Raw genomic sequence first — 70344 nt, forward strand, 5'->3', positions numbered from 1 at the left:
GACCAAGCCACACACCTGAGGCGAAACTTGTTCATCAAGACAAAAATGGCATACGAGACCTATAAAAAATAAGGGAAAACCAAATGACTCAGCAAAGGTGCTGCCTGCTTTTTCCCCTTCGCACATGTGAGGACAGATGTCTGACTGGCGTGTGACCACTTGCTATTGAAACAATAGGGTCTTGGTTCACTGAACTGAGGGATGACGTCATGTCGATAGTCATCGTTGAGCTGTCATTACAAGTGATTAGAGTCACAAGATCTGATGAGGAACCGCATGGAAATGCGAGCCGGGCAAAACAACGACGGCCGGAAGTGAGGAGGTGGAACCAAAAAAAGGACCAGAAACATCTGGACCTCATTTGCACCCTGGGGAAAATAAAATACCACCATAAATCGGACGTTTTAAATCTTAACTTGCTCAACGAGTGGCGAAAACGTGAGGCTGTTTGCCATCATACATGTAAGCATTTTTGAAGAAACGCAAATAAGGGGGTTAAAATCATTACAGCGTTGGGAATGAAAGTGGATGTGCGCGTGCTTGTGTGTGTGTGTGTTACGTGAACGTGTAGCCTCTCGCAGCACGAGCCCTCTGTTGTTCACTGAGGTAGTCAGAGAGACTCCGAGAGAGCGACAACCGGGATTTAACCTGAATCACGTTTTCTTTTAACGCACAATTCAACGCAAACCGACGCATCCTGGAGTCGACGAAACAGGCGCAGACTCTTTTCTTTGGCTTTTTGACGATGATCACAGACATGGCTTTCCTAACAGTCCCATTGAACACAGTGAGGTCCACAGCTCCGCTGAAGTCTTGACTTTTCCAAAGTCGCTCGTTCACTTCTGACTTCTTCAGGCGTACGGGAATTACTTCAGCTCATGTCAACTTCGCAAATGAATATTAACTCCAGCGGCACGCTTTTCCTCTCCCTGCCGGGCATCGTACATGGGGTGAGTGACTTATGCCAGTATTGAACTAAACACCCCTCACAGCGCACATTAAAACACGTTTCCTAGTGTTTTCGCACGCTCGTGTTTTCATTTATTTTGCACCGAGGCGACAGAACAGTGCATTATGGATCTCGTTTTAAGGACCTAACGCAAATGTTAAAGACAGATGTGCGAAGCTCGTGGCAACGGAGACTTGTGATGCGTTTATTTGTCAATAGAGGCACGTTTCTATCACGATGACTTTCGCATGCACTGATCTTGGATATCGCACCCTTAAGGCTATCACAAGCAAAGTTTGTTATCTCTCGACACATGCATATTCCACCAGCAACACTTCAAATGCGTTATTCGCATATGATCGCCATTCAACGTTTCTTTGCATCGCTTACAAAAAGGCAGCAAAGTGTTGTTTGTGCATCGATTTAATGTGTAACATGCGTGCAGTTAAAGATTGACCGGAATCATCCAGACTGTATGTGTATTGCAGCGGTTCATTTGTCAACAGGGACGGGTTCACGCTGAGCTCCTAGCGGTAAGGAGGCTTTGCACCATTTGTAGTGCCCTCCGTGGGGTTCGTGGGGATTTGTCCATCCGTCACCCTAAAGATGGCATTGTTCTTTAAGAATGTATTAATAAGACAAAAGACTCTATTATACTATTATGCGGGACCGAGTGCTCTCGAGGCTGTCTGTCCGTGTGCCTCTTAAAGGGACAGTTCACTCTAAAATGAAAAGTCTGCCATCGCTTACTCAACCTCACGTTACGTTTTGCAAAACGAGATGTCTAAGGTGCCTTTTTATATTAAACATGGATTGTATTTACGTAAGGAAATAAACGAGTTAAGCAAATGTCCGCACTATACACATATATGATCTCATTGATCTCAACTGCATACTTTGCAAAACTTGAGTGACTTTTGATGTTTTACAAACATTGTTTTTTAAATGATGAAAAGGGACGACTGTATATATTTAGGTTTCTTTTTCTAGTTTTTAATATTGAAATACTGCATTGCATCTGAATTCAGGTCAAGCTATGAAATGCATCCCTCCGACAATTCCCCAAACGCACCTCTCTCTGAGGTACAATACACGTGACGCGGTTGTTTTTTCTCTCTAGTGAAAGGGGAAGAGGGTGAGATGTTTTTAAAATCTGCTTTGTGGTGCAAGACGCCTCCCTCTAAGAGATAAGCTGATATGCGGGAGGAAACGGTGATAATCCTTGAGAAGTGTTCATCCATCATTCTCAACGGTGGACGTGAAATGTGTGTGTGTGGTCACGTTCTAAAAGCCTTAAATTGAAGGATTGCATTATCATGTCTGCATCAGGCCTTTTTAACAGATGCTCGTGGGACTTTCACGATGCTCTGCTGGAGAGCTAACTCTTTCTATTGGATGGAGGATCATTCCCAGAAAGAGGATGTTGAGATGAGCAGAAATATCAGGTGTTGAATCTATTGATGGCTCTTTAGGAAAAAATTGAGTATCTTGTTTGGGGAGTGTGGTCTTGCGTTCATATGATGGTGGGGTGTTGTGAACAGCAGATTTGATTTGATCACGCTGTGAACCGATCTGTGGGCAGTAGCTTATATGGGCTGTATGGTATCTGGGCTGGCATCATGTGCTGCCACGCTTCATTAAACTACAACAAAACCAACCAGGCTGTCTCTCCCCTAACCACCACCAGCGTTCATCACTTCGGTGTGAGAGAGTCTTCAGCTGGGATCTTTTTTAGTAAAAGACCACATAACACGCTGTGCCTCGAGCAGACGATGTGTCTCTTTAGATCACAAGCAGCGCCGTCTGTGCTTCAGATATGACTGGCACTGCTCATTATGACACAGTGTCTGACAGAACGATGTTGCAGGTCGACCGTCTGGTTGTTACCTTTTGATTGTCTTGAATTCTCCTGACCTCACTTTCAACTTGTTCCCAATAGCACGTGATTCAGAATGAGACTTGTTCTCTGTGATTCAGGCGTGTTAGCCCAGAGGCAGGACTGTGCATGAGAATGAAATTGGAAAAAAGGTGAATAAATAAACAGATATCGAAGTAAACGGAAAGATAAATAAATGTGTCAGGCAAGGATGGGAACTGGAAGTGTGGGATTTTTGGGCTCGGTCAGAGTGTGGGTGGGGCCAGGGCACAGTGTGGGCGGGACAAGTCCTTGAGGATTCTTGAGTTTAGCATTTTATCTCTTGCGGTGCATCTGAAGGGAACTTACGACAGAAAGTTGTATTAGAAATGTGGCAAAAGAGAGCTGAATTGGTTTGTTATGAAGGGTGAGGTAGGAGCTCATGGATCAATGTGTGTCTCTGCTAAACCCCATATAGCATTTTTTCCAATTGCGCCGGTCAATAATAGACCATCATTTGCTGATATTAATAGAGGCTGTGGATTCCAAAACTTCAAGGCTCGCAGTGAGTGTTATAAGGAAGCATGCCATCTTTCCTCAGCTGAAAAACACTTTTGCTGGGTGTGGCAGCTGGGACGAAATAAACGCCTTCTGTTTTGGAGGCTGGTGCTGCTAAGCAAGTTACAACTCACAGCCGGCAATATGGAACTCTCAGTTTGTGTGCCAAGAACTGGGAGTGTCGCAGTAATGCAATTCTTTTGCTCTGTCTTCTTACCTTCTTTGCAACATGCACCATCGTTTCTACTTGCACGCTGGCTGTTCGATGGAACCGTACAAACATTAGTGTACACACTTTAGTTTAACTCATCCAATAAATTTATGTTGTATACAACACAGTCACTAACGCTAATCCACCTGTCTCACACAGACGCATGGAGAGAAAGCTCAAGGGAAACTTTCTAAATATTTACTGAGAAGCGTTTCAGTTTGGGAAAGGACTTTTTTCCATTTTAGGACAGACAAAGTTTTGGATTCATGAATAGAAAGAGGGACCTTTATAGGTTCTTCCATTTCCCTCGTGTCTTGAGTCTTTGCAGAGTCACTATTTATGGGTTTAATTTTTTACATGACTGATATAAATCTACCATATACAAGAAAACGGCCAGTTTATCATTGATGCATGTGTGCACAATGGGCATATTTTCATAATCAGAATTGACCAATCAGAATGGCTGTCTAATTAGTGTCACTTGGTTCACCTCATCCTATATGGATGGTTTTTGGGTTGTTTGCATAGGATGCAATCCCTAACTCTTGCCTCTATAGACCACTTAACAGCTCTGATCTAATACTGGTCCAGAAGAACTTCCTGTTTCAGTTTTTAGTACTCCACAAGTGTTTGAACAAATACAACCAACAGAACATAAGTAACCGAATCCAAATTTGAACGAAAATATCTTAAGATTTAATTATATGTGTAAGATAAAACCTAAAGTACCGCTGGACCAGTATCTTGCAAAGGGGTCTATACATTTTCCACGAAATCCATCCAGATTGAATTATAAATCTTTATTGTCAACATAAAGTTTGTAATTAGGGATAGTTTTGATTTTCATGTATTTGGTTAGTAAATGATTTTTTTAAACCAAAAAAGTTAAGTAGCGCAGCTTTGTACATTTACAGATTGGCCTCTTTGAAACAACGCTCGTAGTGAAAGTCTCCAGACAACAACATAACCTGAACATAATGCCCTGACATATCTATCTGCATTCAAAAATATTTGTGCCAGCAGTTGTTTTAATGTCATTAATTTGAAGAAACAGCTCACTTTGATGTGGAAACTATAGCTTGCAAAAACATCAAACCATTATTTTTGCTGGACATCTGGTCAATTACTGTAGCATGATTCATGCCAACTTAATTACATCTGGTATGTGATGTTTTAGGATCTACTGCTCCTTAAGTTAAGTGTACACTAACCCAGTTGGCACATAAATTGCACTGCATCTTTTAGCAATAGAGGAACCCTTTTAACAGCAACATTAACCCACTAAATTTGACTCTTATGATAACGTTCACCATTTTACCGGCCACAAAGTAAGTTTTCGTTGTGTTACTGAGACATTTCTAAATGATTTGTGGCTTCAAGTACACCATTAAGCAACGGATACGCAGTGATGTGGTCAGGTTGTGGTTTTCTAATGTCTACCAGGCATCACCACGTCCAACTGCATTAAGTTTTTTCAGCAGGTACGGAGGGAGATAAGGGTATGCCAGACCCAAACAACCCCCCCCTGATAGACAACGTATTGTTACCCTGCCACTCTTTGTTTGTACACCTGGAAGAAGCCCACCGAGGAACCCTATTGGAATGAAGAACTGGATTGCTCGCTAGGCCTCAGCAGATTAAATTGTGGTCTTGGGGGGGCTTTGTCCATGAAACCTGTTCTTTCAGCTGTGGCATCTGTGATAGGATCATCCTCATGGTAATGCAAAGTCATGAATGTCCATGAGCAGTTGAAAAAGGAGGATCCTGCCCACACGGGGTCTTTTAGCATCTCAATGGTCTTGTTCTCTGGTGGGACGTTTTTGCAGTCAGAAGTTTGTTGAAACTGGAGATGTTGCAAGTCGATCTCGTCCATAAACTGAAATGAAATTAAACCGTTGACTTTCTTGCGTAACTTGTGGTAGACATTAAGGAGAAAAAATTTTTTTTTTGGGGGGAACGGTTATTCACTTCTCTTTATGAGTAACATAAAGCTATATGATTGTGAAATACGAAAGTCTGGTTTCTACTCCCTTGGCAGGATCCTCCAATGAGTAGAGGCTTGTTTTGTAATGACCATCGTCGAACACACAGTTCACTGATAAGACAAAGCTTAAATGCGCTGACGTTTGAAAGTCTGGATGGTGAAACAAAAATTTAAGGAAAACATAGTTTTGACTGACCAAGTGTTGTAAATTAGATTTATGATAGCTGTGCCTGTTATAGAGATAAAGGACCACTTGATATAATTCTCCAGTTCTTTCTGACAATAACATATCTATTATTTATTTGCCTATTTAATTTGATCTGCTTTAGGTCAATGACTAAACCACATCCAATATGGGAAATAAAACGACATGAGCAAAGTATACTGCGAATGTTTGGCTCTCTGAATACTTTCAAAGAGGGAGAAGTGGGAGTTACATTTTTAACATAACAGACTTTCTGTCTGTGTGTGTGTTTGTGAGGCAATCTGGCCTGCATCGTCCCGAAGGGACTCGGTGCTCTAATATGTCATGAGGGTCTGGGAAAGATGGGAGATCACTGTATATTTTTGAGACGAAGCCAATACGTATGTTTATGGTAATGTAATACACATGCACATCTTTTTTTTCCAGAAACACCAGTATTGAGTCGAATCTAGCTCTTTGTCGCTTTTTAGTGGCGAGCTGAGCGTGCCCATTTTCTTCACCCCCAGCCCTCAATTCTTATCCCGTCTATCATTGTTCGATGAAAGGTACCAGACCATAATACAGCACCGTATCACAAAAGGCAATCAGGACTGCTTTGTTCATCAGTGTGGGTGCCTGTTTCCTTTGTGGAGGCTTTTCTATTCACACCCCCTACCCCCCCCAAAAAAAACACACACTCCATCAGCAACACCTACCCCTAACTGATCCATACAAGAAACACATGCGAGTCACATTTGCACAGCACAATGTTGTCATGAAAATCTGGCCGCGTTTCGTCTGTCTAGAACATGAGCGCACACATGGGACGCGCCGCATGCATCCCACGATAAAGCAGAAGAATATGAGCATGGGTGGGGTCTGCGTTGCGGGGGAACAGGAGCAGGGCTGCAGAACAAAGCAAATGCGATTTGTGTTCTAGGACCTTTCATTAACGGATACTTCCTATGTGCAGACAACAGCCGACGAGTGTGAGAAAAACTGAACGTGTGTAACTTGATACATGTTAGCTGAGATCTAACTCAGATTCTCACTTCACCACCAACAGTCCCGTACAGTGTTACACCATACGTACCTGTTTTTTTTTTGCCATTCGTTTTTCCTTTACATGGTCTCTGTCCTGCTCTCATGCTTGAAGATTGTCTGGCATTGATCTAGGTCTAGACATGCCTAAACCAGTCACAGGTTCTACGGAAGATGGAAATAATGAAGTAACATCGCATTAGCTCATTATTTAATGAGTGCTAGAGACGGCGGGACCGCGCTTGACGGTTCTATATTAATTCCTTCTGATGTTTTTAATCACCTCTTTGTGGGCCCATGCTTTGATCTATGTAGTAGACATTAAACCATAGGGGGTTGGGAGACAGCACCATTGGGGTATTTTATATGGACGAAGGGTTTCTCCAAAACTCTCTTGGTTTCCTGTTGCTTTTTCGCCCACATGCTAACACGCAACAAATATCAATCAGCAACAATGACAGATTTGTTTACGTGTGGCTCGCAGGGGAGTAAAATGACACAGCAGTGAAGAATAGATTCGAGCCACGCAACATTGACTAATGCTCTGAGAGGAAATAGCGCGAGTGAAATGGCAGTGCTAACTCTCTCCCGTAGAGCTTAATGCATGTACCCAACCTTTCAAGCTCTTGCTGGATTACTATAGCAGACCAAAGTCTACATGGCAAACTGCCTCTTGGCCATGAAAGGGCTCCTGTGTTTTACATGAAGTCAAAACAAAGACTTAATTCGTGCAATTAATTAGAGAGATCTAAAGACGTGTAGATTGTCTGTGGCTTGTTAGGAAACGGTAAGGTCTGTTGCTCGTGGTTGTAATTGAGCAAATATCCTGCACCATTTGTGCCGCGGACATGAATGAAACATCAAAGAAAGGTGTTCTGTAGATTAGGATTGGATGCCAAATATTATTTGCTTAAAGTAGGTAGTGCGACTATCGTGATTTTTCATGGCTGATCTTTTTTCTTCAAGCAACAAACAAGAAAAATGCATACAGGAAGAATACATTTTTTCTCAAATTCGTTCTGTATTGAATGCTTTATAGTATGCTTTACTATACAGTAGTAAATACATTTGTCCATAAAAATACTGAAGTGTAGTATAGTATTTACTACATTAAACTCCAGGAAAATTCTTGTGTACTATAATATTTTCTATATTAGGGTTCAAATATACTAAAGTGTACTATAGTGTTTACTACGGTTTATTCATTTGCTACAAGAAAAATATTTTTTCATCTGGTTGAAGTAAACCAGACTTTTATTTCGATGGGTTGTCGCGAGGACGCTTGAGTATCAGTGTCAAGAGTTTTTATCTCATATTGAACGTAATATATATCACAATGGCATAGATAAATAAGAAAGGCACATAAGAATGAAAGAATGAAAGAATGAAAGAAAGAAAGAAAGAAAGAAAGAAAGAAAGAAAAAAGTGAAACGGATACCAAGAACCATTACTGAATGGACCTTTAAATAGTAGAATTCCATCATAGTGATTCCTCTGATGTTTTCCAACATCGCGCAGATCATAGGGCTCTAGAGCAATGGACTCGATGCAGCCAGAAATCAAGTTATAATTGCAAAAACTAACCAAAAACGAAAATAAATAGTGGTATGCCAATTGCACTTCACACAAACAAGCGGATCTGTCTTATGCATCTGCCAAACTGTATCGCACGCGTGCTACGCTATTAAATGTATTCTTAGTTAGCACAGACCGTTTTTGTTCGTAGCATGTGCGACATTACAGAACTGCACAGCCCTGGGATCTATTTTGTGTCTTAAGAGATGCTATTTGTGAAGGAAACAAACCAGCATGTGTGTGAAATTTTTCATCACATTGTCTTTGCATGCATAAAGAAGATCTTGCTTATAAGTGTTTTACCTACTGTTCGCTGTGGCCACCTAAATGTTTTAATACTCTCCTTAGTTGCTATAGCACAAAGGTAAGCAGTAATTATTATTAGTGTCAGGGCTGTACGTGAACCTTTTTTGGAACGTAGCGCTGGTGGTACAGAGGCCAAACAGTTCTAGCGCAAATATAAAACGTCTGTTGCCATCATTAAAAAATATGCAAGTGCAGTTCATCACATGAATAGGCAGGAAACCGACAAATTACATTAATCTTACATACAGATGGATAAATTAGGGCCACATAAGTCTTCGTTCACCTGACTTTGTTTTATTTTTTTCTACGTTCTGTGTATTACATTTTTACCTATTGATTTGTCCACATAATTGACATTGTATTGTGTTACTGTTACTTTATTAAACTGCTGTAAAATTCATAGATACAATAGTGTTTTTGAACCTTACCACAGTGTTTACCACAGATTATCAATGTTCTACAAGGATACTACAATTGTCTTTAGCAAATACTACAGTATTTTTTCGTCCTGAGGGTTCAAGTTAACGGGACATTTCATTTGTCGGGTTGTCGGGGAGACACTTGAGTCTTAGTGTGTCTCACGATAGCTGTACACAAATAGTAAATTGCTTGTATAATAAAATCTCAAAGCAACTGTGGAGATGAAGTTCATGTTTTTATATCCTCATACAGTGCAGATGCAGACAAATCCTAGAAAATCGTTGCACCTCATTCACTCAGACACGCAGAACAGCCGGATGACACATGTAAATAACAGGATCTGCATCTAGTCTAATGGACTCCGTGCAGTGCGGTATTATTATTATTATCCGGTCGAGCAAATAAAAGTCTCCCTCACTTGCCCATACAAAACATTCACTTCTCCCGGACAAGTGGACAAGCATTAATGTCGAGCCCTGTTGTTTACTGTACAGTGACCTTAACAGAGAAGACTTTAAGTCTTGAGCGCTTAAACTACACATGAGGGTCTTGCTGTGTAGATGCAGCAAGTCTGGAAACAAAACGAAATAATTGTGACAGCTCTACCAGGATGTGAGATATAAACGGTACACCATCTTAAATCGCTCGGTTCTGTTTCAGTGCACTAAAGAGCCCTGGTGAACTGTTTAGAGTTGTGGCTTTCTCCCTTTTTGAAGTTATAGATAGATTAAGGAAGCATGTCTAGTTTTATATCGAAGCTGATCTCAGCCTTTTATCTGTGGTTTTGTTTTTGCACGTCACCATAGCTTACTATTAACCAAAGTAACATGAAAAGTGAAATTAAGCACAACCAGGATTGCTGTTTCATTCCCTAATAAACTCTACAACCGTGTGTATGTCTGCATTGAGTGTTGTGTCTATGTCTCTGTGTATATGTTTGCATTTTCAGATGAGAAACTCCGATAGTGGAATGGCTGTGATGTGTTTTCTTGTGAATGTCTTAGATTCAGGCCTCTGCTCTATATATTATCTATATGCCTGGGCCTCATCCACATCCTGAAGATAAGAGCGGAGATCATTGCGCGGGAGGGTGGTTATCATGTGCAGATGACAGAGACTTCTTTGTGCTTCAGTGCATTTGGATGAGTCAGTGAGCGCAATCTGTCCAGATCGAGTCCTCCTTGAAACCTTCCCTAAACATGCCAATAAACAGCACGTCTTTAAACCAGATTGGTTGTACAGTGTTTCTGCCCACAGCTCTGAAATAAACATGCGTTGGTGAAGGCGGCAAATACCCGCGGACACAACAATGGGCTATTACGTGTGATAATGCACTTAATATTTCTTGTCTCTTTTTTTAAAGGGGAGTCATTTTTGTCCTCTAGTTTATTTATTAATATTACAGACCCTTGAATCTCTTTTCGCTTTTTTATTTAGCAGCTGTTCGATGTCATTTTAGACACACGGTTTAACATCTGCGGCTATTTCTAATCTTTCTTTCAAATGTTTGTATTATGAGCGAGCGGCACGTCAAAAGTATATCACACCACCGGCACACAAAAGTCATAAATATGGTAGAAAACATGCTTTTTTATATTAGACACATCTTACTACAGATTGGGTAACACTGACTCCTCACTGGTACCCGCAGGGGGCTGCTTTCGAGTTCAAGTGCGCCCTTATCTCACAAATGCGGGTGCATGCAAAAGCGATCAAGTGTTAATGTAAGCACAGTAGAGACAAATGATGGGATTTATGTTTCTCAACATCACTATAGTCTCAGAAGAAAATCAGTGCATGTAGCCTTACTTAACAGATCTGCTGTTATTTCATGTCTATAAAAATACATTTGTAACGGGAGGCTGAAAATGTTTCAGTTCGTGTTCGTGTTCAGATAGAAAGAATTATTATTTTTTTATTTTCACCAATACTGGTATAGAATGCTGTAATATTTATTTGGTTAAAAGACTCCCATTACATATGGCTTGAACAGTGATTCTGTAAAGCTTTTATGTGTGAGAAAGTGGAAGAAGGCCTGAGGCTTTCCCGCAGAGCCGAGGTACCAGCGCAGTCGTGCACAAGGCTAGTCCACGTGCATTTGTGTCAAGGCTTGCTTCGGCCTGCCACATGCGTTTTGACTTGTGAGAATGAAGCTACATTTATCGTCATCTGCAGCTTGCAGTGGTATAGCATTATGGGTCAACTTGCACCCTGAGCAAAGCAACCAAACTCTGTGGTATGTTCTGTGCTTGTGAATACACCTTAGCCGCAACCTTTGTTGGTCCGGTAAATTTTATTAGATGTCTACAAATATGGTTTTGAACCACATGAGAAGGAATAAATGATGACAGAATCTTTCTTTAGTTTTAAAGCTTTTCATGTTTCTTTACATTTGAGAAGACTAAGAATTCAGCTTTACAATAGGGCTACACTTAAATTATATAAATGCTTCATTTTGTTAACTATATTTCTACACATCGATGACCTGAGTAACCGGATGGATTGAGAGTGTGTTGGATGGATTGAGAGCATAGTCGTCTTGTAACCATTGGGATGCTCTGTGTTTTATCACATTCACTATATTGACTAGCTTTGACTCGTGACTCTCTCTGGCCTTGCCAACGAATGGAATTTTCCTTCCCCCCACCCGTGTGCCCGTGAGCGCTCTTTTACCCACTAGATCTGGTATTATAACCCAGGTCCAGCTAGCCAATACAATTATGTATGACGTAATTGTACGACTCTCCCGGGGCAACTTACAATCGGTTTAATGATTGTGTGCTCTGGACAGATCATGTTTTTGAATGTAACTTTCGCTACAGCGCCTTTGCAGTGCACACCGACCTAAGAATGTTTTGTCAGCGATTTGCTTTACTGTTTTCCTGTTACAGCTTCTTCATCACGGTTGCACGATTCACAGAACATTACACTTTGTGCGAATTTGGTGCGTTTCGAAGATCCTAAATAACATGCTTTAGGTAATAGTGCATTGGTGGTGGAGGTGAGGAGAATGCGGTCATGTGGATGATGATGTTTATCATGTAAGGGACAGGATGTAGCATCGGCTCGCGTGTCAATGCGCAAAAGCATATTACGCATTATTGCAGAGACCGTTGAGCAGTTACTCCCCGACACTAACGTCGCACCAAAAATGCCTGATGATGTTATGCCATCCTATTTGGTTGTTAGGAGATCAAGAGACATGTTTCCAAAGCCTTGTTGTAGACAAAAAGTTGCCCCAAAGTTGCTGTAGACAAATGAACCTCTGTGGTTATTATAAGGCAGATATAGCGAGAGTGTGAGAATCGACAGTTATAAACTGAAGTGAAACATCTGTCTGGTCTGTTTCCCAATTGTGCGGTTGTCTGACGGTTATTCATGCTGCAAAGACAGAAGACTTTCTAGAGAACACGGTTACCTCGATGCTTAGTAACAGGTGCGTTATGAGAAACTCTGTTGCTGGGATGCCAATGACTAATTGGGGCTTATCAGGTATTGCAGGGAAGCGCAAACACCTGGGGCCTTTGTGGAGCTGTCACAGGGACGTAGGTGGGGTCGTGCCGGAGACCGGGGTCCTTGGTTCATGTTTCATTGTTTTTGATTGTGGGAGTTAGTCAGACTCAACAGATGCTGACTAGAAATCATATGTTTCTGTTTCATAACATTGACCTCATCATAAGACGAGTCATTTTAAGAACGGATTCAATCTCAAGCAAATTCTGCGGTTAAGCAATCTACTATGAATTCTGGTTAATTTTACATGCTCTTTGTAGCAGATGGATGGCTTGATACAAAGAAGAACGGTTTGTTGCTTTGGTTCAAGTCATTTCCTGCCGCACGTAACGCACCTGTAAGAATCCGTATAAACTTCCTCTGCTCTGCTGTTGTGTCTGACGCCTTCCACCAAACCTTTCCCACACTAACTGTCTTGCCACTGAAGCTCTGAAGACTGAACAGGATGTTAGATTTTTCTGACACCAATAACACTTCCTTTGGCCTATAATAGTACAGTTCTTATATTGTTTCGGCAGAAATCACACTGGAAGGCTGCTTTTTCTTTAATATTAAAAAGGGGATGGGAGAAAATTGTAGTTATATAATTATTGTAATACTTTATCACAAATTCAATGACTTTACCAAACGTGATGCGACACGTGATAAAACGAATCTTTTCAACATCAAAGTTTTTGTCCTAACCCGCCGTGACGTATATATATATATATATTTTAAGGTATTTCTAGTTTTCTAAAAGTAATCTAAAAATATGATGTATATATATATATATATATATATATATATACTTTTAGAAAACTAGAAATACCTTAAAATTTCTGATTTTCATTTCTCTTTAATTTCTGATTTTCTATATATAGGTAATGTATAGGTTATTTTATACATATATTCTTTTTTTATTTTTATTTTTTTGTCCTATTGTTTTTTTATTATACATATTATTACTATAATTGACAAATGAATAAATGAAGGGACAGTGGATTCTGTTTTAGAAATAGTTTGGTTGACAGCTCCAACCACACAGAGATCTCATTCAATAGGTCGTGAATATTAATTCAATATAATCAAATTTGGACGAGATAAACCGTTTTTCTCAGATCTTGAATACAGTTTGGAAAACAGGAACTGTAAACTATATGAACAAACAACTGTATTTTATCACAAAGACTATGTATTTGTTTATAGTCACTGAGTATATATTTTCAATAATGACAGCAGCGTACTTGCAGAGAGAGTCCCGTCTACACTCTCCTCTGATTGGCTGTGATTTGTATTGATTTGATCATGTCTCATAGTCAAAAGTCCTCTTTTATCTTTTTGTGTAGAGAATGTTTTTCTGATAAAGAGGAGTGATGGGCTGAAGCCTATCGCTGCCTTCACTGATTCACACACACCAGCCCTTTCTTCAGATTGTAGGATTGTTGCAACCGGACTGGAGTGAATGACAGGGAGGTGGAGGAGGTGTAAAGCAATAGTGAAGTAAGGCAGACTGAAAGACAGCACTGCAGACAAACCAGACCATCAGGTTTCACACACTGTCAAATCCCTAGATGATAGACAGGAGAGGTCTCCACGGTAACGCCGCGGCCCAGAGTGCATGTGAGAGGAATCTTTTTTCGGATGTCAGAGTGAAATCGCAAAACTACTTATGCAAACCTGTTCTGAGATGAGAAATTTCAGTGGGTGGACGTGGGGTTTTTCTTTGCACCGGTTGTCTCCTTCCGTTTCTGAGAAGGCAAGTCAAAGCGATATGGTATTACTAGAAGCTGTTGTTTGTTTACAGCATTAACTAATATACAACAATAGCAGAAAAAGATTATCCCGACAAAAAGACAGCATCACATATATCCTTCATCCAGATGGAAATCCCCGAATGCACTGCAACAAGTGAAATGAAAAAATCCTAGATGGTGAGAGAAATGAAACCGCGACGAGGAGATGCGATATGGCATCGTCACCGTAGTTATGTTTGATTGTAGTAGCGCACATAGCCGCTATCATCACACTGCACATCAAGGTTCCCGTGTCTTAGTTATTAAAAAATAATGACAATACACATCGCATTCTTTTTACTTTACCATTTTTTGAGTTTGTTTGAACAGTCAGGCTGATGTATTTGCGGCTGGTTTCTCGTGTTGTTGGCACCACTGATGCCTGCTTCGGGGTTCTGTGCGTCTTCCTAAAGGGGTCGGGTGCTCTCCGAGACGCAGATGATTTAAAGGGCCAGAAGGAACCATATTCCACTAAGTGGGGCTGCTTTTCTCCTTTTTGTTAAAATAGCTGGAGGAAAGCCGTGTCTGGGAATATTGCTTAGGAGAGATTATTACTGATATTAAAGCGTGCTATTTTCTTCCTGATTTACATTAATAAAAAGTGTATTTGATTGTAGAATGTTATGTTTTAGTGCTTTGTGAACCTGGTCTATTTAAGTCAGTCTCTCTTAGACACTCGGGAGAGAGGAGGGAGCCAGTGTTATACCTAGTGTCGGTTTTGCTACTACACCAGATGTTTTGTTCATAGTCAGATTGAACAAGTGGGTACCTTTGTACAGTTATGTTATTCCTTTTTTATGTTTATTTTTTATTCACGTTATAATTTATGGATTTGTCACCCCAAACCTCTTCATATGCTTCAATAAAAATCCTTTTGGGGATTATCCTGTGTTTCGCCTGAGCCTTCTTACCTACCACCTCCCTTGGCCCAGTGGCATACATTACCACAGAAACTTATCATTTATTCATCACTAAAATAAAGTTGAAATGATCATATTTTCTTACTATTTATGTGAAGTTCTTACTATAGTTTTGCATTGTTCCTCTCACCCATTGAATTCTATTGTAATGGAGTAGCTGACATCGCTTTTATTTTGAGACTTTGAGACCCCGTGACAGGTACGGGAACTGGAGGGCTTTGGAGTCGAGGGGCTTTGGGTATTACTATTTATTTAAATTCTCTGAATAGAACAACTACAATTGTTCTCCTTTGGTAGTTGACGTACTGGGTCATTTTGGTTCGGCCTACCTTTGGGACAGTTTCGGTGAAATATAACCTGGACAAGGAAGCCATTGTTCTAATGCGCAAGGAAGTAGCCTTGCTGGATATTATTGGCATTTGGCATCAGATTTGTGGTACTCGCTGCGCAGATGCACCTTATTGTGCTCTCGTTGGTGACTATGATGTGCTTCCTGCGATGTTTACATAAGTCTGCATCTGAGAGTATGTGTGCCATTGGGTTCAAACCGTGTGCAGCAAATTGTGATGTGAAGTGTGCGAGGTGTGTGCGTCACACAGATGTCTCAGATTCCTGCCTTTGTCTCCAGATGCCATTCCACATGGTTGCATAGTCTCTACATTGACTCTGGCCTGGACGAGCATTTGTTCCTTTCAGTGCCGAGGCTTCAGGTATTTTGCTCTGACCATGATCGATCTTGGGCCGGTTGAAAACATCAACTGTATGTTGGGCAACTGATCATATCTGTGAAGTAGGCGTAGCCTTCAGTCTTGACATCCATTAGCTGAATTTGTAGGATTATCTAGATTAGAAAATGAAGATTAAAATGCACATAGGAACAAGACATTTTATTGAAACTATGTTTTAGCTGCTTTTGACATTTATTTTGTATTAAATCATGGTTTTTGAACAGGAAAATATTATCATTTTGAGTGTCACAGAATATATAATAATAATAATAACAACAGTATTTATGCTTATTGTTGTTATTATAATTATTAATAATAATATTTTTTTATATTATATATTATTTTATATTAATAATTTAATATATATTCTTAAATATCAACTAATACATATTAAATCTACATATTAAGCAAAGTTGTTATTAAAGATTTACAGATTATCAGTGAATAAATCAGATGTGCTATTGCATGTAGCTAGTTACATTTTCCCCTTGTCTTGCATTTAAGCAGAAAACAAGAGAATGGTTTGTGTTTGTAGTCTCGATAAGACGAGGTTTACCACATTTTTACTTTACAAAACAACTGTCTAATAGGAATGAACACTCTTGACAGACATACCAATCTCAGCATTTTCTCTGTATGTACACTCTTTAGTTACCAATAGAAAGGGGATTTTAGATGAAGGGGAAAATCTGTGGGCTGGTGGAAATGACTTACGCTGGTAGGCATTGGAACTACTACTTGATGTTTCACACCTTGGGATGACATTACTCACTTCGTCAGAGAATAGTACAGGTGAATTTCCATTTCTTGTCCTGCAGCTACCTGTGGGTGTAGAAGCACTTGTCTGTTGCGTGCACTAATGTTTGTTCACTGTGCATAACCATATTTTAGATGTGTAGATTGCGCGTGCCATAATATTGTCAGTATAGCAGAAAAACAGGAAACTGTACATCTTTAAATGTGTGTAGGTCTGCAGGATGAGCTTCTGTGTTGTTGTGTGGAATACAATTTTTTTTATGTGAATTACATCATTAAAGCCGAGGCTTGTGCAGGTATTTAAGAGACATTTCTGAGCCACTGGCAACAGACTTTGCCACAGAATTGCTCACCTTCTCACAGCAATGTCGGGCTCCATAAAAGATGTTTTTATTTGATAACCTGGATTTTTATCAGTTTTCATGTGTCTTGTCATGCTGTCAGTCTTTCACATTGCGGTTGGATGACTTTGTCACTCCTGGGGTTTGATTTTGATGAAATTAAACAGACACTGGACTGGAATTAACACAATACATATAGAAATGCAGAGAATGGAACATAGGAATAAGAATATATCTTATAATTGTAATGTTATATTAAATATAAAAACATTACACTTGTGTAATTGGACATTTGTTATTTCACATTCCATCATCGACTGCCAGTAATTGTTGTTTCGTTTTGTTTTCAGGTGATACAGAGTAGCTTCCTGGGCCGCTGAGACGTGACATTGGGCGTCTCATTTTTTCTGCCCCCGCTGGCCCAGACAAGCTCGGACAGGCTGCCCTCTGAATGTCTTCCAGTCACAAAGCTGCAGGACTTTGCCAAACCGTCACCATGAGCAAATACTCCCAGTACTTCAACAAAACCCTCATACGGGTCCACTATCTCAGAGCCAAGGAAATGAACGATGAAGAACTCGAGCGCATAAAAAATAAAGAAGGCCTCAGTTCCCTGAACATTTTATTTGTCATCATCTGCAGCATCATCATCTTGGAAAACCTTCTGGTGCTCATCGCTGTGTTTCGCAATAAGAAGTTCCACTCGGCCATGTTCTTCTTCATCGGGAACTTGGCTTTCTCTGACCTGCTGGCCGGCTCTGCTTATATTGCCAACATTTTCCTGTCAGGACCTCGGACATTTGATCTGGTTCCTGTTCAGTGGTTTATAAGAGAAGGCACGGCTTTCATCGCACTGGCCGCCTCGGTGTTCAGCCTGCTGGCTATCGCTATAGAGCGCTACATCGCTATCACCAAAGTCAAGGTTTACGGCTCGAACAGAACCTGCAGGATGTTTCTTCTGATCGGAACATGCTGGGTCATGTCCATTCTCCTCGGAGGTCTGCCAATCCTCGGTTGGAACTGTATTAACAACCTGGAGGATTGCTCCGCTGTCCTCCCTCTCAACTCCAGATACTACATCCGGTTTGTCGTCACCATCTTCACCATCATCTTGTTGTCCATCGTGATCCTATACGTTCGCATCTATCTTATCGTACGCACAAGCCACCAAGAGGCCACCAACTCTCCAGCCTACGCTCTCCTGAAAACCGTCACTATCGTGCTGGGCGTGTTCATCGTATGTTGGCTGCCTGCCTTCACCATACTCCTGCTGGACACTTCCTGCAGGGTTGAAAATTGCCCTATTCTCAACAACGCCGCTATATTCTTCAGCTTCACCACCCTTAACTCTGCGCTGAACCCGCTGATCTACACGTTGCGGAGTAAGGACATGAGGAAGGAGTTCCTCAGGGTTCTCTGCTGCTGGGGGCTGCTGAATTGCGGCAGACCGCCGCACCGCTGCATGGTGCCGCTCAAGAGCTCAAGTTCGATGGAGCACTGCACGAACAAACACGAACATCAGTCGACTCCCATCATGCAGGACTGCACTACCTGTGTCTGAACTGTGTTTTTTTAAGACGAGGAAATGAGAAGGTGAGGAGAGAAGATGGTATGTGAAGAAGGAATCCAACACACAGAAGGGTGGAAGCTTTCAAGAAACAAGAATCAGACTTTTTGCAGACTGTTCAATTCAAAGCAAATATCAGACGTGGTACCTTGTGTTTTGTTGCTTCTATTCTTGCAAACGTTCGTGTCGTGACCATCACAGAACGAGACTTTTGACATTTTAAGACCTTGTGACCTTGAAATCTGTGCAAACCAAACTCAAATGGGAATGAATGCATTTCTGCTCTTCAGACAATTTGTGTAGCGTGTGTGGATGACAAAAATATAAATGCATTTTCCTTACATCAAAGTTGAAGATATTGCACTTTGTAGACTTCTAGGCAGTTTGCCGACGATTATAGCTCAAATACTGACCAGTCTATCAGAAGTCACATACAAGATCCTATTTGATGTAGGCCGTCAAAGTCAGACCCATATTAAACTGTAAGGTTTGACAGTGCACTCCATGTGAGCCAAACCACCATGCATGCTTGCAGAAATGTATTGATTGAATTACTTGATATACATAACACCCTTTGATAACAGACGGAAAGTATTCCGCTTCATTGTATTGCATGAAAGTCTAACCTGTGTAAAAACGAGTATGTATGGCAAACTTATGTACAATGTTACTCTTCCTCTTTTGGCTTCCTGAGCTTACTGTAACTTGCTATTTTATTTTTCCCTTAACATTCCTAATGTTCCCTAAGAGGAACACACAACCAGTATATATTTACTGTACTGTTCCTCACAGCAGCCAGGCCTGTGGACATGACAACGTTGTAGCAACGCTGCGGCAGCGTATGCTTTCTAATTCTTGACGAACGGAACTGAATATGAGAATGAAGTGTTACGAGCGAACATTTCGCTGATCGACAGTATTAAGCAACATCATTCTTCTCCTGTGGAGTATTGAGCTTTTAGCAACATAAATAAGAGGGCTCTCTCACTGTGAAGTCTTAATGACGTGTAAAGTTCATTAAAAATGATCAGATTAGGACAAACTGAGCAAGTCTGCCATCTTTTTATAGGTTACATGTCTTCTGAAGAGTTGAACTTCCTGCAAACAAAGGAAGTCCAGTGTTTCTTATTCTTCCTGTTTTTAAGGACTGACCTTTAGTATTCTCATTTGTATCCGTCATAAAAGGCAAACACTTTCGCCCACGCAGTCGTACGTGTCTTTGTGTGATACCGACATGTTTTAGTTTCCTCTGTCGAATCGATCGCTATATGTCGACAGAGAAAGCACTTTGGCAGCTCTTCCAAAACCCGCCTTATGTATTTTCTTTCTTTTTTGATTTGCATGAAGACTTGTTAAAGTTAGTGTGAGCATCCCTGTCACTCCGTTCAATGTAAAACAGTGCCTACCATGTGGAACAATGTTTTTTTAATGATCAATATATGAAAGTATGTATGTATGTTTGTATGTATCTATGTACAGTATGTATGAAATCTGTATACGTATAGAATGTCTTGTGTGCAATAGCCTTGTGTCTAGTAGCCTGTGCTAAATCGGTACAATCCCAAACACTAATGTAGGTACATAAACATTAGTTCATTATGTTTTTTTAATAAAAAATATAAAAAAGTTGATCGTCTGTTTCTTATTTGTACTGTTATTACTGCTCTTGGATGTATACATAGGCTTGTAGTTGTAGTTCCAACAAACGTGCGTGACAGAGGAAAGATTAATGCCAGTAAGGAATTTTGGTTTGAATTTCAGTCCTACGCAGGAATGGATTAACAAGCCTAACACAGCAACTTTCCCATTTATTACAGAAATCTAGACTCAATGAAAGGTAAACTAAAAGGGAAACTGAATACAAACATGCACAAACATGGTTAGGGCAAAACTCGCCATGACACGAAATGCTGTTAGGCAATGATATTGCCTGCAACTACTGGCCTTGATTTCTGGCACGCCAATGCCAGTTCCACGTTTTTGTGGGAGTGCAGAAGTTTTGCTGAAAGGAGAAGTATGACAAGAGATCAATAGGAAAGGCATTGTGGGAAAGGTGATGGTGTAACTGTGAGAACCTCGATTAAAGATGGTCTGGCCTGGTTGTTGTCAAACATCTGGAATCCCAGGGTGGGAATAGCAACCCACGCTGGGATAAAACAGCTGGGAAAATGGCCAAAAGTTAGCAGGAAGTGACATCATTCATGCTGAAACAGCTGCAAACATCCAGTTGTACAATCTTGCTCCCACTCCTCCAGCAATGTTAAATTCAAATGTATTTATTTAGCGCTTTTTACAATTGGCCATTGTTTCAAAGCAGCCTTATGTGTAGGCCTAATAAAAGGAAAACACAGAAATCTGAAAATATTAAATATGTAGAATACAACACAATACAATACACAATGTGGGTGTTGTGTGTATATATAGAATACATATATAGAATATATATATATATATATATACATAATATTTATAAATATATAGACATGTACAGAATACATACAGTAAAGAATACAAACATTCAAAACCCACACCTAAAACTGTAAATACCATTGCTGTACAATAGTGCCACCTTTTGGTCAGACTATTTCGAGGCACCCTGATACTAAAATACAACATCTAATAATATACATCATTCTACATAATCTAGTCAGTCTGTGTAGATATGTTTTCATAATAGCCTATTTTAGCATTTTTGTTGTTTAAGCAAGCCTTTTATATTACGTTATTGACTACACTGTAAAAATTTCCAGTTGGTTGTTTGCATACCTTTAAATGCCTGTCAGAATCAAGTATTCCCTCATTCCATGAATGCTTAAAAACTATTTTGCTCATTGTTTGCTCTTGATGTTTACACAGATGACTGCGACCGAATAAAAAGCAAAAAGCAAATGTTAAATGTTTATGGACCACCACTTTAAACAGGTAAAATCTGTTAAAATTTTCAGAAAATCGTTTATAAAACCATAAAGAAGTATTTTCGTGTATTTACCTGACGTTACAGATGGAAGATTATGGTTAGGTAAATCCAGTCAAATTGCACTCAAGTGTCGCGAGGCTCTTTCAATTTCTCTTTTCTTTTCAACTTCTACTTCTGTCTAAACAATAATCGTTTGTTTTTTATATTGTATTCATGTAATTAATATTTTGTGTTTAAATTACACTCAAGATTCATTCTTCTGATTTATAATAGCTGTTTATTCAGGTTGATTTTGAGTCTATGTCATTTATACATTCAGTGTCAGTTGTGGAGATCAGATCCTTCGGGTCAGATTCAGATCCATCATGGACGAAACACAAACATCCACAGATGGAGATTTCTCCATCAGGTACTTTCTGTAATTATGCTTTACTAAAGTCGTCATGTGTAGTAATTAAAATAGTAGTTTTTCAATTAGTCTCATTATGATATTTCATAATCTTGTTCCCCATCATAAAAGATGAATAGTGTGAATAAAATATTTTATTGGTATTTTTAAGCATAGCAGTGATCAAGAGAAACACATCTGTGCAATTGAATATGATCGCACACTAACACGACTGAATGTCATTTGTTAACTCACTCGGATGAACTGTAATATGTTTTATAGTTTAGTTCAGCAGAAGAGATCAGATCCAACTTCCAGCTCTGTGTCTGTGAAGAGTGACTTGTCTATGAAACAGAATTGAACCTAAAGAGTGAAGGTCACAGGTATTACATTTCCTTTAGTTGGGTATTTTATACAATCATTTGTAAAAAAAATTTAACTGTAATTTCTAAAATTAACTGTAACAAAGAAATCCTGTTAAAAAAGACATTTTTCGGCAATTCGGGCACCAGAAATATACTGCATAATAACAGTTATCCCTTTTAAAATTACATGGTTTCCCTGTTTTTCTAGTAAAGTTGTGTCATTTATGCTTGTTGCCTTTATTTAAAAAATACATAAAAAGATCTGTAAACTTTTTTACAGTGTAGATTCAAGTTACAAGTGATTGTAACTGAATGTTGTTTGATAAAAGCAGTAATTTCTCTGTTTTGTTTTATAGTTTAGTTCAGCAGAAGAGATCTATGTCTATGAAGAGTGACATGTCTATGAAACAGCCATTGAATCTAAAGAGTGAAGGTCACAGTTATATAATTTCAATAAAGCTTTAGTTGGGCATTTTATACAATTATTTGTAAATAGATGATACATTAAAATTATGATTGTAGAAGACATCTTTTAAGAGGCACATCTATGCAAATATAATTTATTAACTCACGTACTATAACCAGTTCACACACAGACACATTAAAGGGATACTTCACCCAAAAATGAAAAATCTGTCATCATTTACTCACCTTCGACTTGTTCCAAATCTGTATTCATTTATTTTTTGGGGTGAAGTATACCCCTTTAACAGTTCAGCAGACAGTTTTGAGTTTTCAGTATGAATAGATTATAAGTGTTGTTTATAGTTTAGGTCAGCAGAAGAGATCTATGTCTATGAAGAGTGACATGTCTATGAAACCCGTTTCTATAAAACTGTAGTTGGAAATTGTTTTCAATGATAGAGATCATGAGTAATTCATATGATTGTAGAATTATTTGTTTACACCAGTGACATTTAAACTGTTCACACAAAGACACATCTGTGCCATGTTTTAATATAGTGTCAACGAGAAGATCACACATTTTATTAGTAAGGTTCACATCAGAGTCAAATTCACTATAAGAAATGAAAAACACTTATATTCATGTGTCTGATTTTTCAATTCTGCTGCCCAGAAAAATCATAACAGAACCTGGCTGTAAGATGGAGCTTAAACAGTCTCAGGATCAACTACAAGATCCCAATGAAAATACTTGCTCTGCTTTCAGGTAAATCGTGTGATTTGCTTCTTTTAGATGATCTTTTAGGAACTTTTTACAACAAACACATTATAAATAAAACTTTTCATAGGCCGATTAATATGCCCAGAGTTGTGTGCTACAAATAAATAAACAAAAGCCATTTTGATCCATACATTTGTCTTCATCTCACAATCTCTTATTTTAATTTGACAGCCTTGAGTCTAAACTTGCTGAAGTCCTCAACACATTCAGATCAACCCTGAAGACAAAGTGTCAGTGTTTGCGTGAGGGAACATCAAAGCAAGGAAGCCCGACGCTACTAAATGAGATCTACACAAAACTCTACATCACAGAGAGTGAAAGTGGAGAGATCAGTAATGAACATGAGACACAATCCAGGAGAACAGCAACAGAGGACTCACCCATCGAATGCAATGACATCTTTAAACCTTTACCTGCACAAGACAAACCCATCAGAACCGTTCTGACAAAAGGAGTCGCTGGCATTGGAAAAACTGTCTCTGTGAAGAAGTTCATTCTGGAGTGGGTAGATGGAAACGCAAATCAGGACGTCCACCTCGTATTTCCACTTGCCTTCAGAGAGATGAATCTGATGAAGAACAAATCCCTCAGTCTTCTAGGTCTTCTTCATCTTCTCTTCCCGGAGACAAAGGAGATTGAAATATCCAGCGCTGCATATAACCTATTGTTCATCTTTGATGGCCTGGATGAGTGTCATCTCTCTCTAGATTTTCACAGCGGCGTGAGGTTGTGTGATGTAAGTGAATCAACCTCGGTGGACGTGATATTGACAAACCTCATCGCGGGCAATCCGCTTCCCTCCGCTCTCATCTGGATCACCTCCAGACCGGCAGCAGCTGACCTCATCTGCTGTGCATGTGTCGATCGAGTCACTGAGGTACGAGGCTTCACTGACAAACAGAAGAAGGAATACTTCAGCAAGAGAATCAGTGATGAGAGTCTGGCCAACAGAATCGTCTCACACCTGAAGTCATCCAGGAGCCTCTACATCATGTGTCACATCCCATTGTTCTGCTGGATTTCATCCACCATTCTTGTGAGGATGTTGAGTAAAGCAGAGAGCGGAGAGATCCCCAAGACTCTCACTCAAATGTACACACACTTCTTGATCATTCAGACAAACATCAAACACAAGAAGGACTATGAGAAGAGGGATGAAGAAATTATCTTCAAACTGGGCAAACTAGCTTTTGAGCAGCTTGAGAAGGGCAATCTGATCTTCTATGAAGAAGACCTGAATGGGTGTGGCATTGATGTAGCCAAAGCCTCAGTGTTCTTTAGGATTGTGCACTCAGATCTTCAGAGAGGAGGTCAGCTTGCACCTCGAGAAGGTTTACTGCTTTGTTCATCTAAGCATTCAGGAACATCTAGCAGCTCTGTATGCTCACATTTCCTTAACAAACGACAACAGAAATGTGTTGGAACCTGAGCCGACCCGGTTGTCTATGCTTTTGATCAGAGTGATAAATCATCAAAACAGGTTGTATTATCCGAGCTGCATCAGAGAGCTAGATAAAGCTTTACATAGCAAGAACGGACATCTGGATCTGTTCCTACGGTTTCTTCTGGGTCTCTCGCTGGAGTCTAATCAGACTCTCTTACAGGATCTGCTGACAGAGATGAGGAGATGCTCGTACACGAAACTGTCGAGTACATTAAACAGAAGATCAGCGAGAAGCCGCCCACAGAGAAATCCATCAATCTGATTCACTGTCTGAATGAACTGGTAGATGATTCGATGCTGCGGGAGATCCAACATTATGTGAAATGTGGAACGGTGGGACGCTGCAGATTCTCCTCTTCACAGTGGGCAGCTTTAGATTTTGTGTTGCTGACGTCCGAGCAGTATTTGGACGAACTTGATCTGAATATATTTATTGGATCTCAAAACAGAGCAGATGAAGTTCTTGTGAGACTGCTGCCTGTGATTAAAGAATCCAAAAAAGTTCAGTAAGTAAGCTAACACCAATCCAAATATTAACAACTTACTTTAAGTTACTTTTATTATTGCATAATCTTATTGTAGGAAAATAATTTTTAACAAAATAGTATCAGTCTCATTTGACTGATTTACTGAACAGTATCTGATTTGTGAATTATAAGCATGCGTTGTAAAAAAAATCTCTAAAAAAAAACTGTAATTTTCTGCCAGCTGGCGCAAATAAACCTTTTCCTGTAAAATAGTTTCCCAAGTTTTTCTTTTTCTCCAATTTCACCAGTTTCCACAACACACAAAAATCTATAAAAACAAAGTAAATTTACATTTGTTTGTACATTGTACGTATGTGGAAAATCTGTAAAAACAATAACAGAAACATTATGCAACATTAAGTTTTGCAGATAAATCATCTAAAATGTAAAATAATCTGCCATTTCAGTTCAAGAACACTTTACCAAAGATCCGAGACTATGACAATATTACATTTATTCCATTGACATCATGGTAGCAAATAGGGCTTTTCTTTATCTCTCTACAGGTTGAGTGGTTGTGATGTCACAGATGAAGATTGTGCTGCTCTGTCCTCCGCTCTGAGATCGAACCCCTCACATCTGAGAGATCTGAATCTGTTTAAGATTAATGTAGGAGATTCAGGAGTGAAGCTGCTGTCTGCTGGACTGGAGAATCCTCACTGTAAACTGTCGTCACTCAGGTCAGATTGGACAAACGGTCTCTTTAATCGTCCTTCCACTATGTTAAACATAAAACAACTGAAAGATTTAAAAAAAATGTCTAAATAAAGACAATATTCATTTAGAAAAGGATAATGTGGGTGGGATGTCTGGCCTTATAAAAACATGAGATGGACCAATATTATAAAAAATGAGGAGTGTCAAACGAAAAAGCTTGCGTTAACATAATGATATGTCTGTGTAATGTGCATATTCATTTTGTATTTTTAATTTAACCGTTATTTAACCAGTAAAGCTTCTCTGAGTTTAAAAATCTCTTTCACAGGAGTGTCCCGGCCAGCCCTCGAACACACAATTACACATCATTGAATCAATCATTTTCCAGTTTCCAAATATTTGTTGACGCGTACACATACATGCATATATTTAAGAGAAAATAAAAATTTATAAATAAATAAATAGGGATGTAACAATATTATCGATATTGTGTCATCGCAATAGCAAAATTGTTCATCAATATTAATATTATCGTGGTCACATGACTGTATAAAACGATAGGTCTTCTGGGCCCAACATAGAACAATTTTGAAAAAATAATAGATGTTACCTTTGTAAGGTCCATCTGGTGCAATAATTTTATATTATAAAAGGGACTTTTAGGTCATTTCACCCATCACATACTATAAATCATATCTCTAAGCAATACCTATGATTAGAGGATAAATTAAAGAGTATGCTTATGGCACGTTTCCAAGCCACCATTGTAAATACCGCATTACACCCGACAACAGCCTTTACAGCGAGGTATTGCCGTACAGTGAGATTTTGATATTGTTACATCCCTATAAATAAACATTTATATATCATTTGAATTATTGGTAAATATGAATAATAAATACATACTGTATGTGTATGTTTATAAAAACAACAAAGAACATGTTGTCTTCATGGGGTATGCTTGAAGGTCAGAGAGAGACTATAGACCTCTTCAGATGACGTGAACAATGCTGGTTCAACATTGGTCCCAAAGAAATTCCTATATACATAAACAATACTCATAATAAATAAATAAAAACTGAAACCGGAAGTGCTTCTGGACCAGTGCTTACATCTTGCAAAGTGGTCTTTAGAATGAATTTGATCCAGCTGGTGGTGTTGAGGGCTGGTGGTGCTCCTCTTGAGAAATATATTAGCTCTCATGTGTTTCTCAATACTCCTCCGACACATTAAAAATGTAGAAAGGATAAACACAACTATATTACTTGGATGACACTCATACATACAGATTTGTCTTCTTGACACGTTTTGCCACATAATTGCAGTTACATTTAAGGTGTTTGAGGTGTAAGTCAATACGTTTTTATTGAGCTAGTCTACAGTATTTGTCCTTAACTATGAGAGGGATGAATGTTTCTCTGTTCTGTACAGGTTGAGCTGGTGTGATGTAACGGATAAGGGTTGTGCTCCTCTATCTTCCACTCTGAGATCAAACCCCTCACACCTGAGAGATCTGGATCTGTCTCACAATATTCTCGGAGATTCAGGAGTGAAGCTGCTCTCTGCTGTACTGGAGAGTCCTCACTGTAAACTGAAGACACTCAAGTAAAAATCCATGAACAAGACAATTTGTGATGCCTGATAAGAGAAAGCTCATTTGTTATTTTTTTTCACACATATTCACATCACTGCGGATTAAATCTGTGTGAACGGGCGCTGTGTCTCTCTGTTATCTACAGATTGAAGCGTTGTGATATCACAGTTAGGCTGTGCTCCTCTGACTTCAGCTCTGAGATCAAACCCCTCACACCTGACCGATCTGGATCTGTCTGTGAATAATTTAGGAGATTCAGGAGTAGGGGAGCTCCATGCCATACTGGAGAATCCACACTGTAAACTGAAGACACTCAAGTAAGATTCAGTTGATTCATGCTGCTCTCGATTCAGCACTGAGATCAAACTCCAATATCTGTACCTATCAGGGAATAATGTGAAACACTGGAAAGCAGGGCTCACATTTCAACCCGTTCACACGCTCACACGCCACACCTTATATTTCTCACGCAGAGACATTTCCAGGATAACGCTCACCAAGTTGCGCCGAGGAATTAAGTGAGTTCCCCATAGATCTCAGAAGGCCTGCCACGCAGCTATAAAAATATAGCTACCAAACAGCCAATCAGAAAATAGCATTACAGCATCCCGGAAGATTTAGATATTCCCGCAACAACGTTTACACTCTGATTCCAATGACACATTCTGTGATTCACGACACGACATTGATTCAGGTGCTCGCTGAAGTAGCTGCAGAACAGGACAGCTGTCACATTGGTCACATCTCGCCGAAGTGGCTACAGACTGATTCAGAAGGAAAGAAAAAGGAAAGAAAAGAAAAAACTAAACATAGTCCAAATTATTATGGAACATTACTTTGCCGTTTGCCTCTTCCCTGACATCTTTGAAATAGACAAATGCAATTATTAATACTGTGCATTTTCTGGATAAAATATAATGAAATAGCCTAGGCCAAACCTTTGGTTATTACATTTTGGGTATTTCTATGGAAAGACTTATATTCAAAGATGTCAGGGAAGAGGCAAACAAACATTCTTTCATGCTTCGCTCTGAAGGATCAGCTCCCTAAAAAGGTGGCCAGGTCAGAGGAGGAGACAGAAGTAGTGGGATGAGGCAGTGGAGGAGACAGCTAGGTGTCAGTAGAACATGAGTCCGTGGAAGAGACTGGGGAGGACACCATAGAGGAGACAGTGTAGAACCCACTGGAAACAGGGAAAAAGAGAGGATTAAGTAGAGCAGCCACCTATAGGTGTTTCTTTAAGAAGGAGTGGTCCACCCGATGGCCATTCATCACAACGGGAGCAACCAACCCCTTTCTGAAGGCCTAAAAACCTGCTACCTATAAGTTGTAAAGCTTGTCTATGCAATTGTCTATATTGTTTATTTATTTGCCGCCTTCTGGTATTTCATATTTTTAAAATAAATTGTTAAAAAATAATGTGAATAACTCCTTATGATTTATACACTGAAATCATTGATCACTTGAAATTGAATGAAAAATTAAGACCTTGACTTGGAACGCAACGCGGTCCGTATTCAAAAGAATAAACAATGCAATGTGCCTCGTGAACATAGTTGTGAGCATCAAGTCAATGCTTATAATATTAATGCTATTTCTTAATTTCATAAACTTGTACATCGACAGGTTTAACACAGATAATAAGAACATTTCAAAGATAGTGACTTTATTTGATCGTTCTGAGAAGTGACCCCCGTGACGTTCGACTCCGCTGCTTCTGATTGGTGGAACTTTACTAATAAGCGTTACCAAGTTGTTTTTATTTTTATTTAGAATATCTGTATAAAATAAAACAATTATAATAATCTAGTTAAATTGTATTCTATTTAATCTAAATGCTGTATTTAAAAACACATGAATGCAAACTACTTTTATAAATTGATAGCCGTGTTCTCATCACCATTTATTATAAAGGGAGAGTTCATTATAAAGGAAGAGTTCATTATAAAGGAAGAGTTCATTATAAAGGAAGAGTTCATTATAAAGGAAGAGTTCATTATAAAGGAAGAGTTCATTATAAAGGAAGAGCGAATTGTGTCCCCCCCTAAGTCACTTAGAAATGTGGTACAACCCACACTGGTTATATCTGTGCGTCCGACTGGGGGGAAACATATATGTAATCTTTCAAAACAGCCAAGGATTGAAAACCTTCCCGACTTCTGGTATATAAGTTACCTAATAAAAACACTTGCCATGTACTCACAACATCATCTTTGAGTGACTCGTAGCCAAAACAAAACCAAAATACTTCCGCACGACCTTTCACCCCCCACCTTTAATCGAATGGTAGCGTCCAGCTTACCCGCGTTTCCGCGCGAAAAAGCGGCCCGCGCGTGTTTCCAGCTGCTAGCAACAACTCAATAAATCCCGTTGAGCCCCATCAGTGCGCGCTGCTGTTGGCACTGTCAGACCTCTAGCGCTTTTATCTGTTGTCGTTTTAAAACGTATTTTTAAATAGTCATTTTATTTGCTCAAACTCTAACTTGAAATGCCTACCAGGACCTCTTTGTCTCTGCCAGAAGATGTCAAGGAACGGTAGGGTGTTGTATTTACCCTCCTGCGACTACAACAGAACGTAATGTAACGTTATTGCTTGTTTACGTGCCGTGCGCGCGGATACCTGTAACGTACGTTGCTTGTTCGTCACGTAACCGCGACTGAATCGAGTGTTGTTTGCTCGTTTTGGGTGCTCTCGTTAGCATGTAGCCGTGCCTCAAATGCCCTGTCCGCCATCACATCGCGGGTGGTGTTAAATGCAGGGGCTGTTTGATATTTTGTTTTTTGCGGGAAATGTGAAGCGACTCACGGGTGTCACTCTTGACTGCATTTGGCGCCAATTACTCATGTGTCCGTGCACGCCTCCTCCTCCGTCACTGCACTCATCAGTCATCAAACAACATTCATTCGGTTTCTTACACTATTGTATTTGCGTTTATTGTCAAAGACGTCAACGTTAGCGTCAGTTACAAGCACGAGCAGTAATGCTCGATTATGAAGTCCGCGTTTGCGCGTGCACGCGAGCATCATTGATGGTACAGGCGCAAGATCAAAACTGCCTTGAAGTTGAAAAGTTGAACGTGCTGTAAGGTTGATTTGTGTCTTGATTCAGTCATTTTGGGTTGATGTGCCCATGTGTTTTTTTTTTAGGCTTCAGGTACTGGATGAAGGAGGAGACAGCTTGTCAGATGAGGTGATCCTCTGTTTTTCTTGCAGCCTTTAGGAATTTGAATAAACATTGAAAATAAATGTGCATATACAGTTGTATGTGATTTATGCTTAAACATTCACAACTGCATGTTAAAGGGATGGTTCATCCAAAATAGAAAATGATGTCATTTACTTGCCCTCAGATTGTTCCAAAACTTGTGTGAATATCGTTAAACAAGATTTTGTATAAAGTTTGGTTGCTGACATCGTTCTGCTAAACACAGACCTCATCCCCATTGACTTCCCTTGTTTTCCCCCATAGTATTGCAGTTAATGGGGAATGAGATCTGTCTGGTTACTTTCATTCTTCCAAATTGGTGTTAATTGTCTTTATTTTATTTTAGGTTTAACTTTAAATGTTTCTTAATTAGTCATCCTTGAACTGTTTAGTTTAATTGCTATGCATTTATCTTGTTTTGGTCTATACAAAAACGTAGTCACATTTTTCTCATGCTTGAAACATTTTTAGTTTTCCAAAAGTGACCGAGTGATTGTTGACTTGAGAAATGTATTTTTATATTTCTTTAATCTTTTTTACCAATAAGTTCTAATATGAAGAATGTCAAATCATGTACATAAGTTTCTTCAATTTCATATAGATTCTTATTCTTTTTCACAGAGGTTTGATAAGTGCAAAGGCCCAGTGGTAACATTGAACAGGCGCAGATCTATTTGGTCCGTACCAAAAATAAACGTTGTCCTGGTTAGCTTGGAGCAGACAGGCATTTTAACAGGAAGCCTGAAGTTACCAGCATGTGTGTAAAGTCGCAATGTGTTCGGTCCGCTTTTGATTAATATTTTAAAACTGAACTTGCCGAACATCCAAAACAATTCCTTGTACACATTAAATCGGTCAAAACCGCACCAGGAATTCCCCAGTTACACGCGCCAGCACAGATCTTATAAACATCTAATGAACCAATTCACCTCGATTTTCGTGTCGTATATTATCAGTTCCTGTTTTTGGTTTGGTTCATTGACTTAGGTCCGTGTTGCGTTTCTATATCTATCGAACTGCGTCAGAGTTCGTTTTAAAGTGGACCGAGACCCATCTTTTGAGGCCTCGTTCTGCTTATTTGGTGCGCACCATGGTTTGGGTGGCAGCGTTTACTCGCAGCGTAATTGCATCAGAGTTGGTTTTGATCTAACCAAACATGGCATATGTGGACACACCCTAAAATACACTTCGCAAAACGTCATTTTCTTTATTTGGATTGTTTTGTATGGTGTCCCCTTCTTGAAGGGCCTTTCGTTGGGAGATATATTCTGTTTGGAACGCACCGTATGTCTGCGCGTGCTTGTTTCTTTTCTGCAGTGCTCACCTAGCACCATGCCTATTTGCTACTTGTTGACATGACGTGGGTTGCTGCTTTTCTGGTGCGCACTGTTGTTTTAACGTTTCAATTCATAATGGACTGTTTCGGAAGCGAGGCTTGACTTTTAAATGTCGTTTTATTCGATTCATCACATGTAGCTTTGTAAACTGCTGGCATCTAGAATGAGTTTATTCAGCATTTCTTTAATGTCAAAGGGCTCTGAACTTATGTAACTGTAAAATATAAGCTTACTATACGCCCACTAAAAATCCCAGACTGATCCCCGGCTCATAACAAAGCCCAATTTAACCCCTGCATAGGCCTACATCCAACCTCTCCTTAAGTTCTCCTTCAAATAACGAGCGTCTTACTGATGCCTGAAAATTCCCCAGAAACTGAGCGACTGACAGTGAAATAAAACCCTTGGAATGTAGTCGCAAACAAACTTGCGGACAGCAACCATAATTACAATCAAACATTGTAGTGCAGATCCACGTGGCATGAGAACAGACCGGCTGGAGATTTCTAAGCTCTTGTTTATTGACTTGAGATACTCAATAGCGCTTCCACAGTGAACTTCTGCCAGTGGGTGACTTTGCACTGGCGTATGGTTGCCAGATTGCAGAAGACGTATTCTTTTAACCTTTCAGCCCTGTCTGAGGCATCTTAACTCGTGGCATCTGGCAATCGCAAACATGAAGGCTCATACATACATGGCTTGCAGAGCAATCTTTAAATATCTTTTTTGTCAAATACTTTTTTAAAACTACCGTTTAGTCGTATAATTTAGCGGATAGTTAAAAAGTGGAGACATTTTTCATAGAAATTAACACTATAAATGTCTTTGTTCTGCTGGACACAGAGAGATTTGTAAACGGGTTTGAATCAATCTTGAGAGTGAGTAATTGATGACAGAATTTTCACTTGGGTAAACTATCCCTTTAAACACTTTACACTGGCAGCACATTCTACATTTATTAATAGTTTTACACTTTATACTTTAATGTAGTTGACTTGACTGTGCATGAGTATTTCTGTTAAAACGCCAATGTTAATATTTCTATTAATGACATTGCCCAGGAGTGTGTAAAGGAGAAGCTCAGGTTACTGCAGGAGTTCCTGCTCGCTGATACTCAGGACCAGCTCAAAATCCTTGAGGACAAATTAAAGAGCTCTGATCTGACCACTGTGAGTTACATACACCGATGTGCGTTCACCTCTAGATGTGACTCGCTCCAACTGTCTGCTTTTGTTTAGGAGGTTTATACATCAGAGGTGAAGGCAGTGCTGAAGAAGGCTCTGGGAGTTGGCAAGGAGGATGGAGCTGAACAGAATGGACATTCAAATGGATTCTCTGAAAATGGTTCTCATAAAGACGATGGCGAGCAGGAGGGTGCCATGGAAACTCAGGAGGAAGATGCTGTAAAGTCCCCCAGCGGCCCGAGGGGAAGAGGCCGTCGCAGTAAAGCAGATGCTGAGCCCAAGAGTATGTTGCATGGATTTATGGTGTTTTATTTATGCTCCATTGTGTCTTTACGTTGTACCTGTCTATTGAGTGTGTGTGTGTGTGTGTGTATGCTTTCTATTAATGACATGTTTCTGCCAGCAGAATCTCCAGCCAGTACTAGGGTTACACGTAACTCTGGTAAACAACCAACTATCCTGTCCATGTTCTCTCGAGTGTAAGTAAACATTTCAATATTAGATTACCTTCATGTAATTGTGATTACTTAAAGGTGCAGTCATTTATTTATTTTTCTCCATCCAATAGCCCAAAACGCAAGTCTGATGATCTGATTGGTGAAACCACACATGAGAATGCAGAAGTGAAAACTGAGGAAGATGTTACAGAAAACGTAAGGCACTTCTCAGATGTTCAATGTTTGTTAAATGGCAACAAGTCTGTGAGAGTAACACTAATGTTTTCGTTAAGGTCCACGAGGAGAAGCGCTTGAAAACGGAGACTGAAAAGTTAGTCGCATGTTGTAGAATGATTAAAATCTAGCTTTTCTCATGTGTTAAATTTGGTTGGTAATTGTGTTGTCTGTTCTCTCTTACAGTCCTGTCACTGAGAACTCTACTAATGTAACGATAAAACCTGTATCTACTGCCAAGGTAACCCCCCCACATTTGGTTCCTCATTTGTCCTCCTGCTGCCTTAATTGTAGTGGCTCAAATTAATCTTTGCCAATTAAACACTTTAGACGCCTCCCCCAAAGTGTCCTGACTGCAGGCAGTATCTGGATGATTCAGACCTTAAGTTCTTCCAAGGAGATCCTGATGATGCAGTGAGTTTTTTTTTTAACCGATCATTTTTAACCGATCAAGTGGTCTTATGACACAGCTAAAACGAATATTATTGTTTGTTTTAGATGTGATGCAATGTGTATACACAATTTATGGTTGTTAAACGTACACACATCTTGCATCTTTGTATCTCCTTTTTGCCCCGCCTATCTGATACGTGCAGATTTATAACTCGGCGTTTCAATATTTGTCATTTAATTTTGTAGCTGGATGAACCAGAGATGTTGACGGATGAACGTCTCTCCCTCTTTGATGCGAATGAAGATGGTTTTGAGAGTTATGAAGACCTGCCCCAGCACAAGATAACAAACTTCAGGTATTTGGGGTAAAGTGTCTTAAACCGTGGTCCGTTTTGTTAGTCCTGTCACTGTAATGATGATTCTTGTTTACAGTGTTTATGACAAGCGTGGCCACCTGTGTCCGTTTGACTCTGGCCTCATTGAGAAAAATGTTGAACTGTACTTCAGTTGTGCAGTTAAGCCCATCTATGATGACAACCCATGCATGGATGGTATGTTCTGTTGCATTACTGACTTTGGTCAGATTTGTTTTTTTGTTTAAGCATCTTGATGCGTTTTTTAGCTGATTATATAAATGTTTGTTTTATCTCCAGGTGGTGTTCCTGCCAAAAAGCTTGGACCCATTAATGCATGGTGGATCACTGGTTTTGATGGTGGGGAGAAAGCTTTAATTGGCTTCACTACAGGTAACATTTCCTAAAAGAATCATCTTCAGTCTGGTTTCTGTTCTGCATGGCATGACAATCTGTCAATGACTTCACGCAGCCTTTGCCGACTACATCCTAATGGACCCCAGTGAGGAGTACTCTGCCATTTTTGCCTTAATGCAAGAGAAGATCTACATGAGCAAGATTGTGGTTGAATTTCTACAGAAGAACCAGGATGCCACGTATGAGGACCTGCTAAACAAAATTGAGGTAAGCTGTCAGTAGTGTACAACCTCATTGTTCTTAGTTTCATGTTAGCAGTTCTGACCTATTGCTCTGTGTGTTAGACGACCGTTCCTCCTGCTGGGCTGAACTTCAACCGCTTCACTGAAGACACGCTCCTGCGTCACGCCCAGTTTGTGGTGGAGCAGGTGGAGAGTTACGATGAGGCCGGAGACTCTGATGAGCAGCCCATTATTGTTACTCCGTGCATGCGAGACTTGATCAAGCTGGCTGGTGTTACTTTGGGCAAGAGGTGAGTTTTTCTAGTTAGCATCTTGACAAATCCCTTGCATTTCTGTGGTTGGACCCATGCAAAAATTTAACTACTATAAACTAGGGTTGGGCCATTAGATGATGGCTTTGTGATTCCAACAAATGTTCATATTGGTTTACGACGTAACAGCACAGAGCAACACCGTGAAACGAGGCTAAGGGGCATATAAGCTCGCTGTGCAGACTGGCCTGAATTTACATAAAACGGCACAGTTTGCGCCCGTGTTGTATAAAGATGCGGCTCACTTTGTAACACTGCAGGGCAATGTTTCCATGTAGACATTGTCCCATGCCAATTTGATGGCCAAATATGGATTATAATTTTGTTGAATCTCAAAATGCACACGATCTAGTGGACCACTTCATTCTAGCCCTTATTGGCTCTTGTAAGCATTGTTAAAAATGTGCGATGAACCTTAACATCCATACAAAACATCTATTATGGTCCCTGGTGTACTCGTGTTTCTAATGTTCTTTTAACCTTTCCCACCGCAGCAGGCAGCTGTACTGGTATGTAAAACCTGGTGTCTGCAGTTTGTGGCTTTTCTTTAAATGTAACCGCTTTAAACTTTTGTTAGTGGCACACTACATAACTGGCAGAATGATGTGGGTGATGAGAGAATTTTCCATGACTTTTGTAAATTTGGATGACAGATGTTTTTTGTTTCCATTGTTTGATTTTACAAGCAGCACATAGAAGAAACTAAAAAGCATCTGAAAGAACTTAATCTGAAAGAATCTTTGTTTCTCCAGATTACAGTTTAAATTGCATCACCCTGCCTTGACAAACTGTCAATCCATAATTCTGTGACCACGCTCATAATACACGCATGGCTCCATTTCAGCGTGGCTGTTAGTCGGCTCTGTATCAATGTGGCATGAGATGCATCACTGTTTTTTAATCTTCAGGAGAGCTGCAAGGAGACAGTCCATACGTCATCCCACAAAGATCGAAAAGGACAAGGGTCCCACTAAAGCCACCACCACCAAACTGGTTTACCAGATATTTGACACGTTCTTCTCTGAACAGATCGACCAGAACAGTAAGGAGGGAGGAGTCAAGAGACAGCGCTGTGGTGTCTGTGAGGTAAGCTACAAAAATGCTTATTGGTTAAAGCTGTAATGCATAATGGTTGGAGTGATGCAGGAAATGTGCTTGTTTTGAAGGTTTGTCAAGCTTCAGACTGCGGCAAGTGTTCAGCCTGTAAAGACATGATCAAGTTTGGAGGCAGTGGCAAAAGCAAACAGGCCTGTCAGAAGAGGAGGTAATGCTTCACTGAAACCATGGTGTTTCATTCGGTTGAACGTCACTGAAACATCTACTTGCATCCCCTTTGCTGCACTTTGTTTCCCTTCTAAACATGACCTGCATTTGAAAAACTTTTTCTGCTTTTCTCCTTATTCGGATTCGTGTGCCTATGTGTGCGAATACGTAATGCCATTTCATTTTCTGTAATCTACAGGTGACTTGAGAAAAAAAAAACTTGTTGCTTCAAAGCGCTTATGTTTGATCTCTGTTGAAGCTAAACGGTTGTCTTGTCCTTTGCACAGATGTCCAAACATGGCAGTGAAGGAAGCTGAGGACGATGAGAATATCGATGAGGATGATGTCTTGCCGCCACTTAAAGACACAAAGAAAACGTCTCTTACAAAGAATAAAAAGCCAACCAAGAACAAGCTCAGCTGGGTGGGAGCACCCTTCAAGGTATGAACCGTTTCCTCAATGAAAGGCTGCATGTCCTTGTGCAGGATTTTTGCTATTGGTTTTGTTTTTCGCAGACCGAGGGAAAGAAGCAGTATTACATGAAGGTGCGTGTGGAGAATGAGATAGTGGAGGTGGGAGACTGTGTCTCTGTTAGCCCTGCTGACCCATCCCATCCCCTTTACTTGGCCAGGTAATCCCTTGAATCTTTTGTGGTGAATTTTCATATATTGCACTTGACCCAAATCTGGTGGTAAAACCTTTTTGTCGTCCTGTGTCCAGGATATATTTAAGCCTTTGCAGTAATAAAAATGTGCTCAGGTGGGCCTTAATAACAATGTATGCCTTTGTTGCTAAACTATTCTCACATTTGTAGGATTACAGCACTTTGGGAGGCTGGTGAGAAAATGTTTCATGCTCACTGGTTTTGCCGTGGCACCGATACAGTTCTTGGAGAATCCTCTGATCCTCTTGAGCTCTTCCCTGTGGATGATTGTGAAGACATGCAGCTGAGTTTTGTCCAAGGCAAGGTTGATGTCCTTTACAAGGCTCCATCTGAAAACTGGTTCATGGAGGTACAGTTGCTTACATTTAGTCTGTTTTCTACAAGGCAGATTTGTAAATACAATCTTCAAGGTTTGTAAAGAATTTAAATAGCTTTTGATATTGATGCGTTTTCATGCTTTCAGGGTGGAATGATTGATGACATTAAAGTGATTGAGGATGATGGCAAAAGTTTCTTTTATCAGCTTTGGTATGAGCACAGTTGTGCTCGCTTTGAAACGCCTCCCAAGGCCATGCTCTCTGAGGACTGCAAGTACAAGTGAGTTGCGAGTTTCACAACCATCTATTATTTCTGGGTGGAATTGAGTGAAAGTGTCTAGTGATAACGCATTGTCTTATGTTTTGATATGACAACCCTTTTGAATTGCCATGTATGTTTTTTTGTGTTTTAACATTGAATGTGTCATGGCAGGTTCTGTGCCAGCTGCATCAGGGATAAGGAACAAGAAATTCAGGACACACCTCAAGTCTTTGAACGTTTGCAGGATGAGAAGAGTGATTCCAAAGTCTTCTATGCATTGGCAACTGTGAAGGGAGAGCAGTTCAGAGTAGGAGACAGTGTCTATCTACCACCTGATGCCTTTAATTTTGGGTAATTTATTTGTTCTTGTATGAGTGTTAAAAGTTTAGATACGCTTTCCAGACAATACAAGCCATACTGTTTAAATAAATGACTTTCTCACCTGTAGAATTAAGGTAGCGAGCCCGGGGAAGCGTTCTCACAGGAAGGAAGATGTTGATGAAGATCTTTACCCAGAATACTACAGGAAATCCTCAGACTATATCAAGGGATCCAACCTGGATGCGCCAGAGCCCTTCCGCGTCGGCCGCATCAAAGAAATTTTCTGCAGCAAGCGAAGCAATGGAAAGCAAGACACAACTGAGATCAAGTTGCGCCTCTATAAATTTTACAGGTGACTTTCTTGATAGATGTCTAAGTTGTGTTCTACAAGAAGCCTGTGGCAGCACTGACCAGTGTTCTCACAATAACCGTCTCTTTCAGACCAGAGAACACTCATAAAGGGCCAAAGGGTGCTTATCACTCTGATATAAACCAGCTGTATTGGAGCGATGAGGAGGTGACTGTGAACATGTCTGAGGTGCTGGGACGCTGTCTTGTGGAGTACGCAGAAGACCTGGTAGAAAGTGTGCAAGACTATTCGAAAAGAGGACCTGATTGCTTTTATTTCCTGGAGGTGAGGATAAATGTTTGAAGACAAATTTCTTGGAAGTCTGGTGTTGACACTGAGCAGTGGTTTTTGAAAATATAAGGTTATTGTATGTCACAGGCTGGCTCATAGCCCGTGGCAAAAATGAGGGGACACACACAACAAGGTATAGGCCAAAACAGGTTTTCTTTATTGTAAACCAAAAGCTATTAACTTTAAACAAAGAATGAGGTGTGATAAATGTCATAAGGTAAAGAACAAACAAAACCGGATCATACCTGGAGGAGCAGAGAGAGAGAGAGAGGGAGAGAGAGAGCGAGAATAGTTAGTGAAGCAGTTTAAATACCCTGAGCCCAGGTTGCTCCCATCACTAACGACCCTCCTCTGCCTACAGGAGGAACCGCCCCTGCAAAGCAGAGGAGGGGCTGTGACACCCCTCCTTAAAATGAGGGTGCTACCCTCAGCCCAAAATTTGGCCTAACATTTAAAACGATCTAAAGTTCCAAAAAAGAAAATGGATACCAGTCCCAGCTCCTGAAAGTCACCTCGTGTCCCCTGGCTGACTGTTCGCCCCTCAAACTCTGCAGCCCTAGTACCTGGGGAGTAATTTAAGAGACAGGGGCAGACAACCAGTAGGGGTCAGCAGAGAGGAGATACTAGGTTAAAGGAGCACGGGACAGGGCATCAGCAATAATATTATCCTTACCACTAATATGTCTAATATCAAGGTTAAATGGTTGCAAGAACAAAGCCCAACGCATCAGGCGCTGGTTGGGATTCTGCAGGATTTCCCAAAATTTGGTGCTGCCAACACGGGTGCCAAACACAAGAGAGCCTTAACTGCCTCAAATGCCTCTTGACACTGGGTGGACCAGATAAATTCAGCCTTGGCCTTCAACAGATTGGTCAGTGGGGACACTACTACCGAAAAGTTTTTACAGAAAGCACGGTAGTACCCTGCCATTCCCTGGAATCGTATTAGTTCTTTCTTTGTGGAGGGCTGTGGGAACTGCTTCACCACCTGAACCTTAGCTTCCACGGGACAGACAACACCCTGACCAACTACCTTGCCTAGGTATGTGACTAAATTTGGCAAAGTGTGAATTTGCCAAAGCTACATAGTAGCCAGGCCCCCACCAGTCTTTCAAACAGGGCTTGCACTCTCTGGACATGCTCCTCCCAGGAGTCTTGAGTAAACAACTATATCGTCCAAATACACGGCACACCCTTCCAGACCTGAGATCACCCGATTCATCAGCCTCTGGAAGGTGGCTGGAGCATTCCACAAGCCGAAAGGCATAACTGTATAAGACAATAAACCAAATGAAGTTATAAAGGCAGCAATCTCACAAGCTCTTTTGGTAAAGGTACTTGCCAATACCCCTTCAAAAGATCAAATTTGCTAACATAGTTTGCTGACCCAACTTGATCAATGCAGTCCTCCATCCTAGGAAGAGGGTAAAGGTCTGCTTTAGTAACATTGTTAATTTTTCTGTAATCAGACTTTTTGACCAGAAGACTGTGTGAAGCCCAATTTGAATAACATGCCTCAGCAATACCATTGTCCCACATATACTGCACCTCTGTTTCCAATTGCGGTCTCTTCTCAGATAAACGATAAAATCTCTGTTTGATAGGCTTAGAATCTATATCATGCTCAATTAAGTGGGTTTGTGATGGGGTGTCAGAAAACAAAACTGTAGCTCTTATCAGAAACTACCCCAATTCCTCACGGTTCTCAGTCTAAATGATCTACCAAGACTCCAAGGTTTTGCAAAGTCTGGGAGTTTTTCAGCCTGCCTAGTAAGACCTCCTCTGAAACTATAGCTACCTCTTCTCCCCCCTCCAAAAAGTTAAAGCCACAAGATGAAGTGACTGGCCCAGCAGTCAACGCTGACCTCACTGCTGGTGTCCCTTCAACTTTTCTTAATCACAGGAGTGATAACCTTTTAACATTAGCATCACTTGGAGACATAACTTTACGTTCATTGATGTATGTAGCAACCTGATCAGACACAGAATTTTTGAACTGTTCTAAATGTACCTACAAAGCAGAGGAGGGGCCGTGACAGTAGGAGACTAATCATGTTCTTTTTCATTAGGCTTACAATTCAAAGACGAAGAGCTTTGAGGATCCTCCCAATCATGCTCGATCAGCTGTGAACAAAGGAAAAGGAAAAGGAAAGGGAAAAGGTAATTGTTTAAGTATTCGGGTCGCTTGGTCTCTGTGTTTGTGATGTTAAATAGCTGTCTCTCTGCAGGTAAAGGGAAGGGGAAAGCTGCCTCCCAGGAGTCACAGGATGTGGAGCCTCAAGAGCCTATGGTCCCTAAACTGCGCACACTGGATGTGTTCTCTGGTTGTGGTGGTCTGTCTGAAGGTTTCCATCAAGCAGGTAGATATTAACCTAAGCACTTTTCAAAGTGATTCTGCATTCAAGTCTTGCCAAGTGGGTCCTTTCTGTTCTATCATCGCTAGGTATCGCCGAGACTCATTGGGCCATTGAGATGTGGGACCCTGCTGCTCAGGCCTTCAGGTTGAACAACCCCGGCACCACAGTATTCACAGAGGATTGCAACGTCCTGTTGAAGTTGGTGATGTCTGGGGAGAAGACCAACTCTCTTGGACAGAAGCTGCCGCAGAAGGGCGACGTAGAGATGCTATGCGGTGGACCACCCTGCCAAGGCTTCAGTGGAATGAACCGCTTTAATTCTCGCACGTACTCTAAGTTCAAGAACTCTCTGGTCGTCTCTTATCTGAGGTCAGGGAACTAGAATATTGTAGTGTTGTATCTGCAAATGCTGTGGATGAGTAGTTCATTCAAAATTTTTTGCTGCCTTTGTAGTTACTGTGACTACTACAGACCAAAGTTCTTCCTGCTGGAGAATGTGAGGAACTTTGTGTCGTTCAAGCGCTCCATGGTCCTGAAGCTCACGTTGCGTTGTCTTGTGCGTATGGGATACCAGTGCACATTTGGTGTGCTACAGGCAAGAACCCTTCTATATTTTTTATGAGTGAGACATGCAGTTGATACCTCTAAACTCTTGATGTACTACTTCAGGCAGGGCAGTATGGTGTGGCCCAGACAAGGCGCAGAGCGATCATCTTGGCTGCTGCTCCCGGTGAAAAGCTTCCTCGCTACCCTGAACCACTGCATGTGTTTGCCCCACGGGCATGCTCTCTCAGTGTGGTGGTTGATGAGAAGAGATACGTCAGCAATGTCACCCGGTAAGCCTTGGTGGTTTTGATTGGATGTTTTTATTCTCTCTGATGTCTGAACTTGTCTAATTGATTACCTGGCTTTTTCCCAGTGGGAACTGTGGGGTTTATCGCACAATCACAGTACGGGACGCCATGTCTGACCTTCCCGAAATCCGTAATGGAGCCGCTGCTCTTGAGATCTCGTATAACGGTGAGCCTCAGTCCTGGTTCCAGAGACACATTCGTGGCTCACAGTACCAGCCCATCCTTAGGGACCACATTTGTAAGGTCAGTGTTTTCACTTGTCTTCGCTTGAGCATACCTCTAGATCAGGAAACCATCAAATGCATGGTTTTCAAAGTCTTAGTGTTTATTTTTTATTTTTTTTAAATTCTAGGACATGAGTGCCTTGGTGGCTGCCCGTATGCGCCACATTCCCCTGGCTCCTGGTTCTGATTGGAGAGATCTGCCCAACATAGAGGTGCGGTTGCAGGATGGCACTTCCACTAAAAAGCTTCGTTACTCTCACTCCGACAAGAAGAATGGGCGCAGTGGCACTGGTGCTCTGAAAGGAGTGTGTTCCTGTGCTGAAGGTATGTCTTATACCATCACTTACTTATACAGAAAGGTCAAAATTGATGCAGAATGTGAAACTAACCACTGTGCCACTTCCTCAACAGGAAAACCATGTGACCCTGCAGACAGACAATTTAACACACTTATTCCCTGGTGTCTGCCTCACACGGGTAATCGCCACAACCACTGGGCGGGCCTGTATGGCCGACTGGAATGGGACGGGTTCTTCAGCACTACAGTTACCAATCCTGAGCCTATGGGAAAACAGGTATTCGCCCACCTGAATTTTTAAATGATGCACTAACCAAGGGGAAGCATTGGTTATTTTCTAATTGTCATGTTGTATTATCATGCTTTAACCCCTATGTTTTGTCAGGGACGTGTGTTGCACCCTGAACAGCACCGTGTGGTGAGTGTCAGGGAATGCGCTCGCTCCCAGGGCTTCCCAGACACGTATCGCTTCTTTGGCAATGTTCTAGATAAACACAGACAGGTATGGTACCTTTCTTTACTTACATTTGGGTTGTAAGCCAGCAGTTTGTGCAATACCGATTTGTGTTGTTTACAGGTTGGGAATGCTGTACCTCCACCCCTCTCCAAAGCCATTGGACTGGAAGTCAAGAAATGTGTCCTTGAGAGGATGAGAGAAAATGCTACAGGTAGTTTTTTTCAACTGTTTTTACTGCAAATTCAACCTGTGGTTTGACTAAGCTTAACTTGCTGTTTTTTTGTCTCAGAGCCTGTGAAGCAGGAGAAGATGGAGGTTTGTGACTGAAGCCATCTTGTGCCAGTCACAAAATCTAGTGTTTTGCTTGAGCACCTCATGACCGGTTTAATTCATTCCATGATTCATGATTTGTGTGCTGTGCTGCCCAGCCACTTCAGTAGCATTTTTATTGACTGTCTGTGCAGTGCCACTTATGTGATGTTTATCTGTTTTTAAATGTGATTTTTAACCATGTATTTGCAATATCTCCTAGTGATAAATTCTATGTAGTTTTTATATGTTGTAATATTTCAAATAAAGCACTCATTAAATGTTTTATCTGCTTTGCAATTGACTTATTCTACTGTTCTGTTTAATGTGTTTTCCTCAAGATCTAATAAATAGTAATAAAGGAAATGTCTTGTTTTTATTGGTTTATTTTGTGGGAGTTTCTGAACACATGGCATCTGATTTGCAGTTATTTTAAAAACTTAATCACTGGTTGGATTTTATGTGCGTCACCTGAAATTTCATACCACTCTGTTGGTCTTTAACAATGAAACGCTTACGGATTAAAAGTAAAAGGATTAAGGTATATCTGCTATCTTAAAATTTGCATATTATAAATTTATGTTGGAGGGAACTAAATCATGTATATATTTGTCTAGTATGGTGATTGTATTTAATGTAGATATCATTCACACTTGATACTGCCAGTTTTCTAAATAGAATACACACTCCAATTTGTATATGGTGCTTTCAGGGATTAATTAGATTTTGTAACAATGCCGTTATTTTACAATCTGATGTTAAATATAAGAAAATGTATGAGATGTTTATTAAATATAATTAGCAATTTCAAAAGATTTAAATGTTGAAATTAATGATCCTCTAAAAAATCTGACTAAAAGCTGATGATGCTTAAGGTACACAGTGGCCTCAACCTTTTTTGTATTGATGTCCTAAACACATTCTTTAATATATTTTTTCCATGGGTCAAAATTATCATTTTTCGTTTGTGCCAAAAATCATTAGGATATTATGATATGTTCCATAAATATATTTATGAACTGTCAATTTTATTTTTGTGAGTTGATGTAGCAAAACTAACAAAAATGTGCAACCAGCTCTGGGAACTAATGTTTAAAAGTTTTTGATAAGCTATATAAAGTACCACAAAGTTCAAAGCTATTCTCCCGGCCTACAAGACCACCACCAGATCTCCACTCGCTAATGCAAACCTATGTTCCTGCCAGATCCCTGCGGTCTGCAAAGGAACAACGACTAGTGGTACCTTCCCAAAAAGGAAAGTCACTCTCCCGTAGCTTCTCTGGATCTGTTCCACATTGGTGGAATGATCTACCTGCTGCTACAAGATCAGCAGACTCTGTTGCCATCTTTAAAAAAGGCATCTCTTCCATCAACACCTCACTGATTAATTTAACCTAATTCTTTTCCCTTTCTCAAAAAAAAAAACGTTTTAACCTCACTATTATTAGCTTTGTATACTGTACTAGGCTTTAATGGACTAGTTTTGATGCACTTATGTATTTTGTTGCCTATATAATTGCTTCCAATGTTTCCTCATCTGCTAAATGACAATGTAAATGTAAAGTAAAATTAAAGAAATTAGCAAAACAACGAGGAGGAACAAAGTGTAAATGTACAGATGACAATTGAATTGTTTAATGTGCATTTATTTGGATCAATGCCTTATACAATTGGGAAAAAACTTTCAGATCTCCTGGAATATGTCAAATTAATTGTTGGAAGGCCTAAAAAAAGAAAAAAGACAATTAGATCAGTAACAAACACTCCACATCATTTACAGTTTCTGGAAGACTCACTTGGCCCATTCCACATTGAGAATAAGATGATCGTAACCAAAGCCGGACACACCGGCGATGGCTCTTGCAGCATCCTCGCGTCGGTGGAAACTAATGAAAGCAAAGCCCTAAAGTGCGGGAGAAGAACAGAAAAAACAAAAACCCCCATAAATTATACAGTTCCTTTTTTATCCTCAAATTGACTGTTCAAGAGGATGAGTCAACTCGCATCCTCAACGTCTGTCTCACGTGGTCTCAAACCTCTAATATTCACGTTTCACATCTCTCACCTTAGACTGGCCTGTGTTCTTGTCCTTAGCCAGATAGATCCTAGAGATGGAACCGAAAGGTCTGAAAAGCTCCTGCAGATCTGTTTCCCTGGTGTCCTCGGACAGGTTGGTCACACGGATTGTAGCATTATCATCAGCTGCAAGGAAATAACAAATGTGTTACCATGTTGCACAGACCAGCGTTTAAAATCTTAACTCCAAACACAAACCTCTGCGGTTAGGTTGCATAGACTCTCCTCTGCGCGTGCCTCCGTCCCGCAGGCTAGGGGGAATGTACTTCCCGGTCTTGCTCTGGACGGGCTGAGCAGGCTCCGGCTCTAGATGAGCAGAGACAACAATTACTCCCACATTATTACTTTAATGTAAACTAAACCTGTTGAGTGTAGGTCCGTGTTATCACACCTGCTGCTTTCTCTTTCTCTCCTGTGGACAACCCCAACTGCTCGGCTAGTTCCTTCTGCATAGGTCCAAGCGTATCCTTGTACGGACAGCGGGTGGTCCAATGATCACCTTTACAGATACGGCAGGACACGATCTTCTGTCCTTTCAGCTTGTTCATGGGATCCTCATCCTGGTCTTGAGCATTCAAGTCCTGCAAAATAATTGAACAGGTCACTTCAAACTTCTGAATTGGTACAAACAAAACTGTACATATAAACAATGCAAACAAACCCACCAAAGAAATACCACAACATTTAGTGAAAAGTTGCATTTAAAGAAAGTTGGATTAAATGAAGTTAATAAAATTTACTTGATTACTTAAATAACAGTTTTAGGAAATTAAAACTTAACATATGCATTCATTGTTATTATAGTACTGTTACAAATCTTGTGAAATGCGTTATATGAACGTTGTACCTCTTTGTTAGAGATGAAGGTCATGAAGACATCGTCGCTCACTGTAGTGGTGGCAACATTAGGCCCTGGTGGGTCGAATTCCGAGTTACCAAATTTCTTCCAATTCTGTTGACAAATAACACAATTAGTAACAGGTTTACTGGTCTTACATATATACAAAGAACGGTTGAAAAGAAATGAGCATACCTTCCTCCTGGCGACTGCTTTGGAGGCCTTGCGTGTCTCAATTTTAAAGGTTCTGATAATCTGATCATAGAGAAAACGAGGGAGTCACGTTCAACATTCTTCTAAAACGTTTCACAAAAGAAATAAAAACACTGCTCACCTTAACCTTCCTGCCATCTTCATCGATCTTGTATTCTGTGACGGTCTTGATGTTACCTTTGACAGTCTCTTTCGGTGAAGGGAGGGAACCTATAAAAGACATTCATATATGAATGCACACACACATAAATAAATCTGTTACGTATGCAATTAATGTGGGATGAAACCACAGCTGGAACACAATGGCATGTCAAGCAGTGACAGGATGTCAAACTATTTCTAACACTTCTTGTAGAATTATCTTGCAGATTCATTAGTATTTTATGTATAATGTGGTATTAAAAAATCTGCAAGTAGTACAGTAGCATCGTTTCGTGGCGGTCTTACAGGCACATCAGAACGGTATATCATGCTAAATATGAATGAATATCCGCACATAATATTCGACCAGTATAAAGAAGACAGCACCCAACCGAATGAAAGTACAGCGGTAGCCACATCAACTTAACAAAGCTAACTGTCTTCAAACAGCTGATGTCTGTAAACACACAGCGTTACTGACTGACGCGATCGTGTCTACACAAATATATTCACGTTTATATTGATTCCTGTAATAACATCTGTAGATATTATGAAATGTTCAAACACGTGGATGTGATACACAAGCAAAGGCTGTGCCGCGGCCTCGTACCTTCATCTCCTTCCTCCTCCACTTGATCGGCCCAGCTGGGCTTTGAGCTGCAGAAATACACACGATTTAGCGCTCAGCCGCTTTTGTTGTATACATGACAAAACAGAGATACTTGTGAAATGAGGAAAAAAACTTACTCGTCGTATTCAACCGAGGGCATTTTTACGGCTTGCCTTGCGCCTCCAGAAAACGCTTCCCGGGACTGGTGACGGTGAGCGCGGCAAGTGCGGGGCTACAGCGCCTCCTATGCGTCCGGAGGACTGCACTGCACACAGAGCTCAGGCTGAACGGATGTGTGGGATACCGCGATAACTTCTTCTGGTGGTTTATGGCGGTTTGGCAAACCAACGAAAATGTGCATTACCGCGATTTACTGATCTGGAGTGTACATAGATTTGGAAGGAAGAAATATGAAAAATATACATTTAAAGCTTATAAAAGCAGCATTGGCGTATGGTTGCCAAATTGCGGAAGGTCTCATCTAAAAACTAGGCATGCATCACAGACAATAGGATAGGATATTTAAGCAGATTTATGGTGTGCACCTCGGGACAAAGTACTGGCTTTTGTATCTTTGGATAAAAGCGTCTGCCACATGAATAAATGTAAATGTATTTTATGATGTCTCTGTTATTTTAGGTTTAGACAACTCAAACTTGCATTGTAGTGTGAGATTAGGCGTAAGGCTTGTTTTTATGAAACCAGGCAACTTAATTTGCCATAATTTGCCAATCACCATCAAATAACTACAAAGACAAAATGTGATTTGTGTTTCTTTATTCAAACTGCTATGTTTATTCAAGATAAATATTTTCTCACACATCACAGCCTACCAGCTACCATACTTGTCTAAAGTCTCAATCTATTTATGAGATTAAAAGCACCAAAGTTTGATTTCAACCATCAATTTCACTATGATTTCAATCTTTGACATGATATCAAGGTCATCATGTGTTCTCCATCTCTACACTTACGTAGGAGGAATTTATGTTGAGAACAGTTAATCATAAAAAATAACTTCAGTTGGGTCTTCAGACTGGGTCAAATATGATTTCTATGTTCCTTATACTGGCATAAAACAAACAAAGTAGCCTCATGTACACAAATCTTTATTGCCATCATGTTTTTAAAATGAATAACGTTCCACGTCCACTATATCAACATTGGCAGTTTAACAAAAAATCATGCAAGGCCTGAACCTAAAATGTTTTACTTCCTTTTTTTAAAATGGACATAGTAGCACAAAGTTCATATTCAGTAAAAATCTATATTAGGACGTTAGTTTTAACTTTTTTGGAATTCAAGAATTTAATTCAAGATATAGACAGTTTTAGCAGCAACAAACGTTATGTTGCCTCTACGTTGCTAGCCACAAAAATAGATCAGAAGTTAACTTCAGGTCAGGCGCCTGCATCTGATCTGCAATCCGTAAACAAGTGTCTGCTGCATTTGCACACTTCTCTCACACCTTACTCGTCTGAGCTTTTACCACAGCAAGCCGTCCGTATGCTGTCAAACACTGCCATGTACAAAAGCGGATGTATGCACATGTTCAAGGTAGCCAACCCTTTTGACACTTGATATGAATTATGCACCCAGCACTTCTCATTATGGTTCATTCTCAAGTACACCTGATATGTCTGCAAGACATGATAAGGCACGAACGATACGGTGTAAAGGACACATACTATAGCGACCAGAAGAGCTACTTTTCTTTTCTCCAGCGTAGTTATATTTTCATTTCTCAGAACTGTCCAAATCACACCCAGATAAGATGCCAAGGTAACTAGCAAAGGTAGCATGCATCCAACAACCATGAGAAAGACCTTGTACTTAAAATGGGAGGATTCAAGTTTATCATCAGAACACGAAACGCAAAGAGTTTTATTCTCTGGTTTAATCGTTCCGGCAAATCTAAGGACAGGTGTTAAAGTGATGACCACTGTGAGCCACACCAGAGCGCTCGTGATCTTTGCGTGTTTAGGACGAATGTAGCTGCGGGTGAAGAATGGGTAGACGATGGCAAGATATCTGTTGACGCTGATGCACATGATAAAGAAAATACTGACATAGAGGTTGCAGTTGAACAGGTAACGTTCGATTTTGCACGCAGCATCTCCAAATGTCCATTCTTTCTTTTTGGCATAGTAAATGATGAGCAAAGGCAAGGTTAGGACGTAAAGCACGTCGCTGATGGCCAGATTACAGGAGAACACGACTCCCGTGTGCCAGTTCTTTCTCTCTCTCATCAACAGGAGCCACAGAGCAAATAAATTCCCCGCCAAAGCCACACACATTTCAATACTGTACATGGGAGGTAGGAGATGGATTTGAGAAGCGTATTTGCATGTATTGTTTTGGCCCGACATTCTCTGAACCCTAAAGAAAAAAAAACAATTAATCATATTGTTACATGCTTTATAAGCGTTAATTTCACAATGCCCTCCAGTGATGACCATTTGCTTGACTTAAATCGGAAAGCAAAACCTGTTTGAATTTTAGAATGGTGGTTTAGGAAAATAAGTGTTGAAAGGCATAAAAAGAGAGAAATTGTTTACCTTAAGGAAGACGATGAATTTGCAAATCAAATTAAGTAGATATGACTGCGTTAACACACACGTAAAAAAACATTTGCATAAAAGAACGTGTGAAAACCTGCATAATCTACACTGAGGTTAGCAGACAAACCATCACACCTTATCTACAGTTCTGTATTACATCAAGTTTGTCAAAGTTCTCAGTTCAACTTTACAATAATGTTGGTTGGATTAGTTATCACATAGACATCACTAATCTTCATGCTATTTTCAGCCTTTACTGATACAAGAAATTCAATAAAGGTTTCAAATTTTAACATTTGTTAATAAACCGTGAACATGAGCAATTGTGTTATGAGCAACACTAACAGATGAATAAATGCAAAAAGATTGTTCATTGTTAGTTCATATTAGCTAATGCATTTTCAACATTGACAAATCGATCTTGAGTTTTCATCTCCAAGGCTGTCTATAATCTTTAAAAAATGAATAAAAAAAGTTCTAGAGGTTTCATGGGATGCAAGTGAAAACACGTTTTATAATTAGCAGAAAATTTTAAATGGATTGAAAGAGATAACATTTGCTATACAAAACACTAATAATTAAAGATTTTAACAAAAACTATGCAGACAGAAAATGCCTTAAATTTTATAATCCCACATTGACGTTGATTAAAACTTGGATTAATCTTAATTTTAACATTTAAAGTTACACTTACCAAGAACTCTGCTTCACCTACTACCCTGAAAGCCACTTTTGGAACTGCAGAAACTCGAAAAGCAATGTGTGAAGTCACACTGTCAAGCACACATGACACTGTGTCCCCCGACCTTTTACAACAGTGAAAAGATGTTCAGCCGTTTAGAAATGATTTATTGGTACAAACACCCAATTGGGTGAATATAAACATTTATACAGGGCACAAGTATGACAAAAGTCAGGCAGTATTACTTGCATGTTTGAAAAAAGATACATCTTTGATGTAACAAAACAAGAGTCACGCAACAGCTCCACCTCATGTCAATCCTCAGTTTCAGTTCCTTCAGCTCTTGCCTTTCTTGTGTTTGAAGTCCTTTTTTCCAACAGCACGTCCTTTAAATGCTTTCTTTGCACCAAATTTATTGCCTGGTGCTCCTGTTCTCTTGCCGGGTGCCCCTGTTCTCTTGCCGGGTGCTCCTGTTCTCTTGCCGGGTGCCCCTGTTCTCTTGCCGGGTGCCCCTGTTCTCTTGCCGGGTGCCCCTGTTCTCTTGCCTGCAAACCTATTTTCTCTTTCACCCTTTTTGGCAAACTTCTTGCCACCTTCGCTTTTATTAAACCTGCCTTTGCCCTCTACTGTCTTTTTATCTCCGAAACGTTTTCCTTTATCGCTCGTTCTTCTGTCAGACGTCTTAAAAGTCTGTTTGTCTTTGGGAGGAGCACTTCCGGGTGACATCTTCCTCTTTTTGAAGGGTCTGGGCGGTTTGCCAGAGCTATGCTTCCTTTTTGCCCCAGGAAACATGTCTAAAACCAAGATAAAAAACATGTTCACCAGTGCATATTACAGAATAAAATAGCAAACAATTAAATCAAACAATACCTTCATCAGGTTCTTCTCCAACAGCCTGTCTGTAATACTCTGCTTCATCCTCCGACTCATCGGCTGCCACCTGCTCATCCTGCTTTCCAGGATCCTCTACTTCATCATCCGACGCCTTGCCTTCCTTCTGCCGTTTTCTCTTGATCCCCTCCAAGCTCTTTTTCCTTAAAATAATAAGAAAATAAAGACTGTGAGACCACGTCATGTAGTCAGTGACCAGTGCACATCTCAGAAAACATTTGAATGGCTACTGTTTTATGATGTACATATCACTACAAAAAAACTACAGCGTGTGCCAACCAGCCAGACCACAATGTAGTAAATGCAGTCATGACTACACAAAAGTCACACAATCACATGACCTAACCCGGATGTCCAATACCTATTCCTTAAGGACATTCACAGTTAATGTAAAATCGGCCACACCTCCATCTCAAGAGTTTTAAATCCACAGAGATGCACTTGTACTACTCACTTGTTCTCATCCAATTTTTCTTTCTTCCGGACAATGTTCTCTTCTTGCTTTCTCTTGCGTTCCGTCTTCTCTTTCAGACGAGACTCCTTCCTCTTCAGTATCTCCTTGAGCTCTTTCTCAGTTTTGGTAACTAGAAAGACAGTTGGTTCAATGACTCACTGGAACACAAACACTAGTTCACATTACGATTTATCAAACATACCCATGGAATGATAGAGCACGTTTCCATCTCCCATGCCTTCTAATATCTTCACCAGCTGCAGGGTCATTCTGGGACCAATCTGTGCCGAAGCAAACATTCATATATATTTTTTTGTTTCCATGATGAACATGCCAAGAACCTATAGTGACAAAGCTTCAAAAACGTTTGTGGTATAGCCTCCTCACCTCAGTCAGTCGAACCGCACTCTGCTGTGAAGCCATGTTTCCACGACCCGAGTAGACCTGAGGGAGTTCTGTGATGTTGTGATCCCCATCCTGCTCTGCCTCACTTTCTGAAAGATTTACCCCTCTAAAATGAAAGCCATGGACACAAAGTGTAAAAACATTGGTCATAAGTAAGAAATTATTAGAAATCTCCACAGGTATGAAGACAAGCTGACGCATCAGAGCGTTTACTTTGAAACATCACTGTTCCATCAATTTCAATACGTTTCATCATATGCATCAACACGAATGATCTCCAGCTGATGGGAAAACTAACTTCATAAGGAGTTCGCTAATGTCCTCAAGCTTGCTCATGTTGGGAAACTTCTCCTGCATAAGCTTCTTCACCCCTCGACTCATGCCAACAGGCACAACCTTCAAACTGCTGCATGAAGAAATCGAGCGTTAGATGTTTTAACTAACCGTCAAAAGATCATAAACGTTTACGGTGCATCAGTGCGTTTACTTTGAAACAATCACAGAACAGTCAAGTTCACAACTTTCATCACATGCACCTTTTTTTCGAAGAGTGAAGACAAGCTTGGGCTACTTACTAATGCCGAAATTCTACCTCTTGGGATACTGGATCATAATTTATCAGCACGCATCGTTTTATGCTGTTGAGACTGATCTATAAGTGAGAAAACGGTTTACTTAAACAGACAAGACCCATTTCATACCACAAAAAAAGAAGATAAACATCAGCTTGTCTATGACATCATTAAACATTTCAGAAGACTATACTTGCATCATCTGCAGGGAAAACTTGTATAGTTTCTCAAGTGACTCTTACCTGGTGTACATTGATGGAAGGGAACATGTTCTGAAACATGGTGGCCATTAGCTTGATGTGCATGCCCACTGTGCCAAAATTATTCAGCACCAGCAAAGGATGATGGGTAAACTGCTGTTCATGCATTCTTTGTCTCTTTAATGATGAAACCACATCTTTGATAAGCGTGTACTGGAAGAAAAAGATAGTATTAGACCAGATGAACTGTGCGGAAGTGTTTTCTCTCATATGGTCGAAGAGAGAGCAGAAAAACACATCAGTACGTTTACTTTGAAAATACATCACTCAGCAGTCACAATACTAAAATGTCATCATTTGTGTTTGAATGAAAGAAAATGAAGATGGTGTAGCCATTACCTTAGCCACATGAAAGCACAGTGTTGGGCCTTTGGGAAGTCGTGCAAGCCTCTGTGGAGAGAGTGGATTATAGGAGTTCAACTGATGTTGATGTGAGGTCAACGGGGAAAGGTTTGAACCGTATAAAATATGTTTAGTTTTATGTGCTATAGACAGAGCAGAAATCTTTGTCTATACTCAAAAACGTGTCTATACATTGAATGGACAGCCATTAAAATGATCGTAAATGTTATTGAGTTTACAGGGCAGTCTTGCCCTGCCCAATATGGCAGCGGTGTTGGCGTATTGTTCAGAAGACAAGGTGGCATCTCTGCAACCATTTAAACGCACACAAAACCAGAAACTTAAATTAAAAGTAAACAATGCTGTCACTTACCATGTTTATACCGCTTTCAGTTTTGGTGAATATTGAGAAGTGCGTGACTCCTAATGGTCCGGCCACCGTAACAAAATCCTTCAAGAGATTTTTCTTCCGTGCCTATAAGAAACGTTCCGTTATTCACACATCAAAGACAATATAATGATCAGATGAGGGGTAAAGCAGTAAGTGTGAGATACCTTTAAAGATATCGCCGTGTAAGGCTCCATAACTCGTCTCATGTCCATGACGAGTTGACCGACATTTTTGCCGATCTGTCCGCGATGAAACACGAAGGTGTGCGGCACATGGCCATAAGTCTCCTCTGCCAGATTATTGGCAGCTTCGCGCGCTTTCTTCTGATACTTGGTCTTTGGAAATGAAAATAGAAAGCCCAATCCTCAATATATAAATTCACATTCGTGAAACGCACCTCTTGCTTATTTCAAACTCAAGTGACACGATTAAACGTCTCCTAAGAAAACATTTCTCATAAATCACTTTGTCATGTGCCGTGAGCTTGAAAAAACTATGCACACAGATGACATGAATGTCGTCCCAGACTTGAGAAACCATAAGAAGTAAAAATCAGAAGATTGGAAATGTGGCTGTGCCTCATGCTCTCGAGAGATGTTAATTCCTTACCTTTGATTTCCCCATTTTTTAAAGAAAACAAATCCTCACAGCCTCACAGTGCGATGAATACACGATGTCTCTAAAATGATAGTGGTTACATCAAAATATGCCAGAAAAAATGTAGTTAAAACACCTCACGTGTGTTTTTTAACCAGCACCCATCTTGAATCTGCACCATGTGGCATGGTTGCGCATGCGTAGTGGTGCACGAGCATTCTGCGCCACAAAAGGCAAGAAAATGGCGTCCGTGCGCCGCTTCGTGGATGGGATGTATTACTGCATTTATTTGTGTCAGAATATAGGTCAATGCCTAGGTCCCTTCTCCGTAATGTATTAAAGTGAAAATAATTCCGTCATCATTTAGTCACCCTCCGATTGTTTCAAACCGGAATACATCTTCTTTGTTCTGCTGAACACAAAGGAAGATATTTGTAAGAATGTCAGTAACCGGGCAGATCTCGTCCCCCAATTACTGCCATAGTAGGAAAAATAAAAAGGTAGTCAATGGGGCATTCTTCCAAATATCTTACTTATCTCTTTGTTTCATTCTAGGCTTGCCATTATTCATTTCTATCATCACACCAGTCAGACTCTGAGAAGCTTTGTCTTTTGTCAGATTTTCTTTATTATTTATAGGTGAGAATCCTGATGTTTAAAAAAATTGTCATCATATTTTTCTAATAATCCGCAACATTACATTGACTATAAGTGGCTCACATCCCGTTGGCTTTTCTCGGTAGCTGAGAGTATTTTTCACCGCATTCTCTCAATTTAGATACTTTAGACACAGCTTGGCTAATATTTTCTGAGTTTAGTGAGTGTTTTATGACAGACTGTTAGCTTTTTACTGCTACTGATTGTATCTGAGCTTTAAAAGTGAGTTCAAAAATTCATTTGTTAAGATTATCTTGATAGACGAAATGTGTAAAATCATAAACCTTTGTTAATCACAGAGTTTATGTTTTGTATGTTCACTGGGACTTTTAGAAAAAATTTGACAGTCAAGCAGAATTTTCTTCATAAGAATGTTTAATGAATCCAGCCCCCGCTGATTTATGTTTATGATGTACATTCAAAGATATATAAAAATAATGAATAAACGGACGAGGATACCCCAGTCTTTATTTGCATTTTTAATAAATTCTTTGATAAGGAAGTGTCGATAGACAGAACTTTGTGATGTTAAAAAACACAAAAAGTACATAAAAAAGCAGTTGAGCATTCTCCTATAAACAGGGCAGGACCATTTGATGTTCTCTACTGTAGGTGTGTCACTCTGAAACATGAATTACAATGAAATATTTGGTTAGAATATAAAATCAGTATTTCCCACTTCTCCATATTATTGTTCATGAAATTTAATTTATTTAACTTGATTTACCTTTAAACCTTGAAATTATTCAGGTTTAGGGCAGACTGGCTCTCCTTTAACAATATACCACACCTCATTGTGCCTGTCTGTAAGCTTCATTGGGCTAAAAAAGAAAAACAACACAAAACGAAATTAAACACAAAATAAAAGGAGGAGCACTTTTATAAAATATGCGATTGATTTGAAAGATAAGCTCACCTGTTATAACCAACATCATAACGATAGTTTTTCTGATATGATGCCTGCACATTATCCAGTGATGTCTTAAGTTGCTGAGAGTGCATTTTCGCTGTGGCTGATATCATCCACCCCCCATAGCTCTTGACATATACTTTCATATCAGGGGTGTCTGTGAAATACACCTGCAAATATAGACATTCATGGTGAGGAACAAGTGTATCAACACAGATATAAAGCATAGAGAAAAGCAATGAGACTTACAGATGGATCTGTAGGTTTGGGGGGGTTGGCTTGGTAGTCTGAGGGAAGCAGGAAGCTGAGAACATAAACTGAGGATTCCCAAATCTTCTTATCCTCTTTACTTTTAAGGAGAACTGGGGCAGTCATATCAATCTTAGCACCTACGACAGAAAGAACAAAATGTATTATAAAGGTGAATGTACTAAAAACAACAAAATGAATATACATTTTAGGGCTGTCAATGGATAAAAAATGTATTGCGATATCACAAACGTACAGCGAAATCAAACATATACAATTAATTTTGTTTAACATGTTTATTTTAATGCTGTCAATCGATTAAAAAATGAACTAACTAATCACACACATCATTTATGTTTTTAAATATACTTTTACATTCTAATAATCCAAATTAGTGTAGAAACAACACATTTCTTTAACAGCATCATTTTATTATAATAAAATTATGTCTATCAATGCCTAAACTCCAAGGGCTCTGTCCTTCCAAGGGTGTAGGGCATAGGAATAATGGCTTAATTTGGAATTTTACCCGTGACGGTGGTACAAATACTATACACGTGCCGTTACACCCCTAATATATACATTCTAAAGGATTGATTGATATGGAAATATATATTTTTTTGTATTGTTACTTAGGCTGTCAAAAAGTCATTACAGGATTATGCGTTTCCCGAACAACGACATAACTCACTGGTCAACCACCATAGTACGATGCATCATTGCGGAAATGTAGTTACGACTGTTTCCGAAAACCGCAGTAGGCCTACGTTAATTCTGTCGGAGGTCAATTGTTTGAACCAGGTTGGTTCTGGCGCCATGCACGCAGGTTGCGTAGTAATGATGTTAGTAGCTAGCTAATAAATACATTCAGATTGCTGTAAATAGCATACATTGCATTTAAAGGCTACTTTTGTTTTGTTTTCAAGAGATTTATGCTGCCTTCTTCACATGCTCTCGAAAATTCGATAATTCCCATTTCAACCCGAAAACAATTTATGTTTATGTTAGCAGATACTTGTCATGTTTTAATGCCATTAAAAGTAATTTGTAACATTAATTGTACTAATGATTTAATGTTACTAAATTGAGACGTTACTCGCGGTTCTATGTGGAAATAGAGGGAATGCACGTGTCGTCACTTTACCACGTGAGCACGCCGGAGCGTGAAACCTGAGTGGCAAAACATACAGCAAAATGACTGCTTATAATATCAGGAAACGCAATTCCGCGCAACATTTCAGTGTCCAGGAACACCTGATTCCTCTGTAAGTCGTAACCGACCGTGACAGTCAAGTCCCGTTGCTTGTCATTTCAGCAATAATTGCGTGTTTTAGACCCGGTTTCTGTGTTTCAGCCATTTTGCAGCGTGTTCACGTGGGAAAGGGAAGCCGATGCATTCCCTCTATTATGAAATTTCCTATAGCACGTGAATGCAGCATTAATTAATTAATAAGTTTCCTCCCACGTCACTCCACTCAGGGACTCCCCATGGTCATAGAGACAGTGTTGCCAACTCCTCAGTAAGGAAAGTAGCTAAAAGTCACTAAAAGTCGCCAAATGATGTTATCACATACTTTGCATAATTGTGACGGACGCTGTAGGAGAGAGGATTTTCCTACTTTATCCGGGCTTGGGAGCGGTAAAAGTGACACAAAAGAGACATTTTCTCTTCTTTTGGCTTGGTTTTTAACCTACAAGACATAGTAAAACATGAACATTTTTAACCATAACATTTTTTGCTTATGTTTGGTTTTTAACCTTATGGTTTACTTAGGAGCCTACAACAAGTCACAGTAAAATACGACATTTTTAACCATAACATTGAAAAACTAAACGCTTACACAATCTAGATTAACAAAATTTTGACTGAGACATGATGAGCTAGCAAGCTAATTTAGCTTATGTCACAGAGAGGCACACACACAGTGGACGAGAGTAAAGTGACTGAGGTTGTGTGTGTCATAAAAAGGACATTTATTTTTGTGCAGTGATTTAATTAGTTTAGACAAAGAACATTTTATATCTCATGCTGAATTCAGCCAGCGGCGGCTTTCTGCACATGCGCGCGATCATTTGCAGTCTGGACGCGGAGGAGGGGTGAACATCTGCTCTGACTGCAGCCGGGGGAGGGGCTGCTTCGCGAGGACTGAGCCGCCTGTGAGTGCTTTGGTGCGGGCGTGGGGCTCACGGCAGGACCCGCTGCTCGTTGTGAAGATTAAGAACGATATGTGCTTTCACGTCAGAGAGTCTCCAACAGTTTCCAGTAACATCAGAAAAAGTCGTTAGATTTGTCGCTAGTCGCTTTTTTGAAAATGTGTCGCTAGAGGGGCCTGAATACTCGCTACATATAGCGACAAAGGCGCTAAGTTGGCAACACTGCATAGAGACCACGTAGGTCCATGCGCATGCGCACTTTTTGAACAAACAGCGCTTTATTGTCTTGACAAACTAAGAGATGTGAAATTGATTTTGTATATATTTAGAATAATGGATATAGAAATGCATTACACATTGCTTGCTTAATTTGTTCAAAAGTATGATGCATGTAAGTCTACATGTCATAATAAGGATATATGCTATAAACACAGCAGACCTTTAGTTCAAACCACGCAACTTTGCGATGCTGCTTGCGATCGATCGTTGGAACGATGGTTTAGGGAAACACTTGAATCGTTGAACTATGCTGGAACGACGGAACTTGCGACCATAGTTGGCTGACGATGCTTTTGGGAAACGCATCCAATTCACAATAGGCCTACCAATATTATTATCGCAATATCTATTACCTTAAATAATAATAGATTAATAGATTTCTATTTTGTGTCAATAACGCAATGAATACCACAGTATTTGTGACATTATATCTAGTTGCACATCTTTCCACATCAGTTTCCATTAGCTACCGTGATGCACAACAAACTTGGAATGATTGTAATTTCTTTTTTAAAATGTAATATTGGGATCCATAACCCATCATGAACTCACCAGCCTCATTTTCTCCAGTGATGTATTTAAAGAGTTTCCTGAAAGCACTTGACATGGCAAATTCCATAAAAAAAGATTTAGCCTCGGCTGTCACCCATTTAGCACTGTCATAGTGACGTACCTGTCAGAAACAGTATATTACTTCATTTGCATGACCAGATTGATGTGTTTGTTTATGTTTTTAACTACTTTACTCTATGTGCTGTCTTGTATCTTACCTCATAACCGTCTCCCTCACAAACCAAGTCGAACAGCAGACATTCCTTTGTCTCTGTGCAGAAACTGTTTTCACTCGTTGAGTCTCTGAGAGGTGCAAATACAATGTTTTTATAGTGCGGACTCTTAAGAAGTATAAGCAAAAACACAACAACAACCCAACTTACCCTATTCTTCCCTCTACAGTCAATCCTAAAAGCAACACGACCACGCCTGTCAAATAAATCCTTTAAAACAAACAGAAAGATTGGAACAAAATGTGAACCCTTTACTTATACATTTGTGTTTTACTATTAGTTTATCAGATATGTTCATTGTGCTGGTGGTGTTTACAACAGTAATGGAAAATAAAAAGTCAATTTAGTACTTACATGTTGTAGAATGTTGTCACTTCAGGGTATTTGCAGAGTAAGCAATGTAAATGTGTTCCTTCTGTTGTGTTTTATACATGCAATGTTATGAAATATGTTCCCTCCCCACAAGACACGCCCACAAACCCTCTGCTCACATAAGCGTGTAAAGTAATGGAGTTATTTTGCTCCACTAGGGACAGCGTTTCCTCTTTTTTTATCTGTGTTGTTTTGTAACGATTATTTAATCAATTCAATCTTTACAAATCTTTAAGAATGACCTTTGGGAATGGGATTCAGAAAATGATCTTATTATGGAGTAGATGGAGTTTTCACAAGGTTGCTACCTAATAGCATCTATCCTGCTTTGTTAGACCATCAATATCTCAATTTCATGTAAAGAAATAGGAGTGCATGGATGCAAAATGGACAACAATGCCCCTTGATCACAAACTACCTTGTCTTTAGGTTCACAGAGTCAATATTGTCAAATTCTTAACTGTTTAGAGCAGCACATTGCTTATGCTAAAAATTCCCATATCAGCATGGGGTAAATTAATTTTACTGATATCATGCAGAGAAAAAATAAATAGCAACTCAAGGTTATTTTGTCACTTTTTTTTTAAATGTCTCTTTAAAAATATATTTATCTTTGAGGTTTTAATTCAACAAACATTGATGGTCAACTTTAAAGAAACATTAATGGTCAACTTTAAACCTTGCAAACTTCACACTGAACGTCACAAGCTTTTTCTTTTGTGCTTTGAAACAAAATCCTCTTTACTATTCACATTTCTTTTGTCATTTGGAGATTATCTTTTAGTGAAAATAGTTTGCATGGAAAGGTAAAGGGTTTCTAAGCATATTCTTTGTCTCTTGTTTGTTCTCAGTGCTATGGGAAACCTTTTGTATTCAACTCATGGTTATATAAGAGCTGGGCGTAGTTTTAGTCATATCTTATGAAATCAACAATACAGTTAATTCCATCCACATCAGTAAGATAATTTATTCGTAATCATCCAAGAATAACATTATGAAGTTTTGGTAATATCATAAAATATTCCTGTTTAGTATGGATTCTGCTTTTTGTTTTTCTGACAAACCTTTTGAGTGTTTAGATTGTCGATCGCCACAATCCTTATACACACGTCCCTAATAGGCAATCAGCAAAATTGCTGATTTTCTATATGGAGGAAACCCATGCAACGCTTGTGTATTTATTCAGTTCGTTACGCAAGACTCAAGAGGTCTGTTTTATTCATCAGAAGTGGTCTGGCATTTCCTTCTGAATAGCTTGTCTTTCAATAGTTGTTTGAGGTGTACACTTTGAATTGATGCCTGTTTTGTTTCTTTGTTCTATTGTGTAATTTGATAATGGTCCTCAAGTGCTGTGATTCCTAAAACAAACTATTTAAACATGAATATAAAATAAGACGGAAACTTAATGAAAAGGTTATAAAAAAAGTGACGCCTGAAACCAAATTTAGAAAGGGGCACAATACATTCTAACCGCGTTTCTGTTTTTGTTGAGCTAAATAAACTCTTGATAAAAAAAATATAGTTCCTAAATAAAATAAAGGTTCCTGAAATGTTCAAGATTAAGGTTCTTAAGACTATAGAAAATGTAAAGGAGGAAGAATTCGCCCACGTAGGTCACCCAAATATGGAAATTCTGTTATTTATTTACCCTTTTTTCATTTCAAACCTGTATGACTTAATATCTTCTGCAGAATCCAAAAGAACAGGACCTGCACCCACTCACTTCTATTGCATGCAAACAAAACCAATGCAAGCCAATATGTAGCCAACGCTGAAAAAAAAATTATGTCCCTTAGTAGATTTTATGAAAAGAAATTATTAAAATATACTTAACAGATTTGTTCCTGTTTTCAACAAAACACTTGATTTAAAATAACAAAATTTTACGTTCCAAATACGTGTATTTAATAGGTAGAACCTACTTTATTCTGGTTAGTAACTTGTATTTGATTATTGCAGCACATATTACTTGTTACAAGGATTTTATCAAGTAAATTCTACAAATACTTTGTTCAGTGAATGTTGTGCGGTTACCAACATTCTTCAAAATATATTTTTGTGTTCTGAAGATGAAAGAAAGTCATACAGGTTTAAAATGACAAGAGGGTGAGTAGGCCTACATGATAACAGATTTATATTTTTGGATGACTTTAAGAACTGTTGAAACATTCTTGGAGGAACCAAATGGTTCTTCTTTGTCACCTCTATGAAGAACCTTTCAGCACCTTTATATTTAAGTGTGGCTTTAGTGCATTAAATCTCAAATTGTAGACTGATACAAACACGTTTTTTAAGTAAACTGGGCAGAATGTTGTTTTCACACGACTAACTGGACAGAAGGTTGTTTTCACACGACTAACTGGGCAAAAGGTTGTTTGCACACGACGTCACGTCTCTGCAGTATGGGACAGGGGTTTCTGCAGTTCGGAGAAATGGAAAGATAGGGGAGTGCCGAAAGGTCCTTTCAATTGGTCGCGAATGATGCCTGTAGAACATTAGCCTTAACGCTATTGGCTTACATATGAAGCCACTTTTGCACTGTGCTGTTTGTGTATCGCAGATATGAAACCCAGAATCGAGATTATAGTGTCTATTTTTAAATTGGACTCGACTTGAATCTAAGTTGGGAGTTCCCCGTAATCACAGACAACACAAAATGCAAAAAAAGTTGACATTATAAAATCAACGTGTAGGCCTACTTTATGAAACACATTCAACTTCTATTTTAATAAATTATATTATTATAAACAATAGGTAAACACTGCAAACATTTTTGTCACGAACTCAAATGGCAGGCAGTAATTGCACAAAACGTATGCTTTGTTTTCTTAACAGCTTTTACTAAAGAGCTGTGGTTGTTTTCTCTATAGGTGACGATAATGTCACACTCTCAATCCTCCTTCCTCAACTGACTGAACCCTCATAGCCCTACGTTAAATCTACATTAACACATCATGTTTTATGCTAACATTCCACATATGTAAGAGACAGATGATCTGTTTTTAAAGAGGTTTGCCTGTGAATGTATTTAAAACAACGTAAAGTAAATGCAGTTGCTATACTGTACTTGTGGTACAGTCAGCTCAGATGTTGTTCAGCCTTATTTTGAAAAATTAGCCATAGCATAATAAACCATTTAAAACGATTTTGTTGTTTAAATTGAGCCGCTCGTCTTCACAGCGGATAATCACAACACACGCGCTCTCGTGAACATTATTTATGTCGTTTATTATTTTGACGATACATCCTCGAAATTTAATTAATTTATTAAGCGGCAAACGCGCTTCATATTAAACCCTTCCGCTCCGCGCGCGCTGCTTCTCTTCCGCCAAAGACGGGAGTATGACGAGCAGCAAACACCTGCTTATTTAACACCACTGCAGAGCAGGTAAATGGACACTCAACAGTAAACAAAATGCAGCAAATGTTAAAGCATTTCATTTGTATCCGTCAGTCTGTTTACTGTTTGTTATATGTCTCCAACCATTCAACCAGAGGTGTGATATTTTATTAACCATACAGTTTTTATCTACAGTTAGCATTAGCACTATTGGTCACCATGTAACCATTTGTGACCCTGTGAAAACCCAGGCTAACATCTCATAATTGAATTGATTATTAGACAACAATCATCAAAGATTAATTTCAAGCATTGGTTTCACTAAGATTTTAGTATTATTCCGTCAATATTGAAGATATTGTTGTATTTTCACAGAATATTCTGTAGGATGATTTTATGAAGGACTTCTGCTGGGTTTTCACAAGCAGGTTCACATTTTGTAATGAACACAACATTGTATTCGGAAATGATTTAAAGATAGAAGTCTGCAAGTGAAAAGGTGACAATGGCATGGAAAGGTTTAATTGTATCAAGGTTCTGTCACATCTTGTCTTGCTTTTCTTGATTTATTGGCAGAATCGTGATGAACCTCTTGTTTTGTGTGGAGAGAGAGACACGTTATTGTGATCATGACATAACATGCGCTCTCTCCGGTCTCGTCTTTGGGGGTCAGCTTTCCACACCTGCCTATTTTTATCTTCCCTTGTTAGTTCCCCTTTATAATGCCCTTGTGTTTACTGTCGTGTGCTGGTTCGTTTTGTATACTTCTCATGTTGTGGTCTATGTCCTGTAAATCTAGTTGGTCAAGAGTCCTGTGTCAACTTCCCTCGCGGGAAGTTTTTGGATTGCTTTCTGTATACTCTGTTACACTGTCTGTCCCCCATCGTGGGTTTTTTATTTTCCTATTATTAAAGTCTTGTTTGCTACCCTGTAACCGCTGCCCGCATCTTTCTTCCCCACCTCACTCGTGACAAATTTAGTTAGTAACTCTGTTTGTGATTTTAATTGTTATATAGCATTTTAATGGTTACATTACATTTGCTGTTTGCAAGTTGTCAGTAGGTTTTTTGTATTTACAAATATTATCAGACATCTACTAAGGGGACATCGACTAAAGCCACAGAGCCTATACATGCATATATCAAAATATAAAATAAATGGCCTGATAAAAGATCTTTTATACAGTATATCCAACAGGGCTATATATATATTTAATATGTATTTATTTAAAAAAAACACTTTGTCCGGCACTCCGGGAAGAAAATAGAAAGGCTGGACGTCTTTAATTGAATACCCCTGATACACACACACACACAAATATTTACACTTTCCATCAATGCTGTATCTTTTAAGAATTTGGTCACCTCAGTTGGCAACTCACGTTGAAATATTAGTAGGCCATATGCTTTTTATTCAGTGAAAGAGGAACAAGCTATTTATTATACAAGAGTGAAGAAAAGTTTTCCAAAAGCAAGCTCATGTTGCACAGAAGCAACGTCAGTAAACATATGAAAAGACAAATAAGGAGAATGTATGATTACTTTTATTTGTAAGAATTGCCTTTCTTTCATCGTAGGGTTTAGGGGAAATTTGTATTTCTGACTTTGATATTTTGCAATGCATTAATGTTTGAAATCAAGGTTGCATATAGCTATAGCCGTCTGCGCTCACACACAGTTCAAGTGTTTTTTTGTCTCTGCTGTCTCAGCTGCTGCTATCAGACTCTTCTTCAGATTCCTCTTCAATGTCATCCAGAATCAGCTCATTGATGCTCTCCAGCAGACTGCCTTGACTCAGGCAGGTGTTTACAGTGGATCCGCTACTAATGTGAGCAGGGCTGGGGTACACCACCCGTGGCTTCCTGTTCTTCTGTCTGCTACGAGGGTGCACACATTCGGTACCAGGTACATGGGGCTCTGTGTGGGACAGGCATGCCAAGTGACAAGTTATACTGCTTAAAATGTGAATGTTTTAAAATGAGACACTTCAGCTACGGTACTTGTAAAAAACATAAGGCACAGTGTCCTCTAGTGGTCATTGCAAGCATCACATTACCCATTCTGTTATAACAGTCTTCAGCCAGGCAACTGTGCTGATTCTTTCTTCTGAATCCAGGCACCACCACTCTCCTCTTTGGTGGCAAAATCATTGCTGGGAATATGGCTGAACGACAGCCATAACAAGGAGAACGTCCATCCATCCGACCGAAGCCCCTTATGAAGGAATATGAAATATTAAGAAATTCTGTCATCATATACTCATCCCCATGTCATTTTAAACCTGTATGACTTTCTTTCTTCTACAGAACACAAAGAAGATATTTTAAAGAAATTTGGTAATCGAACAGCACTGGCTCCCAATCACTTCTATCGTATGGACACAAAACCATTGCAAGTCAATGGGGGCCAGATAAAAACATTCTTCAAACATCTTCTTTTGAGTTTTGCAGAAGTAAGAAAGTCACACATGTTTGAACTAGCGGGAGGATGAGTAAATGATGACATGCATTTTCATGTTTGGTTGAACTAACACTTTAATTTAAATCTCTTTTTTAAAAGGCATAAAGTTAACATCTTACATAAAAGAACGAGCGCAGTTTGGACAGCGAAACTCTGCAATGCCCCACATTTTGTCGGGGGGTACGGGGTCATACTTCTTTTTGCACCGTCGACAGCGTGACACCTAAAACAAGGCAATTCTCTGAAATACACCATGCAAACAAATTTCTTTACATATTAAGTTTCCTGTAGCATGTGACTTTACAGGGATGAGTCAGTGAATGTGAGCATCTAAGGTGTGGTCGAGTGTCTTACTCTTTTCCTCTGTGGGACACGTCGCCACCAGTCCCTGTCACATGACTGACAGGCAAACTGATGTGTGACGGCAGGGATCTGATTTTCCTGGGCCTGGTCGAACATACGTTTGTTTTCCACTGTTAATGGCAAAACTCGTAGACGCTCGCCAAGCTCCTGTAGCATGTCAATGCATATTAGTCCACACAATTTACTGTATTACAGTTCTTCGGTACTGAATGTATGGTGTAAATTGTATAATTTATAAGCAGAGAATGCAACGCAACTAACCACTAAATGTTTGTCTTCATTAGGTTTTTTCTTTGCCTTGGGCTGGAGGGGAAGGTAAGATAGAATCAATGCAATATGGTGTTGTTGACCCTGAAAATCCTCACCTAAATACAAAAACACCTTTTTACCTTTGCTGAAGAACTGGTAGCACTGGATCCAGATGTCTTTGTGGAGTTTTCTTCCTATAATTGGTTAAACCGTAACTGTCACATTTATACAAATGCAAACAAGCAATTCAAGATTCTTGCTTTCTTTTTTCCAAAGAAGGGGGATATAAACAACGGAAATGGATTTTACCTGTTGTCTTTCATCAGCTTTGAGTTTCATAACCACATTCTGTGAACGTATAGAGAAATGTGAATAGGAAATGCAGTAGTATGTACTGTTGCCCAAGCACGTGTGCACTTTCATTGTGTCAACAATTACTTTTTATAATAAATACGGCACGTTTCTTATGAATTGCTGGCCCTCATGCCATTGTACCACCTGCCCTAACAAACGTTATTTTCATTATGGCTTCATTGTAGCATATGAAGTGATCCCATAAAGTATTTAGACAAACATAACAGGAGCCATAAAATGCATGGTTTCCATAAATTTGCTTTGCATCTCAACTCCCCATACCTTAACAACAGGGTCATTCTTCAGCGTCTTCCGCTCCTCGTCATCCAGGTCTACACATTTTTGCAAACAGACATGATAAAAATGAGATAAAATTACAGTAGTTTGTAAATGACACGAGTCTTTGAACTGTTTGCACTTTACCCATGTCAGCATTGGCCATCAGGGCGACCCATTTTGCAACCATTTGATGATCGTTCATGTAGCGTCGCATGAGTAAAACAGCCTTGTCGATATCAATAAATCCATGAAACTTCTCTCTCAGTCGCCTTACACTTTTCTCCAACTAAATCAATATGCAAAACAAAATGCATTAGTGTTATATTCATTTAAACATTATAGTGTCAAATTCAAGATTGTTTTAACTGCTCGTGTTTTCACTTAAGGCTATACGAGTTAGACAAAAGCAGTTGTGCACATCATGCAGTTTTAAATAAAATAATAACAAGCCTTCGATAATGTTAAGTATCATTGTATCGTTCTACTTCCTTTATTACCAAGTCAATGCAATCATATAATAAATAAAATGTAAAAGGTTTTGTATTTACTGTTTACGTGAAAAATAAGCACATACCTCTACTTCTTCATGCATTGTGTTCATCTCGGACTCGTACGTTGTTTCTGTAATATTACTTAGAATAGTGGTAGCGCCTTTAGAGTGGCACCGTTTCCTGGTCTGTTATTGTGGTTTCTTACTTTCACTTTGATCGAAAATACCTTGATTTGACCCCTAGAGGTCGCCCTAGTACCTCTACACATTGAGAACAAACTAAATAGAGGACATCTGTCTTACATTACAGAACAGGTAGACTTTTAAAATAAAATGATTGTATATAAATTATTATAATTATTATATTGTTATTGTTTTTGCTGTTGCTGAATAATAAGTATTATTATTCACAATAAGAACTAATTATTCTTATCATTACCATTGCACGCACACGTTCAGTGCATACCTTATTTGATGTTGCATCTAAAACATTCACAGGTTCAGACCTTGTGCGTACTTTTTGATGGAGCGTCTTTCACTTTTTTAATGATTAGATAGTCAAAGCTTTATGGAACAACCATCATGTGGCGCAGATGTGGAATTGCATCCTCATCGGACCGCGCGAGTGCACCTAACAGAAACGTGCATGTGAAGCGCGCTCCCTTGCTGAGAAAATCAGATTAGGATTTAATCTGAAAATCCCTTCATCATAATCTGTAGGCTACATTTATTATTGTCTTTACGTGTTATACAAGTAAAGCACGTGGGCCACACTTCCCACCTGAATAGCCTACACATGCAAAAGGGGATGTGTAAAATGGACGTGTTGCAAAGAGAAATATAGTCTTCATACTGTTTTTTCTTGACTGAAAAATCAATCCAATATAGACTATGTGGAAAAAAGTATTGAGACGTCCCCTTCTATTCTACAGTACATTTTTATTTATTTCAATAAAACAAATATAATTGCTGTGCCATAAAATACCATGTACAAGATATTGCCCATCTTTGTCCGAACAGTTTTTAAATGGCCCTTTTTCTAATTCTAGAATATCATTATATGCTGTAGCATGAAGCATACTTAGAAAGTACTCAAACCTGTTTAATAGAAGGGGGCACTCTAATACTTTCGTTCTTCTACATGCAAGGCATTTACATACAAATAAGAATGCATGTACAGAATGTATTTATTAAATTCTAAAAATGATGAGTCTTGTTTTATTATAAACCCATTTTGAAGAAATATTATATCATGGCATATCAAGTAGATGTTCCAGAATATAAAATCATTAATTCACTAAATCCTACTAACAAATTATAATCAGACATTAAACTGTGGTTTTCTCTGTGTTTTTGTGTCCCAAAGTTTGCCTTTTCACAAAAAAAATTCCAACCCCTAAATCCCAGCATGTACAGCTGAGGTTCAGTTTTAATTCAAATGTGTTGTGTTTAACATCATTAACACTTGTCTGTGAAATAAGTAATGCAGGTATATGTGGGACTGTGTTACCAGGGTGCAAGCGCATTACAGAAATGCTTAACTTCAATCTTTATAACATAACTTATCTCGTCGCATACTAAGAGCAGTGAGATAATATTCACTGTTTCCTACATTATACTTACTTTTTCAGAACAGCTTTTTATAATCAAATAGTCAGCCTTATCTTCCTGCGTGACCGTATGGTAAATGCCAGTCTGAGGATTATTCATGCGCTGTAGAGGAGAATGGGTCAATAACCCAGACGTCTTACCAGATAGGCTACTTATTCATAGGTTACCATAGTTCACCAAACTTGAACACACTGAAATGCGAAACTCCTTCGCCATAGTTTGCGTTTCCAGTCTGCAGCATTTGCTTGTGAATGAATGAATGTCAGTGGAACGAAATGTCTAATGAGAACACAGCAAAATGGAGGGAAACTTCCAACCTCCCATAGAATTTCAGTGGCAATTTCATACACGAGTGGATAGGTTAATTGTGGGTACACGTTTTCCAACCCAAAATGTACCACATTTGAGGTACCACAAATAAATATGTTTGATTTACAGATGTGTTGTTTTATGGGTGCTTAAGATATATATTTCCCCCGGTTTCTAGTTTAAAAAAGCATGTCAATAATTAAGGCTATTAATTATCAGTAAACACAACTATTTCAATTAAACTAAAAACTAGTTTAAAAGCTGACTTTTAATTTATTCATAATTCCAGTGTTTTCTTTTATTATAAACAGAAACGTTTGATTCAGGCTGTATACGACATTTCTTTTTTTGGGTTGGGTTAAACACTTGCTACCTAACAAAATATATAAAGATTATTTTAAATATAAACTAGCGACCTGTTGTAGCACTCATAATACCCTTTCACTCATACTTATAGACGGTTTCATCGGATGTACGCACCTGTTCCAAAATGTAATTGGGGTTTGTGTTTGGTTATAATAAAACAATTTATTTTATATTTAATTCACACAAATGATAATGTATATTCATATTTTTTTATATCAACTGTATTCAATTTAAAATACAATACACAAATATTCAGATGGATTTGCAAATATCACAAAAATAAACAGCTGTAATAAAGATCTTTTAAT

The 70344-nt window shown here is 39.4% G+C and overlaps 7 protein-coding genes and 1 pseudogene across 13 annotated transcripts; 3 read left to right on the forward strand and 5 right to left on the reverse strand.

Annotated features, from left to right (window-relative positions):
* The first annotated feature begins 248 nt into the window (after positions 1-248).
* s1pr2 (sphingosine-1-phosphate receptor 2) lies at positions 249-20285 on the forward strand. The gene is made up of 2 exons (XM_079457469.1): positions 249-950; positions 17464-20285. Exon 2 carries the CDS (start codon positions 17565-17567, stop codon positions 18672-18674), a length of 1110 nt encoding a protein of 369 aa, XP_079313595.1. The 5' UTR covers positions 249-950; positions 17464-17564; the 3' UTR covers positions 18675-20285.
* Positions 20286-21962: 1677 nt separating this feature from the next.
* LOC306894909 (protein NLRC3-like) lies at positions 21963-28079 on the forward strand (annotated as a pseudogene). The gene is made up of 6 exons: positions 21963-22006; positions 23429-23521; positions 23708-25486; positions 26014-26187; positions 27596-27769; positions 27904-28079. The product of its transcript is annotated as a protein NLRC3-like (transcript).
* A 1979-nt stretch (positions 28080-30058) lies between these two features.
* dnmt1 (DNA (cytosine-5-)-methyltransferase 1) lies at positions 30059-44155 on the forward strand. Of its 5 annotated transcripts, none has more exons than XM_079456072.1 (35): positions 30063-30293; positions 30906-30948; positions 33362-33469; positions 33539-33767; positions 33891-33963; positions 34053-34137; positions 34215-34252; positions 34342-34396; positions 34486-34569; positions 34795-34904; positions 34981-35099; positions 35202-35294; positions 35374-35525; positions 35603-35790; positions 36306-36320; positions 36720-36897; positions 36978-37075; positions 37362-37515; positions 37590-37705; positions 37889-38087; positions 38202-38335; positions 38489-38668; positions 38766-38990; positions 39080-39272; positions 41348-41438; positions 41507-41638; positions 41722-42004; positions 42089-42230; positions 42305-42471; positions 42555-42732; positions 42842-43037; positions 43125-43288; positions 43397-43513; positions 43589-43679; positions 43758-44155. In XM_079456072.1, exons 1-35 carry the CDS (start codon positions 30247-30249, stop codon positions 43793-43795), a joined length of 4515 nt encoding a protein of 1504 aa, XP_079312198.1. In that variant the 5' UTR covers positions 30063-30246; the 3' UTR covers positions 43796-44155. The 5 variants fall into 5 exon arrangements, with proteins under 5 accessions (XP_079312200.1, XP_079312198.1, XP_079312197.1 ...); XM_079456071.1 differs by having other exon boundaries at positions 30111-30293; positions 33888-33963; XM_079456074.1 differs by lacking the exon at positions 36306-36320 and having other exon boundaries at positions 30059-30293.
* Positions 44156-45407: 1252 nt separating this feature from the next.
* eif3g (eukaryotic translation initiation factor 3, subunit G) lies at positions 45408-48033 on the reverse strand (the record flags this gene model as incomplete). 2 transcript variants are annotated; one of them, XM_079457595.1, is made up of 10 exons in its annotated part: positions 47793-48033; positions 47656-47702; positions 47026-47114; positions 46887-46946; positions 46701-46805; positions 46245-46434; positions 46052-46159; positions 45843-45979; positions 45574-45680; positions 45408-45501 (listed from the first exon to the last, which is right to left on the reverse strand). In XM_079457595.1, exons 1-10 carry the CDS (start codon positions 47813-47815, stop codon positions 45486-45488), a joined length of 882 nt encoding a protein of 293 aa, XP_079313721.1. In that variant the 5' UTR covers positions 47816-48033. The 2 variants fall into 2 exon arrangements, with proteins under 2 accessions (XP_079313721.1, XP_079313722.1); XM_079457596.1 differs by lacking the exon at positions 45408-45501 and having other exon boundaries at positions 45570-45680; positions 47793-47905.
* Positions 48034-48747: 714 nt separating this feature from the next.
* Positions 48748-51166, reverse strand: p2ry11 (purinergic receptor P2Y11). The gene is made up of 3 exons (XM_079457598.1): positions 51144-51166; positions 50911-51022; positions 48748-50034 (listed from the first exon to the last, which is right to left on the reverse strand). Exon 3 carries the CDS (start codon positions 50022-50024, stop codon positions 49125-49127), a length of 900 nt encoding a protein of 299 aa, XP_079313724.1. The 5' UTR covers positions 50025-50034; positions 50911-51022; positions 51144-51166; the 3' UTR covers positions 48748-49124.
* ppan (peter pan homolog) lies at positions 51047-55022 on the reverse strand. The gene is made up of 12 exons (XM_079457597.1): positions 54823-55022; positions 54378-54548; positions 54196-54297; positions 53820-53870; positions 53463-53633; positions 53224-53300; positions 52947-53054; positions 52631-52754; positions 52446-52524; positions 52244-52373; positions 51769-51932; positions 51047-51692 (listed from the first exon to the last, which is right to left on the reverse strand). The coding sequence occupies exons 1-12, from the start codon at positions 54835-54837 to the stop codon at positions 51235-51237; spliced, it is 1650 nt and encodes a 549-aa protein (XP_079313723.1). The 5' UTR covers positions 54838-55022; the 3' UTR covers positions 51047-51234.
* An 814-nt stretch (positions 55023-55836) lies between these two features.
* soul5 (heme-binding protein soul5) lies at positions 55837-60318 on the reverse strand. The gene is made up of 8 exons (XM_079455616.1): positions 60199-60318; positions 59995-60054; positions 59830-59914; positions 59612-59732; positions 56627-56766; positions 56384-56547; positions 56195-56288; positions 55837-56089 (listed from the first exon to the last, which is right to left on the reverse strand). Coding segments are annotated over exons 1-7 (651 nt in total). The 5' UTR covers positions 60201-60318; the 3' UTR covers positions 55837-56089; positions 56195-56209.
* A 4219-nt stretch (positions 60319-64537) lies between these two features.
* Positions 64538-67969, reverse strand: shfl (shiftless antiviral inhibitor of ribosomal frameshifting). Its single transcript, XM_079455582.1, has 10 exons — positions 67835-67969; positions 67405-67546; positions 67264-67313; positions 66937-66975; positions 66768-66821; positions 66640-66681; positions 66370-66525; positions 66135-66238; positions 65612-65769; positions 64538-65472 (listed from the first exon to the last, which is right to left on the reverse strand). Exons 1-10 carry the CDS (start codon positions 67859-67861, stop codon positions 65261-65263), a joined length of 984 nt encoding a protein of 327 aa, XP_079311708.1. The 5' UTR covers positions 67862-67969; the 3' UTR covers positions 64538-65260.
* Positions 67970-70344: the final 2375 nt, after the last annotated feature.

Source organism: Barbatula barbatula (assembly GCF_947034865.1).
Source record: "Barbatula barbatula genome assembly, chromosome: 5".
Taxonomy (NCBI): Eukaryota; Metazoa; Chordata; class Actinopteri; order Cypriniformes; family Nemacheilidae; genus Barbatula; species Barbatula barbatula.

Bases quoted from the DNA above. Each gene is read 5' to 3' on its own strand.
- soul5 (XM_079455616.1), bottom strand. The intron at 59,915-59,994 runs GTAAGTTGGGTT...TGCACCTCTCAG, and splicing joins ACTGTAGAGGGAAGAATAGG to AGACTCAACGAGTGAAAACA. The intron at 56,767-59,611 runs GTGAGTTCATGA...TTTCTGTCGTAG, and splicing joins CACTGGAGAAAATGAGGCTG to GTGCTAAGATTGATATGACT.
- dnmt1 (XM_079456071.1), top strand. From the start codon at position 30,247: ATGCCTACCAGGACCTCTTTGTCTCTGCCAGAAGATGTCAAGGAACG. The intron at 34,570-34,794 runs GTGAGTTTTTTT...TTAATTTTGTAG, and splicing joins AAGGAGATCCTGATGATGCA to CTGGATGAACCAGAGATGTT. The intron at 37,516-37,589 runs GTATGAACCGTT...TGTTTTTCGCAG, and splicing joins GGGTGGGAGCACCCTTCAAG to ACCGAGGGAAAGAAGCAGTA.
- shfl (XM_079455582.1), bottom strand. From the start codon at position 67,861: ATGAACACAATGCATGAAGAAGTAGAG. The intron at 67,547-67,834 runs GTATGTGCTTAT...ATATTGATTTAG, and splicing joins CAATGCATGAAGAAGTAGAG to TTGGAGAAAAGTGTAAGGCG. The intron at 67,314-67,404 runs GTAAAGTGCAAA...AAAAATGTGTAG, and splicing joins GATGGCCAATGCTGACATGG to ACCTGGATGACGAGGAGCGG.
- s1pr2 (XM_079457469.1), top strand. From the start codon at position 17,565: ATGTCTTCCAGTCACAAAGCTGCAGGACTTTGCCAAACCGTCACCATG.
- ppan (XM_079457597.1), bottom strand. The intron at 53,871-54,195 runs GTAAGTGACAGC...CTCTCTCCACAG, and splicing joins CTGAAAGCGGTATAAACATG to AGGCTTGCACGACTTCCCAA. The intron at 53,634-53,819 runs GTAATGGCTACA...TTTTTCTTCCAG, and splicing joins TGTGCTTTCATGTGGCTAAG to TACACGCTTATCAAAGATGT.
- p2ry11 (XM_079457598.1), bottom strand. From the start codon at position 50,024: ATGTCGGGCCAAAACAATACATGCAAATACGCTTCTCAAATCCATCTC.